At 31.6% G+C, this 60,948-nt stretch overlaps 2 protein-coding genes across 2 annotated transcripts; both read right to left on the reverse strand.

The window, feature by feature from the left end:
- Nucleotides 1–2,064: 2,064 nt before the first annotated feature.
- LOC106708454 (neuroglobin) lies at nucleotides 2,065–6,383 on the reverse strand. Its single transcript, XM_045680854.1, has 4 exons — nucleotides 6,295–6,383; nucleotides 5,754–5,949; nucleotides 2,515–2,746; nucleotides 2,065–2,282 (listed from the first exon to the last, which is right to left on the reverse strand). Exons 2-4 carry the CDS (start codon nucleotides 5,930–5,932, stop codon nucleotides 2,115–2,117), a joined length of 579 nt encoding a protein of 192 aa, XP_045536810.1. The 5' UTR covers nucleotides 5,933–5,949; nucleotides 6,295–6,383; the 3' UTR covers nucleotides 2,065–2,114.
- A 3,413-nt stretch (nucleotides 6,384–9,796) lies between these two features.
- Nucleotides 9,797–60,584, reverse strand: LOC106708451 (neuroglobin). Its single transcript, XM_014499971.2, has 4 exons — nucleotides 60,479–60,584; nucleotides 25,859–26,465; nucleotides 12,568–12,799; nucleotides 9,797–10,374 (listed from the first exon to the last, which is right to left on the reverse strand). Exons 2-4 carry the CDS (start codon nucleotides 26,056–26,058, stop codon nucleotides 10,219–10,221), a joined length of 588 nt encoding a protein of 195 aa, XP_014355457.1. The 5' UTR covers nucleotides 26,059–26,465; nucleotides 60,479–60,584; the 3' UTR covers nucleotides 9,797–10,218.
- Nucleotides 60,585–60,948: the final 364 nt, after the last annotated feature.

Consider the following 60,948-nt stretch of genomic DNA (forward strand, 5'->3'; position numbering starts at 1 on the left):
AGGTAAAACTTGAAGGCTTCGCTTTCAAGTTTTATTGGCAAAAGGAGTTGGAAGAAAATGAAAGCATTGAGTTATTAGTCTTTGACAGCCAAGTGAACTGAATCTAAAAGATTATTTTGACACCGTTTGAGAGAAAGTTTTTCTGTGCGCATTTTACTTTTTTTTGCATGCAATTGATTAATGGGCAAATTAATTTTAATAGTCGAAAAGGTATTGAACGATTATTGTTCGAAATACGAAGTAATAAATTATTTTTAAGTCGTAATTATATATTTGGCCAGTAAAAAATAAATATAAAATTGTGTCATTTTGTTCTATGTAATTCTATTTATAAATCTTTTTAAAAAGGGTCCTAGAAAAATATTGAATTATATAAATAATTGCATTACAAGTTTTCAAAGACGAGATGAAAACCTTTTATCTGTGGAAAGTTCCCTTTTATGTTTTAGAGCGGAGTTGCGTCTTAATTTTTTTATTCTTTTTGTAATTTTACTTTTCGTTTTGTATCTATTAAAAAGTATTGTAAATTGCCAAATTTAATGATAAAGTTTGGTTTTTGATATCCATAATATATTATTATTATGCTGGCTTTTTAATCTTGGTAATTTTATATCTGAAAATCGAAATTAAATATTTAAAATTTATTGTCACCTAAATGTTAAACAAAATACAAAGGAAATAATAATACGACAATCCGATATATGAATGTTTTGACCTTGGAAAAAGGTCATCCCTAACCGTTGTCATTATCTTTGTTTTTTTAAAAAAAACAATTGAGTAGGTAACATATATTTTTTGTACCAGTAGAAAACAAGGTTTATAATCTCACGTTTGTTATTGACAAGCTTGTTATGAGAATAAATTGAATTTAGCAAAAATTGCTACCTAGATTGTATTTTATTATAATATTAGTGAAAAGGTAAATGTTTGGGACAGTTTTTTAACAAGAAAAACTATTTAGTTTCAGGCAAATGTAATTTATTCTTAAATACATTATATTTTATTAAATTGTAAGAAAATTTTCTGTGTTTCTAAGTTCAGAAATTAGAGATTAATTATGTGAAATAAAATGCAAAATGAAAACTCATTTAACTTTATTTAAACATATTTAAAATATGCACACTAACATTTAAATTTTTTACAAGACGAGAGTTCATTTTATAAAACTTTTACACATTTATAAATGAATAGCACAAAATTACACAACACAGAGAAAAACACATTTAATTATTTCGTTTTAAATAAATCCATTTAGTCACTGAACCTCAGTTGGGATTATTTGGTATTGGGTAAAACAAAAGCAGCGCGTGTACAAGCTATTAGATCCTTTTTCCACAAGCGCGACTGTCCGCGTGCAATTATTTCTATAAGCAATTATAGTATTATTTATAAAGAAATAAAATTCAGTCGCAGTAGTAGAAAAAGGGTTTAACAAACATTTTTTCTATGTACTATATGTATGTATTTTAAAATGTAATTTAAATACTGCAGTTGATTGAATGAAATCAGTATCTGATTCTATTTGGATTATCTTCAATAGAAGTGGATAGATGAAAATAAATCAGAGATTAAATTTCCCAGAAATAAAATCACAGTTCCGTGTTAGAGTTGCAGTAAACACTACCGTATTAAATCCCTGTTCAACGTTTTCTGGAGTGAAATCAAAGATGTTGAGAACTTAATCCAGCAGAGGGAGCGTTGAAAGCATTTCTAAGAGAGTTTTATTTACGAGGAAAACTCTTTTGAAACACTTATCTTTTTTCTAACAAATAGTGTAAAATGAATTCGTTCTTTCAGATTCAAGAATAAAATTTTACACAACTACAACGTTATCAACAACATTAAAATAATCTGGATAACAACATGCAATCTATGATGTCATTATAACCACATCACTCTTTAAATATAATAACAGTTTAAAAAACCGTTCTTTTAATAAAATAGTTATCTTTATATGTAAAACAATACTACACTGTTACTCGTATTTATGATCAAGTTCATAACTTACTTGTAGTTCAAGTTACAAATGTTAAAAGTATATCGTCATATCTTGATTGAGTATTATTGCATTTAAGTTTCCATTTTCAAATGAAATGATAAATTAAATTAACATTTCAAGTATGGCTTGTTCCGTTTTCTTTCTCTTTCTTGGCTTCTTCGAAACCTTTCACGAGGTTTTCTAAGATGAATCTTATAGTAATTTTATAAATGTTCTCAATGTTTGGTGTGTATCTGTCACCTAGTGTTGTCTTGGCTGCATCTAAGAATGGCTTTTCGATTTTCTGAAAAAGAACAGTATCTATTACGATTAAATTACGGTGTTTTGAGAAGACACTAATAAAAGTATCAATGCTAAGACTTTATTTCCATTTCCACTACTCAAGAGGATTGAAACTACTATTTCTATAAGTAAGGTATAATTTCCAGTCTCGTGATCGCAACTGCTTTAACAATAGTGGTTTGACTAGACGCGCTAGTGAAAACGTTCTCTAAGCAAAATTAATTAACACTCACCATAAAATTATCAGCCACAAAGCCAGGGACTTGCGTATGCGTACTGCCAACATGTTGGACGTAGGCGAAGAACGAGTCCATATCTCCCAGGCCTTTGATGCCCTCGTCAAGCGTGTGCATGACCTTGGTGGCGTGCTCGGCCAGCTCCGTCGAGCTCACCTGCGCTTCTACCGTCTGCAGGTGACGGAAATCCTCGAACAAATGCAGGAGCTCTTCGTTCTCTTGGAACAGTCTGGAATATAGATATTGGAATTTAGTAGTCTTGTACAGTTTAATTTTAGTTAGAGAGTATTAACCGTGGGTTTCCAAGCCTAAAACTCCCATTTAAAACATATCGACGCTGGAAAGCATAAACGCTGTAACCCTGGAAATCGCAAATATGTTTTTCACACGTTAATAATTTCAACCATTATCAAACGATAATGATTTTATTATAGGTTAGCACAAACTACACAACATTGGTATATTTACCAATGTTGTGTAGTTTGTGCTAACGCATGCTTGTAGGCGTATCAGCTCACGAGTTATCATTTTTTGGCTCTCCTGTAAACTTCATACTTTCGGGGTTACAGCGTTTACGCTTTCCAGCGTCGATATAGTTATCTCTGTCTTCTCAAAGATAGAGACAGGGATGACGATACGTTTTATACAGAGATATTGCTATTTGAATTTACATTTAAGCTGAACATGGAGATTGTTTCGCTGGAATTAATAGACTAATAAAAAAAAAATTTAACATAAATGTTTTAGTTCATTTCCAATATAAATATCGATGCTTAACTTTCATTTTAATTTTGACTATGGAGAATATAGATTCCACGACTTGTAGGGTGTTTTTGATAAAGATTTCTTTTTACACAAGTTTATGTAAAAACGTAAAAAGAGGAAAGAAGAAAACAAGTAAAAGAAAAAGCCACGTTTTACTTGTGTCCGTGATAGTACAACCTCTATAAGAAAATAATGGAAAGTTTATTATTCTACCTATCGTTGATAGACGACGTGACTGAAATGAAACCGGAAGCGAACGAATACGAGCCCGTGAAATTGGCAGGTGGAAGATTAAAGGCGGCCTACTTTGATCTATTAATGCACTTGAAACAATAATCTATGATTTTCTACACGTGTGGTTCTGTTTATTTGTCTGTATTATACGTGCTTTTAAAAATTTCTACCTTTAATAAAAAATTAAGATCTTTTAGTTAAAATGCCCTTTACTTATTCTTTACTAGCTGTCGCACACGACTCCGCCCGTGCTGAATTATAAAAAACTTAATAAGTAGCCTATGTGTTTTTCCGAACTACGTTCTATATCGGTGCCAAATTTCATGAAGACTCGTTGAGCGGTTTCAACAAACATCCATCCATACATGCATCTAAACTTATGCATTTTAAATACTAGTAAGATTTATCCAACGAACTATCACGAAATCAAAACTATTATTAGTAATTAGTTTGGATTGAATATCATATCTCCTAACAGTATCTACAAACCAATCAGGAAGTAACTGCAAGAAACTGCTAACAACTAGAATAATTTCAAATTACACGTGCTGAATAGATTCATATTGTTACTCTGGAATATGCAGTTCACAGAGTTTGAAAGTTATGGACTAGATTGAGTTCACTTCGATCCTATGAATTTCATTTAGATATTGTTTTAACATGAAACTATTATACTAGTATTATATATTTAAACTGATGACGTACAAATAAAAATCCTTAGGAGTCACCGTTAATAGAAGAGTCACAAAATCTATGTCTTGTCACAATAATGTCATAAGAAACAATATGTTGAGTCACGTCAGTCGTTGGATAACACGTCCAAATATCAACGTCAATGATCACCGCCGCCCATTGTGCGGTATACGAGACTTGCATACTTACAACTGACAACGCACAATCATAATGACAATTAAAACAACGGGGAAAACGGACGGATAAAATTATATTTTACATCACTATAGATATCGCACACGCCTGCGAATTCATCCACGTCGAAAAATAACAAAAAAAAATGTAATAATCAGTTCTTTTTCCGCATGACTTTTAACTCCATAATGTCCATATCAATATATCCATCCATCCAAACTTTCACAAAAATAAGTAAAGGAACAGCATGACGATTAGTTTTAAGCCATCCGTACTTTAAAAGGACTTTATATGTATTGCAGGCATTAAAGTAGCTTTGGTTTTTAAAGACTAGACAATCATAAAGACTGAAAAAGTCTAAATATACATTGCATATGTAAAATACTGATAGAGTTTAGTTGAGATTTTTTTAAATTGTAACTGTATATTACTTAACTGTAAGAGCGTCGGTGGCTCAGGGGTTAAGCACTTGACTTGCAATCTGCAGGTCCTGGGTTCGAATCCCACCATGTACCAATATGTTTTTCGATTTTCGATTTACATATGTACATTTTATCCGAGGTTCTTACGGTGAAGGAAAACATCGTGATGCAACCTGCACATATCTGAGAAGAAATTCAATGATATGTGTGAAGTCAACCAACCCGCACTTGGCCAGCGTGGTTAACTTTGGCCTAGTCACCCCTAACTTGGGGTAGGCTTCGAGCCCCTCAGTGGGGACGTATAGTGAGCTGATGATGATGATGATGATGAACTGTATATTATTGTAAATGGATGAACTAAATAAAACTATACATCTACTATGACTCAACTAATTTCATAATAAAATCAATAATATTTCCGATCAAAACTTCCATTTGTATTAATTCTAAACATCTTATAAAATCGTTAATAATCTTTATGAATTGATTTTTAATTGCCCCGCTAGCGGCAGAAATACAATTTTTGTCGTAATTAAATTTATTTTGTCCGCTTTGTTATTCGAGAGGAACCTTAATGAGAATCATTCATATTCCCGAAGAATAATATTTGTATTTTTCATATTAAGCTATTGTTATGAATATTTTACTTTAATAAATTGAATATCAATATTTTGTATTTTATTTAATGAAATGCTTCCATTGTTTGTTGTTTATTTTATTGTTTATTATACAAAACTAGCTGTATTAAAAAAACTTTGTAAGCAATGTATCTGTTCTTTCAGACTATGTTCTATATCTATGTAAAATTGTATCAATATCCGTGGAACTATACTGGAGATAACATCCATCCATACATCCAAGCTTTCACATTTATAATGTTAGTCAGATGTATTCACCAATTTTCAATTATATTATGTAAATTAGAAAAATTATAATAACAAACTTTACTTGACGAATAAAATGATGCCGGTTTTCTCAATCTGTCTAAAGATTCCTTTCCATGAGGCCAGCATACAGTACTGCTGCTTAGCAGACAGGGGCGACCTGGGGTCGGCGGTCGGCGGCGGTCGTGCCAGGGGGTCGTTTGTGAACTCCGACGCAGCCAGTTGTGATAACTTACAACCCATTGTTGGAACACTTCACACTGACGTTAAAAAGTTCAATTTTTTATTTAGATAGCATCTAAATAAAAGCCAAACTGGCTTGAAAAAATAAATAAATTAGTAAATAACAATTTTGAACTAATTAAAAGATGAAAGAGAAAAAAATGTTTTATCAATATCAAGAGTCTGATCTAAATTGTGAGATCAAATAAAATTTAAATCAAACCTTTTTTATTTTGTATTTTAATTAAATTTCTTTTTTTTACATTCATTAACGTTCAATTTATAACAGATCAAAATTTTTTTTCACATTAAAATTACTTTTTTTAAAAACACTTAAATAAAATTTAATCACTTAGAGTTGGGTTATTTTTTAAATAACGAACCTAGTATTGTCACAATTTTTTTTTAATTTCTTTTTTACTCTGTGGTAGTGATGCCCGCGAAATATTTTTTATTACTGGTCTACGTGTGGCGCGGCACGATGTGTAGTGATGTGACACGTGACTATCTATTTAATAAATGGACGTTAAATAGTCTAAATCGTACAGTTTACATATCGCTTTTGTTAAATTTAAAATGTTTACGAAATACGCAGCTGTCGAAATGACCGAATATATTAAAAATAAAACGGCTTTTAAATGAACGATGTTTATGAGTATAGAAACAATAATAAAGTAGATCGATATTTTTCTAGAATGTACTATTTTTAGACTAATACGCATGCTATGAAAAATAAGAGGAAGGGAATTTTTTTACGTCAGTATTTTGTGTGTATCAATTTTCAAGTTTTCACTTATAATTTTACACAAAAAGTAGTGAGTTCTTGAAGTAATTAAAACGAATATGTAATTTTACAGGTAGAACGTCCGATTTGGTTTCGGCAATTAAATATATTTTTTTAATTTTTTCATATTAATTAAAAAACATATATTATTTTTAAATGATTATTTTTATTCTTTCTCGATATATCGATATCTTTGAACAATAATTCGCATCACTACTCCCTGAGGTGCAAACGCATTTTATGACGCTTGAAGCGATTGTGTGATAATAGTGCTGTCCTTTTTTGAAATTATGGTCCACATACGTCATTGTCGTGTGACATATGCGATACATTTTTTAAGAATTGTAAGTCTTAACTTCTTGCAATACGGTTGATTTTTCAACACTTTATTTAGTTGCACAATTGCGGTCAATGTTTTAATGTCATAGAATTATACCGCGTTAAATTAATACCTTGGTTAATAATAAGATGTGTGTAGTTCAAAGTAACATGTTTTCTATAGTTTACCTTAGGATAAAGATTTTTCAAATATGTTAACTAATTTTGGTTAATATTTGTTAACCGAATTTTTCTTTAATTAAATTGTTCAATTGAGTAAAATTCTGTATTTGAATATTTTTAATATTTTATTATGTAATTGTTAGTTATGTCGTAAATAATGTGATCTGAAACAAAAAGAACTTAATACAGGTAAAATAATTTATTAGACAGTTATAAATATTTTTTTATTTTTAAACCGAAAGTTACAATATTTTTACACACAGATAGTATCTTTTGATACAAATTACAAACACACATATTTAATGTAGTTTTCATACAAATCCTTAAGCGTTTCACTAAAACACATTTAAAAAGATTTTTACTTTACTATGGTCAGGGATAAAAAACATATGTTCATTTGATTAATAATTTAATTTATCCTACAATATAAGTTACATAATAATAAATAACAAATAAATATTTATTAGCTTCTTGAAATGACATTGTATCCTAGAAAAAGTTAACATAAACAATAATTAATCAATATATTAATTCTTTTAAAAAGGTACAGTCGATAAAAACAGTGTTAACAATTTTATTAATAAATATATATGTTTCTGAAAATACAGCTTCGAGTTATTTAGAAGTCTTTATTTAGGTTTATCTATTACGTAGTTTACATATATTGGATATATAATTATAAACATACAAGCATATATAATTGAAATATGTACCTAAATAACTGCGAATTTTGTTCATGACACCTGTATAAGAACATAATTACTATCTCTACTCTACTACTATATTGAAATGGGAGAGATGGCAATATTGTTGTAACACAGGTATAACGACAGTGGAGACTCGCCGTAACAATTAATTAATTAATGGAATAAGTATAGTGATATAATATGACATGAAAGCGTTTCATTATAAAGTAATCAGGGTAATGGAAAGGATAACGATGTGTGTCACTTTTATATTTTGACCTTTAAGAGACAGGACCTATCAAGCGTATCTATAATGCTTGCTTGTGTGCTAGTTTTTGTGTGTATATTTTTGAGGCAATATGCGTTCATAAAGAGGATACAATTATGTAAAAGTGTCAGTATGATATGCACATATATAATTGTCATTTTTATTTTCCCCCCGTAAAATGTGGCAGTCCGTTTTTCTATGATCAAAGCTTTTATATATAAGAAAAGCTTTCAATGCAAATTATTGTAACCTCAACAGCTCTGTGTGTACAGTTCAAACAAAACCGTTACCTACGCAAACAGCCGAAGTGAAAACATGTTTTTCCTGCCATAAATCTTTGTTTACCTCAACCCGTAAATTTCACCCTGATTTTTGTTCAAACAAACGCATTGACGGAAAAGTTTCAAAGCGAAGAGTGGTTGAAATGGTACAATTCAGCAAAATTTAAGATAGTAAAGTGCTACGTAGATAGTCAATTTTTTGCCAAATCTTAGGTATTTTTCAAATTATTTGGTAGCATGCGGCGTTACTTGACGCTTTTGTAACATATTAAATATTTGATAAGTTTCATGAAACGAATTCAACAAAAAAATAATAATTTTATGTGATAACGGCCGCTTTAAAAATTGACTTACATCTTTGATGAAAATATTAATGTACTTTTGAAACCGACTACTTTCTTACATTTATTATTAAGCAGTTGTTTATAATTACTCAGTTATGTTTCCAGGATAAAACTCAAGAAACGAACATCTGAGTTTTGATAAAATATTCATAAAGTTTACTGATTCGTCTCACATAGTTGTTATATGTTTTGTTGTATAATAAAGTCGGAGATCTGTACGCATGTATTTGGCTTTCAAAGGGATTTTGTCGACTTAGATATGACATTTGCTATGTTTTCTCAGATATACGCATGTCTTCTGTTTTCTGTTGTGATATAATATGTTATGTAAGAATTCTCTTTTTTAGACCTCTAATAAAGTGTCGATAGTGTTAATAGACTTGCACATTTTACAATCAATCTATTGATATTGAGGCGTATTATTTTCCCGTCTCATGTGACATTACAATTCGCGTAATGTTATAAAAAGAGTTAAATATGTAATAAATAAAAAAAAAATTTTACAAAGCATTTTCTAATTTAATTATAAAATGGATACCATTTATAAAATAAAATAAAATAAATAAAAACATGATTAACAAATAAAATTAAATAAATTTTGATAAAATGCCTTTAATAAAACACATCCACGTAACGTAATTTCACCTTTAAATTTACCATTACTCTATAACCACCATTTATTCCTAAATTGAGGATCTTTTTCGAACCAATATTTATTTAGGATGTACACACAACGGGCCATTATCGCAATTCGACTTACAAACGAAGATAATTTTCCCTTAGAGATGGCAATGATTTTAGCATTCGAAATAAAATACTTACTTATTGAATTATTTCCTTACTGTATTAATATTTTACTTTGTAAAAGGGGTAGGCAGTTTTGGCAAAAAAATTTAATAGCTTAATTTAATAGCAACTTCGAAAAACAAGCTTGAAGATATTATTACAAGTCATAGTTTAGTGAGAGTTGTAAGCTTAAAAAAAAATTTCTTTACATTAAATAAATTCCAGATTGGCGGCGTTATTACTAAAATATGCAGTCCACTAAACTTTACCATAATAAGGAATTATCTTAATACTGTTTATAATACTTACCAGCAATTACTAAGTTATCCATTGACATGTAATAAATGCGTAACATCAAATAAATCTAAATTTCCATCGACTCATAAATCTTCATAAAGTACTATCGCGAAGAAAAGTGTTAACATCGACTATACATAAATTATTCACATTTAATATACATAACAGCTAATTGAAAAACGCATTATCATCTCAAACCGTCTAACGTAAAGAGTTACATCGAAGAGATGTAGCTTTTTTCGTTGGATGGATGAATATGTTTTATACGGTAAATTGACACATTAAACTTTCTAAACTTTGATAGTTGTAATTGGTTATTTATTCGAGGTTTGGTTTCCGTTATTTTGGTAATACTTTGGTTCACGTGGAGTTGCCGGGGGTTCCGGCTTTCTCGTAACCTTCTATAAGAGTTTCTAAGATAAACTTAATTGTAATTTTATATATATTTTCGACGTTGGGTGTGTAGCGATCTCCGAGCGTGGTTTCCACGGCCGCTAAAAATGGCGCCTCGATTTTCTGAAACAAAAACACTACGGTTAATAAAGTGACAAAAGTAAGAAAAAATTCTATGACGCGTTAGTCAATCGTTTTAATATTGTTTTCCATTAAAGTTTTGTTGGATTTTAGTTACCATTAACAAATTAACTAAAAAGGGACTTTGTTTACTAATGTTTATACTAGTAAACAAAGTCCCTTTGTTACTTTCGAAAATATATTAGGGTTATATATTCTTAAAACTTCTTAATTATAATTATTCGTATACCAAAGTTGATATGTTTGACTTATTTTTACAGTTATAAATTTTATGAGGTGATTTGTCTCCCACGTGTGTCGCAACACGTACGCCATTTCGCTACGAACTAAAAAAGTCGAACTATCCTTTATTGGATTGAGCTTCACGCCTGTGAATTGTTGTCATCGTAAGTCGACTCACGTTCATTGTACAGAGGACATGAATTTTTATTTGGCAACTCTATAATGTTATTTATTAAACAATTATATTGTGCTTCTGATATAGCCAAAGACGGAAGCGGTATCCATCATCAGATGATCAAAAAATGAACATCGAAGCTTAAAGCAATAGAAGAAATGAAAAAAAAAATTCTGTTATCTCCATCAAGAGAACGAGAGATTTAGAGAATAAAAAAGTATCCGAAATTAACCTTTCATTTATTATGCTACTAGCTGTTGCCCGCGACTCCGCCCGCGCGGAATTAAAACAAAATTTAATAAGTAGCCTATGTGTTCTTCCAGACTATGTTCTACATCTCTGCCAAATTTCATCAAGATCCGGTGAGCCAATCGAAACATTCGCATTTATTCATCGCAATATTTTAAGGTATTTTTTTAGCCCTTTGCGATGTACTAATTCCCAGTCTGTTTGACACAATTATCATTATAATATTTTAAGCAGTAGAATTGTATTGAAAAATAGAAAAAATCTACGAGAAAGAACATTAATAAATAAAAAGAGGTCAAAGGTAAAAAAAAAATATCCCCAAATATAGAAACATTTATCATAAATCGAACCATAAATATACAAAGATTATTTTCGGGGTTAGTCGTAATATATTTGTAATTTCACGTTATACGTGAGGAATATCAATCATAACTCGATTCGCACGATGTTACAAAAAAGGCGCGCTCGGTTGAAAGTTTCAGCGATATATACGACTGGCTCAAAAGGGCTGGTTCGTGACGTGACTTATGATACGATTATTTTATTGACCTAGTGTAAAAAACTACAATTTTTATATATATTATAAGACGGAATATTTATTATACACTAGTTTTTGTCTGACGCTTGATCCGACCAAAATAAAAAAAAAATAGGACGTACAGTATTCTATATGTTATAAGAGACTATGTTCTATATTTGTGCCAAATTTCAATAAGATATGTTGAACAGATTGTCGAACAAATGTGCAAAAGAAATAAACGTATCTCACTAGAGCCATATGTATTTTTTGAATCTTAAGTAGTCTATGTGTTCTTCCGGAGAAGGTTCTACATCTATACCAAATTTCAGTGAGAACCGTTGAGCCGGTCTGAAGATACAAGTTTTAACAAACTTAATAACGAAGACAGATATGCTGTTGGCTCCTGGCGAGGGTGTACAATAGCAAGACATAAATTAAGGGTTCATAAGTTGAAGAAGAAATAAAATAGAAGCTCCCCAAAAGCTGTAATATTTTGTAATGTTGACATAAAATTAGTGTTTGCTTCTCATTAAAGTTAGCATTTGAACAAACAATTGTGTAATTAGTTTACTAGTACCGCCTGGGTTTCGTATTTTGTACAAACTTAAGTTTAAATTGTGTATACATTATGAAACAAGTTATACACGTGTATAACTACAAATATTTGTATACATATTTGCACTGGTACCTTTATACATCTATTAACAAGACCTAGGCATGCTGTTTAAGTTAGAATGTAGAATAACTTAACCACTATTTCGTTTGTTTTCATTTATATTAAAGTAAAAATGTATATTAAGTTTCTTTCTTTTTATAGGAAGATGGAGAAAGTGAACCATGAATTTGACAAGCATAAAGTAGCTCTTTGAATTAAAAACAAAAATAAATTATAAAATAACGACACAGAAAAAAGCGGAGAAGAAACTTGTTTATTAATTATGCTAAAAGTACATCTAATTCGTAATAAATAGTAATTAACTACTAAAATAAAGAAAATCTGTAAACTCACCCAAAAATATTCAACTTTGAATCCGGGTATCCGTCTATGACTGGCGCCTACTTGATGAATATACGCGAAAAAGTTGTCCAAATCGTCCAGACCTTTGATGCCTTCGTCCAAAGTGTTCATTACATTGTTCGCGTGCTCCGCGAGCTCCGTGGAGTTGATCTGCTCCTCTTTGGTTCTGTACTGACGAAACTTCTCGAACATATGCAGAAGATCTTGATTTTCTTCGAATAACCTGGAAGATAGAAGAATTATTAGAGGTCTCTGTAATTTTATTTTGATTAGAAAGGGAGAGACAACCACTAAAACGTAGAAAAACAATCAAGCAACGCAAGAGTTGTATTAGTACGCTTTATTTGTTTTCTTTTAAAGTCATCGTGGTATTTTTTTGTTTGCATCTTTAAAATCAGTTTTTACAAATAAAAAAATTCTATTAAATAACTCGTTTTTCCCGCCATTGAGCACAAAATGGTGGGCATATTAAGTCAGTAGGAATACATCGCAAAAGAAAATAAAATATATAAAATTAACTCTTAGATAATGTTCTTTAATTAAATTAAGATTGCTTTTATCTGCTTGTTTAGCGGAAAGGTATCCATATTCTTATTTGTTTAATAAGTTACATCTAATATTATGAAACATAAGTGTTAGTCGTATAGAATTTTTGATAGGTTATGTCACTTCGGCGTGATGATTTTATATCGCAAATATAAAGTACTAGAAACATATCTAGATATTATAAGCAGTATGTATTTAATCAATAACTAACAAAAGAAAGATTGTTCTAAAAAAAAATTAATAATAAAAAAACAATAATTTATTGTGAATTTGTAGTTAGTATCTAAATATTAGAGAAGAAATACTACAATTTTGATTTGTTAGTTGTTATTATTTCTGTGCAATTCCTCTGTCAAAACACTTGTTTTCAAACATATTGTTAAATGTGTTTATCAAAGGGATAACAATGTGTTTTTATACAAATGTTTCGCCAGTGGAAACCCACAGTTAGCCAATTTAATATCTGCTCTTACTGTATCAGTTATAATTCTTCAAAGTTTACTGCTATCTATCAGAGATATAAATCACTGGATTACTGGGTCTTCGTAAATTATGTGCTAAAACAACTGAATAATAAAGTTTTTTGGTGCCGGCATTTTATGACGAGAATTGTAATTTTTTATATTAAACTTAATCTTATAAATGGATGGATAGATGGTTGGTTGTATGGATGGATGATTGTTACAAGGTTTGTCCAGAACGGCTTAACAGATCTGGATAAAATTTAGCATAGATGTAGAACATAGTCTGTAAGAACACATAGGCTGTTAATTAAGTTTTTTTTTAATTAATTCTGCGTGGACGAAGTCGTAGGCGACATCTCGTAATATATACTTCATTTGTTATTTCTGTTATGCATAGTATCGTGAAAATATATTCAAAAGAGAACAAAAAAAAATATCATATCAAGTATTTCTTCATGTGAATAGTCTGTGAAAGAGGAATGTGATTGAAAAAAGGTTGTCACTGATTTATTCTGAAAATATATAAAGCTGGGTCTGACCCGCTTCGGGTTTATTATGAAATAATTTAATCTAATCGGAATAGGAATGAAGTCTGCGCGAAGATATTTTGTAAATCAACTCTTATCGTGCCTATTGTAACTTTAAGAAAATTCAACGAAAAATACCTATTTATCCTAAACCCGTAGTTTAATTTTAGAATGGCTAAACGTGGGATTCTAAGGCCCAAATGTCCGTTTAAAACATATTGTTATCTTCGTTTTTTCAAAGAAAATGATAGGGATAACGATATGTTTTATACAGAGATTTTGGTCTCAGAAACCTACCGTTAAAAATTGATTTCAGACATTTACAATTCAGATTTGCGAGAACTTCTCTTAAGTCAGCTTTAATTTAATAAAATGTAATCTATTGATTATCTATTTAAGTGCAGGTTAGAAAAAAAATCTCCAGATGGCGTTGTTATTAGAATAAGTATGACTAGTAGGGACATAAAATGTGATGCCAAGGGTCCATTCCAAGCATAGGGGCCATTACGAGAGCTTCATAAACATTTTATGTTCGCCAGTCGGTGTTATGCTGTAGACAGATTCGCTTTCATAAATTTGTTTAGTTGCTGTAAGGTATCTTGGGTGGTCTACCGAAAATGTTGTGGATATCGATCATATCTCTGACAAGACATTCAAAATTCAGTGTATGTTTTTCTCTTCTCCTTTTACTAACTAAAAAAAATATTTTAACAGTAAACTAATTACGACAGAATCTGCGAAAATGTATTTTTTTACAATAAATTACATAACAAATACATATTACGTTAGTGCAAACTCTAAAATAAACACACTAGTGACGTCACGTAGTTTTCTATGTTAACAATTGACACCCACACACACGAGTAGGCACTAAACAAGTAGCTTCTCACATATACTTTACAATTTTACGAGCAAATCTCTCCAGCTGAGTGCACTTTATTTTATAGTATTCCTTTTAGTCACCGTTTGTGAGAAACGTTGGGTTTGCTGAAATATAAAATTTTGGGGTAATTTTCCGCAATTGCTTATGATTTAAGATTGATTTATAGATCAGTTTACGGAATAACAATTCATAGTTTTATTATCTGGGGTTGTAAATTATTAAATAACATAAATTAACAGAGTATTTCGGTACCTTTAGTTAAATTTTTAAATTTATTGAATAACTAGCTTTTGTTTTCGACTCCGTCCGCGTGGAATTAAAAAAAAAAACTTAATAAGTAGCCTAAGTGTTCTTCCAGATTATGATCTACATCTTTGCCAAATTTCATCAAGATCCGTTCAATCGTTCCGGAGATACCTTCTAATAAACATCCATCTAAACATTCGCATTTATAATATTAGTAAGATTTTAAGAGTTAAAATCTATAATTAATCTATACACATAAAAAAATTGGAGTGTTTGTATGTAAAATCTAAAAAAACAAATCATATTCCGTACACATAGTGTATTTGCGTAACTTATAACAAAAAAACATTTTTTAAGTATATTTTCTGTCTGTCTCTCTTCCTCAAGGCCGCGTTTATTCCGGGTAATCTTCAGAACGTTGAGAAAGATTTTGACGGGACTTGAATGGGAAGGTAGCTGATGCACGCGGGCATATAACATGCAACATATTACATTTCTCTCCGTTGACAAAGTCGCGGGCGACCGCTAGTCGTTACATAACATATTTATACATAGATCGTTATTTTACAGATAACTTGAAAATGTAATATACCATTTGCCAGTTGATCGGAACACCATCAATCTTGTAAAGGGTACTTCGCTCTGTAGGTCAAGTGCCTCGACTGAAGAGGTATGTATCACCTTTGTTACAGGAATTCCGATCCCCGTCTTTTTAGTATGGAAGTTTTTTACGTTCTCTATTTTCTGCTTAATAAAACAGTGTTTTGTTTATTGATTACTAGCTTTTACCCGCGACTCCGTCCGTGCGGAATAAAAAATAGAAAACGGGGTAAAAATTATTCTATGTCCGTTTCCTGGTTCTAAGCTACCTGCCCACCAATTTTCAGTCAAATCGATTCAGCCGTTCTTGAGTTATAAATAGTGTAACTAACACGACTTTCTTTTATATATATAGATAATTTACAATAGTTACTCGAATGAATTTTTGTTTAGGTTAATTTCATTATTTGAGGGTCATACGAGTACAATTATTTGTATGAATGTGCTATTTATCTATATTTATATAGCACTAAGTAATAATAAAGTCTAACTAGATATGTTTTGCAGCTCATCGTACAAGATCACAGGAAAGCGAAGTGTAGGTCGAAGACGAACATCCTGGCTTAAGAACCTACGCCAGTGGTTTGGAAAGAGTACCCGTTCGTTTTTCAGAGCCGTGGTGTCAAGGATACAAGTTGCCTTAATGATCGCCGACCTTCGAAAGAAGATGGCACTATAAGAAGAAGAAGATATGTTTTGAACTTGAAAATTGTTTTCAGATACCAACTTTTTTTTTATTATAAATAAAAAATATGTACAAAAGTATAAAGATTTATGAGATGGTAAAACAAACAAAAAGAAAGGAAATTATTTATTATTAAAAGTTTTATAAAACAAGGGTTCGCTTTTGTTTTTTTTATCAAATAGTTATGTTTTTAATAAATTAGCCACGCTTTTTATATTCCAAAGACTTTGTAAAGAAATGAGCGTCAACAAGTTGTTTTCCGTTTAATTAATTTTCTTCAGTAAAAAATAAAATAAAATTAGAGACGACTTGAAAGATTTTTTTTTGATTTCCTTTCATCTTTTCTATATTTTTATTTATGAAAACTGTTTTTAGTATATGAAAGGAGTATCCTTGACTTTTATGCTTTTTACATTAAATAAATATTATGTTATTATATTTTTGTTTATTTTTACAAAAGTTACCAAAAAATAAAATAAATTCAGACGATTTCGAGGCAATATGTACATACTATACATTGAGTGTTTTCTTCGGAGACCAGCTAAAAGCATACTTGCATATCTTACTAATATTATAAATGCGAATGTTTAGGTGGATGGATGTTTGAAGATATCTCCGGAACTGCTCAACGGATCTTGAAGAAATTTGGCACACATGTTGAAGAACACATAGGCTACTTGTTAAGTTTTTATTTAATTCCGCGCGGACAGAGTCGCGGGCGACAGCTTGTTCCAATATAAATAACGAATCGGAACTTATTAAGGAAACAAGTACTGTTGTATCAAAATGTTTTATATTTGGAGAGCGCAGTAATTGGGTCCGTTATTTCGTGTATCCCATTGTATTGTCGAGTATTGTCGAAACGATACTTGTATTATAAATATATTTAATTGTACCGTAGTTATTAAAGTTACAAGAGCGAGTAATTAATAATTTGCTACGTGCAATAATGAAAAATAAGTCTCAATGTATAAATTTTTATTGTTAGCAGCAATAGTTTGTTCGTGTTCTTCTGAAATACTTCTAAATTACGACAAGACTTATAGCTGTTTTATATCATAAGGTGACAAACGACAGAGTGGCTACCTGAATTCGCAGAAATAGCGAAGTGACCGCTGCCCATGGACATCCGCAAATCGAGATGCGTTGCCTAATTCTAATCGTCAGAGTAGGGGACACACAGAAAAAGAATATTTCCCCTTCCTAAGCACCCCCTCCTCCGTCAAATCCTAGTCCCTTACCCATCCTTTGTTTTTAAGAAAAGGGTGGGATGGGAAAGAAGATTAAAATTAGGCTAATTTTTTTTTTTCAATATATACAGTTGAGGACATTTATGTCACTGTCATTTTTGTGCAATGTCATTTCATGCTGACATTGCAATTACAGCTCTTATAGTCACAGTTTGTCAAACAATATTAGATTCTAAGTGGTAATGGAATTTAATTCTTTGACTGTGTCCATAACTTTAGTGAAAACAGACACAATTGTTGATTCCACTTGAGCATTTGTAGCAAAGTTTATAAGAGCTGTACCATACAATATCGCTCGCTGCATATTGCGGCATTGTTGTCACCTCGCTTCACGTCTATTCAAAGGTAAATGACGCAACTATGGCAGAACTCAACCAATGTATCTAGTATTAAAGTATAAGGCTGTTAATGTATAACTTTTCAGTCGTATACTAACAAATATGTTGTTTGTTTATTTATTCTAAGGTATAACAAGAACTTTATACTGGTGTTTGTGACACTGTAATAGAAAGACTTATACGTTTAAATATAGTTTTTGTCCGTTAAGTTAGCCATTTGTTGATTAAAAAAAAAAGTTAAACGGGAAATTATCAAATTTTCTGTCAGTAATATCTGCATTTGAACATTTTTATAAATGTACAATTTTTATAAACATATATTTTATTGCGAGTTATTATGAGAGAGAAAGAAATAACAAAATATAAACTAATAAGTTTTCGTTTCCCGCCCATAGCGTCAGAAACAGACCAAAACAGAATATTTAAGCTGGTAGATAACATAAAGTTGACGATTACGGGAGGGAACGATGCCAGCGCTCTTGGACTACAGCCAATGTGGTTAGACTGGGTACTACATATTAACATGGTACTTTAAACATTTAAGGTTATTATAGTCTAGAACTGTATTAATAATATTTGTTTAGTAAAGTGGCATATCTAAGTTTAAATACTAATAAAATTAAAAAATGCAAAAAATTAAAAAAATTAATTAATTAAAAAAGGTGTAGAAAATAGGATTCTCAACAAGAAAAGAGATTACCTAAATGTTGTTTAATCGAAACCTTTATAAGTCGTTAATTAGTCACTAAAGGAAACTCTGTGATGGAGATTTATTCAGAAAAATCTCTACTAAAAGTCTACATAAGTTATCATACTCATAGTTATCGCTTGAGTTACAAACGTCTGTATCATTTATTTCCAACTACTAGCTCCTTAACTTATATAGGAACGGCTAAAACACTCAAGTATGTCTGATGAAGGGTCCCCAATGGGCTCGAAACTAGTCGGTGCCGACACCGGATATATTCGTATATACGTTAGTGCTTTAGCCGTTCCTATATAAGTTAATGATGAATGTCTCACGAAAGTTTGAATAATTTAATTACTAGCTCCTATTAAATTGTTGTTGTTATAAATACTTCGATATGATTACCTTTTTTTCTCTTTAATATACTAAGTAACTTGAGTAGTTCTGATACATTGTGTGATTGAATTAAAAAGCAATTTCTTATGGCTCTCTCGGGCTCTCAGAACCTATCAATATCATGAACATGATAGTAGCGCACTCTGCCGATTGAAAATGGAATGAAACGGTCAATTGAAAACACAACTGAAGATAACTTTTTGTGGATAATATGTTTGTCCTCTATGCATTTGTAAACCATTGAACAGATTTTATTGAATGTTTCTTTAGATCTTCTGAAGAAGCCAAAGAACGTTTGTATGCGAAATAATAAAAAAAATAATCTTGTATTATTCTATTTTAATGAATGTTTTAATAATACTTTAATATTTTGGGTTTGGTTGAGCTTTAAATAATTCTGATGGAAAGTAAGAAAATATTTCCTATTTCGTATCAAAATATATAAATATTATATATAAGAAAGTTGTCTCAGTTCTTGGATACAAAACAAGTTGTTGTACTTAGTCAAAACAAATGAAGATTTGCAATTATGTTCTTGAGCCTAGTAATATATTGGATTAATTTGTAAGCTACAGTACAGCGAGATGCAATTACCTGAAAGCCTATTTGACCCCGATATGACGGACGGGACGGAAGGGAACCTATTTATTTTAGATTACCTAGCATAGTAGTATTAATTCGCTCTATTATCTATTATATGAATATAAAATTAGCTGTCGCACTCGACTCTGTCCGCACGGCATTAAAAAAACTTAACCTATGTGTTCTTTCAGACTATGTTCTACATCTGTGCCAAATTTCATTAAGATCCGTTGAGCTGTTCCGGAGATACCTTCAAACCAACATCCATCCATCCATCCATCTAAACATTCGCATTTATAATATTAGTAAGATAAATGAGCAGTATGTAGCTACATTTCGATTTAACTATGAAATTAATATAGAAGCTATGAACAGTTGGTTTTGAAATATTATATTGTTTGTTTTCTTCTATTTCTTAAGTTTAATAACGTCGTAATATTGTTCCGTTTCGTAATATAAATAGAAAGCTTAATATTAAAAAACAGAAGCAAAACTTCCATATTGAAAAACTCACAGAGCGCTGAAATTGTCCGATATTAAAAAGTTTATTTGTAAAACTTCATCTCTCAATTTCCGCTGTGTATTATTGGCAAGGGACAATTTTCAGCTATATTTAAATTACGTACATCCTCCTAATACATTCTATTATATTATTATTTATATATTGCTCGTTTTCTTAACACTACGCAATACGCATCCCTTATTCTTCATACTAGTTGACCTAAAAGTTTCGTCGTCTGTTATTACGGTATGAAAACGAAACCGCTCTCTTTTTTATTGTAACACACATGACACACTACTTACATAATGAGGATACATAAACAGAAGACAGGCATGATGTGGAATTCCGAGTTTCGTTTAATAAGTGTGTGTGCCGGATGCCTAATGTTAGTTTTCTATCCTTTTATTTTAAGGAAAGGATGGGAAGGGGAAATGGATTAGCGATAGGAAGGGGAAATATTATCTTTCTGTTCGTCTCCTTCTCTATTGCATCTGCAATTGCGGATGTCTATGGGTTACTATGGCATTTCGGTGAATTCAAGTTGATGCTTACACATTTGCCAACATATGAAAAAGAGGAATATGACATAATGCTAAATGTTTTAGTGACCACAATTGTTTAGAAAATTAATCGGAGAATTGTAAAATTCCGTAACAATAATTATTGGCTGAAGAACCTATTCATTGCTTCAGAAAAATAAGATTATAAAAACAATACAATGGAAATATGAGGAATGTCACCCAGATCATATGCAGAGACAGATTAAACTGTGTTTTACTGAATAGAGTTATAAAAATCCATTAGTTAGTATTACAAATTCTTATAAATTCACAATTGTGCTGTTTTCAATTTAGCTTATGTAAATACTACGCCTGTGATTCCATTCGAGCGGTATTAAAAAAGCTTAGTAAATAGCCTTTGTGTTCTTCCAGGCCATGTTCTACATATATGCCAAATTTCATCGAGATCCGTTGAGCCGTTCTGGAGATATCTTCCAACAAACATTCCATACAGCTAAATATTCGCATTCATAATAGTAGTGAATACGATAATGTTGATTTGCTATTGTTTTGTTAACTCCAAAACTATTAAATTACGCGGTAATTTTTTACATATTAAAAGCTTGTTAATGACAATAACAAAGCATTTAATTTTCGAACAGTTATATTATTAGTTTTATAATTACCAACAAGAGAAATATTTAAATGCGTTTGTTGGTTTAATATTTAATTTGCTTAGTTATTTGGGAGCGTCGGTGGCTCATAGGTTAAGAACTTGACTTGCAAACTGCAGGTCCTGGGTTCGAAACCGGCCATGTACGAATGTGTTCGATTTACATATGTACATATATATGTACATTTATCCGACTGGGTTACAGGCGTCAGTTGTGTAGTTGAGTAATACTTATTACAGATTTCCTTATTTTTAACTAGCTTTTACCCGTGACTCCGTCCGCGCGGAATAAAAAATAGAAAACGGGGTAAAAATTATGCTATGTCCGTTTCCTGGTTCTAAGCTACCTGCCCACCAATTTTCAGTCAAATCGATTCAGCCGTTCTTGAGTTATAAATAGTGTAACTAACACGACTTTCTTTTATATATATAGATATATGAATGCAAGAAAGTATTTTTACAAGGTCAATTTTATTAGTTATATTGTCTTATTTTTTCGTATTAAAAAAAATAAATTCATACGACTTGTAAGAATTGTCTCAGAAAGTTTTCTATTTGAAAGGTTTTTTTTTCTCATTGTAAATGTATACTAATGTATTCCCATTTGGACTTTCAAAATACTATTCCGGATAATTGAATTCGCTTGGATTTCGCCCGAACCTTTGTCCGATGTGGATTGTATGAGATTATATAAAACATTGAAAGAGGTATTTACAAATAAAAGTTTCGCTAAAACGATATAAAGACAAAACAAATAAAAATATATCTTTCACTGTTTCCATTTACTTTTATTAAAGTGAATATCGAATTTATTACGATATAACAAGAAACATATTACTTTGTTTGATTATTTAATCAGACGAATCGATTGTTTCTATCTTCAAAGTAATACACATTTTAGATACTATTTATTTATCACTTTACGACCATGTAATATGTCTCATAATAAATATATATATTAATTTATTTACTTATTATCTATATAATACATTTTATAAAAAAATAATAAAATTAAAATAGCATAATTTTTAAGCATATTTGGAGAAATATGCTTAAAAATATTACTTTTTTATATTTATATATCAAAACTGGCAAACGAGCAAATGGCCACCTGAATTCGCCGAAATAGCAAGGCGACCGTTGCCTATTTTAATCAACGGAGAAGGGGACGCACAGAATGAGGATGTTTTCCCGTCCTATGCATCCCCTTTTCCGCCAAATGTACTTCTTTTTCTCATCCTTTCCTAATAAGAAAAGGGTGGGAAGTAAAAGGACTAAAATTGGGCCTCCATTATAGGGGCATAAGCCTACATTACCCCAATAACTAACAGTCAAAATATTGGTGAAGTTGTCTTCATTGAAGCGGCTGCGGTCGACCAGCCGGAATTTTTATTGTATACTGATCGAATAACTGCGAAGGGTCGCTTAATTTCAAATGAAATTGATATTTTATAGGACAAGTAAATTGTTGGGTTCATTTTATGAATTTTTATTAAAAGTATGTTTCTTCTATAATATTATTCTTTATTAGTTCTTTGTAGAGATATAAATTAAATAAGTTACTTTGTATTTTATTCCTATTTGATTGAATTCTAGAAATGTAGTATACAAATAAAAAAAGAAAAGAGAGTAACATCAAATGGTTTTAAATGAAATCAGCGACTGGAAAATCTATGCGAAAATAATTTTCCGCTCATTTCATACCGACGTGCACTTGTTCAGTCAACTTGCAGTGCATTTCAATAGTTGAAATATTTACATAAAAAGATTTTCTACCTAAGATATACAGTGAATTATTAAAAAAATCTACCTACATTATCTGTAACTGGTTGATATAAAGTGAGTTTGATTTCTAAGTAATAAATAGGGTTACTAGTCTTAGGACCTATTCTTAACATAGGGCCTATTTAATTACACTTATTTTATAAATTGGAGGGTTTCCAAGAATTACTTTTAAGAGAATGGTATAAGTTCAATAAGGCAAGCAATAAACCAAAGTTCAAAAACAAAGCAAAGCCAGTTAATTAGGGAAATACTACAAACAGAGGCCAGGGACATGACAAAGTTTGATCACTTTGTTTGCGGCCGCCATTCTAGCGCTGCATTTAGGAACTTTGTGAGCGCCATCTGTTAGTACAACTGTTAAACTACTATTGTCTGATTTTATATTTGTCTCTGAACTATAGTGATGAGGAACTCAATTATACGATTTCATTAAAACTTTGTATATCTACTCGAGAGAATATGCAGATATCTTTTTATACTTTGTAAGCTCCTACGTGTCTTACTTAGCAACAGAAACAGTCGAAATGTTATCAATTTTTTTTACAGGCGCTTGACTTTTTTTAGAAATACCAATGTTAAATATGTAACTTCGATAAGTTTTGCACAGTGCTTCGTTTAAGCACAAGTTACAATCACGATCTCAAAGACCGGTAACGCATCTGCAATTACTCTGGTATTGCAGATGTCCATGGGCGTCGATGAACACCTTGATGTTCCCGCTGCTCGTTTGCCCCCTTCTCTTATAAAAAAGTGCTTGATTTCGATGATCGTGTATGAAAGTCTGTAAAGATTTTGTAGGTTTACATTTTTGCAAACACACTCATTCGATTTTAAATTTGCAGTATGTCAGTTGTGTGCTTGTATGTAAAATTTGCATTTACAGTATGCAGTTTTTTAACGAAGCAATTTGATTTTTCTCTCTTTTAAATTGCTTATCTTTCTTAGGAACTTCGGTTTATATTTTCTAATATTCTTTTAATATATATTTCTTTTCTCAAATTCAATTTCGTATAAAAAGAGCAAAACATTTTAATACAAGGAACAACAGTTCCCTGTAACTTAATTAACTTCGTCGCTTTTTTGCGGTCGGTACTCGGCAGCTCGAAACTTAGTTAGCGTTTGCTTATATTCATAACGCCTTCTTGAATTCCATTCAAGAACTGTTTTGCTTTTAAAGAACATAATAGCCTTAAAACGCTTAAAAACTTTTTGGAAAAAGGAAACCTCAATTCATAAAATGAAACTCTTCAGAATATACAGTGTACTACAGTTTGCTTTTTTAATAAAAGAACAATAGAATATATATATTTTTTAATATATAATTATATATTTTTTTTTTTTTTTTAATAAAAGAACAATAGAAAAATTGTATACAATATTACTTTCATTAATGTATTAATGAAATAGTAAACATAATGTATCTTTTCTTTTGGTAAATTGTATTTAAATGAACGAAAAAAAATATGCGAAAGTATGGATGAATGGATGTTTGTTAGGACGCAACATCAAGACCCTTAACTGTACCTGGATGAAATATGGAATGGTTTAGATTACATTCTGGTATATGGCATAGCCGATAATTAAATTTTGCTATATAATAAATAACATTAAATAAAATAACTAGTTTGTGCTAGGGTTTACAATAAATCGAATGCCGGTATTCAAACCCAAGAAACTCATGTACGTCCATCAATAAGCTTAAGCTTACTCTTAAGCTTTTGTTTTAGTGTAAAAGTTTCGAATAGTATTTCACGTTTATGATTCAGTACAACGTCAAAGAAAGTATTCTATTATTGAATACAAAGACTTTGTACAATGTAGCCGGGCTGTGTTGGGCCTCTAACAACCCCTGTTGACCTACAAAGCTAAATTTAACCCGTTTATAGTCACAGGAGATTGAAACTTAAGTGGCAGTTTTGCATATCTGGTCATTTCTGTTACCTGTTATAATAATAAAAAATAACGTAGGTAATGAAAAAAAGTGTAACATAAACAATAAACTAAAACAAGCTGCATCTATCTAGAGTTTAATGGTAGCTATGGGAGGTCCTTAGGGTTGATTTTTAGAAATTAGATTAGAATTCCCCCACTAAGATGTTTATGTGACTAACAATCGACTCTGAGTTCAAATAACGTTTTAGCGAAAGTGGGTAGGAAATAAACGTCCCCTACTGTAAATTATTAATACAAATACTTAAAGAGATATGTGTTTAACCCAAATATAATGTAAATTTCCATGTTTGTCTCTTAACATTTAGATTTGCTCAACTCAAATGAGTTTCTGTTCTTAAGGCCTTGAGCGTTTGAAACTTTGTCGTCTGAGCGACTCTATGCCATCTTTATTCTTGCTCTAAAACGGTTTACATTAGAGTCAACAAAACTTTGGTTAATGTTTACAGCGGTATAAAAAGTTTTACTTATTGTTATACAGAAGAAAAAAAAAATTTCATGATCGATGTGCTAAAACTGTGCTCAAAAACATCTTTGAAAGATGTTAGAAAAAAAACGGTTATTTCGACCAATCAAAAATCTCTTATATAAAAAAGAAACAATACAGTACAAAAAAAAACGATGTGTTCTTCAAACATCACATTGTAACACATATACAAGTACTTACTTGATAAACATGCAAATTCCAGTCTTCTCCATTGCTCTAGAGATGCCTTTCCATGAAGCCAACATGGAGTACTTCTGCTTTGCGGTGAGCGGCAGCCGAGGATCCGTGGCCGGCGGCGGTGCGTCCGCCACCGCTGGGCCCGCGCAAGCGCCCGCGCCACGCCGCTCCGACGCTGCTAGCTTACCCAACTGACAACCCATAGCTTCACTTCATCATCGCACTAATTGAAAATAAAAACTTCATTAATCCCTTAATCACTTCTCCAAACGCTTTTAATATTAACTTCGTATTATTATTTGCTTTAACTTTGTCACCAGATTCACAATTCACTACTGTTTTGTAATTGTAAAACGTCCACCACTCGACTTATCTACACTTTAAAGTACTTCAGATAGCTGTTGTAGCACTTAGTTCATGCCGAAGAAATTTTCATTACCGGCCGCAACATAATCCATCTCAAGTTTTAAATTAAATTTCTCATTTCATTCAGATCTCTCGACGGTCTTACAATTTCTGAGAATTGGAATTCCTGTAACATTTTCGCGTCGGATCTGAGCGCGGCCTGCGTCATAACTTATCTTATCTAATCAGACCGCATTCTCGCTACCTGTGAAATAAGAAAATTATGTTATTATATATTTTAAAATAGACGGCGATGGATAGTTGGATAAATTTGATCTTAAGCTATGTTTCCGATTTGTTTAATCGAATTTACTTTATTGATTACTGAAATGAAAGTAGTGTTTCGTGGAAAAGGAAGCCTGACAGAAGCCGAAACGGTTTGCCTAGTCGGTTGACTTTTACATATAAAGAGATTGTGGGAAAAATAAAAAATTAAGGTATTAAACAAATTCATTTGCTTTATGCTTAATTTAAAACAATTTACACCTGACTTCAGCGCGCTTAATAAATTTGATTGAAATGCCCGAACAAGGGGTTTCTACGAATATTTTACACAAGACGGCTCTCCTTAAATCAAGCCATTCACAAAGCGCCTGATGGAACTTTATAACTCGTTAATTGAAAGACCTTTGTTGAATAAGTATTAAGTATTCATTTATATTTCGCTCCTCGTCTTTTCTATTATTCTGTCTGCAAAATTATGGTTGTTTTTTTAATATTAAACGAAGACGAGTTAGTTTTACGTCTATCAATTGTTTTATTTTTATTAATTACCACTCTTATGAGTGATTTCCATTTTACATCTTAACCTCTAATGCGTGCCTCTTATACAACCTTGTTGTGGGTTTCTTACACCGAGTCAATAGTATTTAAAAATTACATTTTTGCCTTTCCCTTTTTAACTTGTTAATTAGATTGTTTCTTTTGAATAATCCCTGGTGTTTTCACGTTGCCTTGTCCCGATTTGAAAAATCTGAATTCCCCTTCTTTCATTAATACGCGGTATATTCTTACATTTTAATGAATCTTTTATACTTTTTTTGCATTCTTAATAACTTTGAGCATTACAATTTGCAATTAACTGTTGATAATTACTGAATTTATAGGTTTTTGGACCTTTCTTTCAAGTCTTTAGAGTATTTTGTACCTAATTTTTATTCCGTCCGGTAACTTTCTTAACATTTTATTTCTCAAAGCAACAGTCAAGTTAAACAACTCATTTGTATTTTCATTGTGTTTGTATGTAATTTTCGACTAATTTCACATTTTTATAACATCTGGATAATCGTTTGTAAATCTACTAACGTCAGATTACTGTTAATAAAACTCCTTGTGTATTTTCCTTATAATTTGTGTAAATTAATAAATATATCTGATACATTTCACTCGCCGGAGGAAGGAACAAATAGAAAGGGAAATACCCTCTTTTTGTTCCCCTCTTCTGACAACTTAAGGTGGACAACGCATCGACAACTTATTGGAGATGATAATAAGGTTGCCGATTGCCCGTTTGCCACCTTTTACTATAGAAATTCGTACCGGACGTACCGTAGTCCGTACGAACCGATACCGTAGACCGTAGTAGGACGATATGTAACCTCTACCTACCCAGTTGACTATGTTTTAACATAGCTTAAGGCTTTATTATATTGTTTATGGGTGCAATAAATCACAGATTACTTAAAAGGACCAAGGACGTTTGAAGGAGAGAATAAAAACATTAGAATTTGTTCTTAAGTATCTTCGTGATTTGAATTGAGGTCAAAATAAGGTCGAAATTCAAAATTTTCTTTATACTACTTTATGAACATATTTTATTCATTGTTTCTTTGGTTTTATACACAGTGTCTTTAATTCACAATCCTTGTCTTAATCTATATTTTAACCTGAAAACGAAACTTTTTAAACTTCATTTAATATTGGTTGATACAACTCGTATTTAGAATAGAGATTAAAAGATATAAATTGATATGACACAGACGGAAATTATTTTGTCGTGCAGCTTTACGTAACAGAGGAGCGGCAACAAAGTGGGGGAAATGTTGAATGTTTTATACATTGAGGGAAGCGTTATGAAATTTTTAAAATGTGTCCTCGATCCAACATAATTGGTCCCCGCGGACAAAGGCTGCTTTGTTTATTGAATGATAGTGTACGGCCAACTGGAAACTATGAAAATATCGACAGCATTAATCTAAAAATTTATAAATAATAATAATACATTAATATTTAGATAAACTATAGGTTTCAATAAAAGGTAATGTATAAAAAATCACAAAACGGTATTAATAAGTTTCAAACTATCCCGAATTCATGTACTTTTCTTGGTTGAAAAATATATTTTCATTGTAATCCGTTTTCATCCGTGGTTTGTTAATTCAATATGAATTTAATCCACAAAGAACTTGTCTACAAACTTGTTTAATTAACCGACACTATGGATTTTCTATTACTTAAAACTTCTTACATTTCACAATATTATGTTCGAACATTCGAGAGTTTCATGAAGTTTTCTATAGTTCTTTCTTTGTGTCTATAACACAAAGAAATGGAGCTTACTAATATTCTATTGTTTTGTTTTAAAAGCGTGCACTGAAAGTATTGATTCCTTTTGCAATTATTAAGAATTTTTTTTTTTAATACTAGCTGTCGCCCGCGACTCCGTCCGCGCGCAGTTAAAAAAAAAAAAACAAAATGAAAAATAGATGTTGGCCGATTCTCAGACCTACTGAATATGCTCACAAAATTTCATGAGAATCGGTCAAGCCGTTTCGGAGGAGTACGGGAACGAAAACTGTGACACGAGAATTTTATATATTAGATTTAAAATTGTATAAAATAAATCAATTAGAAATGTAACAAAGAATTCTTCTACTTTTTAATAAAAATGAAACAGTAATAATAATGATAAAATTTTGGAACGAAGAAGAAATATATGAATATAATTCAACATCTTACCAAACTAGATTTCAGAGCGACGTTCAGTTTTCTTGTTATAAGCGTATGCATAAAATATTTTATAGCCTATAAATATAGGTGCGTATTTTGGTCGAAGGTCAAAGGCGGAATTCCTTTCTTTTATATCGAAATATCTCAAAATTATCAAATATTATTCTGTAAAAATTTTCAGTGATGAGGCTTACACATTGTGCCTGACCATAAAAAACTTAGACAGTGTTTCAATTACATTTTAACTTAAACATGTCACCCTTTTGTCGTACGCTGATATTAGCAGAATTACCAGAAATAATAACTCTGCGTGGACTTCTGAAATGCGATCTTGAAATAATAAATAACATTGTACTTATACCGGAGGCTTTTGGAGATACATATTTAAATGTAAAAAAAATGGGACCCATCTGCAAGCAATATTAAAATAATTAAATTAATTTTTATCAAAATCGGAGCAACAGGGGCGGAGTTTCGCGGTAACATACATTAAAAAAAATACAGTCGAATTGATAACCTCCTTCTTTTTGAAGTCGGCTAAAAATATATATTTTTGGCGTCAACGTATCAATTAGCAGCGGTCAAAATATTAAAACACGTATTTAACTACAGTGTTTAACTGTTTTAGGAGTAAAACAGTATGTCTCTACAACAAAATAAGAAAGGTCAAAGACAAAAAGATTTGCTTTTATTGAATTCACATCTCTTAAAGCGGTGAAACATTAATTTACTAAACAACTATTTAATTCGACTTAATATAAATTATTCAAATATATTCAGAGTAAATAAATGAAATTAAAAACATAGAAGTTTTATTTTAAAATAATATATCATATACAGAAAATGTAAACGAAGCATTTCGTAACATCAGTTGATTTGAGTAACAACATCCTGGCTGATTGAAGTACTGTGTAGGTAATTGATTTGGACATCAAAGCCTCGCAAATAGGAAGGTGCCTGATAAATTACCTTCCCCTTAATATCCGGTCGCTTTTACGTCACTGTATACGTCGAACTAGCTTAAAAGTTTATGAATATACATGTAGGTACTTAAGAGCGACAACGCAGCTGCACATCCCTTGGAGTTGCAAATGACCATAGTGGTTACAAAAACTTCGTATGAATTTCCTTTGGTTTGCGTTTGACATGAAATATCTTTAATCTATTTCTCTATTTCTTTTATATAAATCTATATATATAAAAGAAAGTTGTGTTAGTTACACCATTTATAACTCAAGAACGACTGAATCGATTTGACTGAAAATTGGTGAGCAGGTAGCTTAGAACCAGGAATAGGACATAGGATAATTTTTACCCCTTTTTTTTTTATTCCGCGCGGACGGAGTCGCGAGTAAAAGCTAGTTTATAATATTATCAAAGTATTTGTTTGTTAATAACGTCTCTTAGAAAAGTTTATGAGTGGCTTCGCAATGAGGAGAATTTCGCTAATTTATATTCGGCGTCGCTCCGTCAGGCGTTTGCTAACTGCCTAAATTATTTCTTCCGACGACAGAGCTCAAGTTAAGTAGCCAATTTATATGACGCGCTTATTGTGACGTCACTGGTATGTAAATCAATGTTTAATTAGGTACATTATAATACAAGTAGTTGAACGAATAGCCAATAAAAAGTTTTTATGTTATTTAATTATTTTATTTAAAGTTAATACTAAAAATAACGTCGTACTAAAAATTTATATTCACAAAGTCATATTATCTAGAATACGAGCTAAAAATCATTTTATAAAATTGTAGCGAAAAACGATTAAGGTACTTATTTGAATTTATATAATGTAATTATATTTATTTATTATTTATAGCAAAGGGAAAAAACAAGAATGAAAATTATACGGGAACCGTTCAAGTAAATATATATGTACCTTTGAGCTATTATTGCTACGCTTGCCGCTTCGTAGCGGCACGTTCGTAGCGGCGCGTAGATTAGGTTCATTTATCAGATTTCTTGTGGTCCCTTCTGCGTCAACGAAGGAGGCTTAATTAACAAAATGCGGTCACTCACAACACACCCTTTTGTGTACATGAAGAGTTATTAAAGTGATAGAATGGATTCTATTTTAGGACGTGTTCTTTGAGAGTACAAATTGATGAAATATATTGTGCTTTCTAAACCTTTTGATAGATTGAGACCAGAGAAGGTTTTAGGCTTAAATAAAGTTAAATTTAAAGTAACAATGTTTTGTGAAACTTTTTACTGGTGTTATAAAATATGATATATATTTTTTAATTAATAGACTTTAGAAGTTATTTTTGCCAATGCATTGCGAGTTCAAACAGCTATATATAAAACAAAGCAAGCAATTCTCATAATAATGAGTAACCCTTTACTCATGTTAAAATATGCAAATTTATTCGTACCACTTCGCTTTAGCTTTATAATGAAATAGTGCGGTTTCATTAACTGGCTAATTAATTTAAGTGTTATAAAGGTAATTTATAGACTGCTATTAACTATACTCTTTTTTTATGGAATGTAATTTAAAATTGTTAATCTTAATCATAATATTGATTGCTGCCCATTGATTAAAAATCACAATTGACACAACACAATTTGACAGACCGCCAGGTTCCATCCACACCATCTCGATGGCTGGCAATCCACAACCGTGCGGTTTTCGCGTAGCTTTCTTCCGCGTACCGCCGCGTTGTGGAATGGTCTGTCCTCGGCGGTATTTCCAAACCGCTACGACTTAGGGTCCTTCAAGCAGCGAGCGTATCACCTTCGTAAAGGCCGGCAACGCATTTGCGATCCCTCTGGTATTTCAGATGTCCATGGGCGTCGATGAACACCTTGGTGTTCCCGCTGCTCGTTTGCCCCCTTCTCTTATAAAAAAAAAATCGACCTTAATTCATAAAACACGAGATTGATTTTTGATTAAAATTAACTTTATCCTTCCAAAAATTAGCCCTCCTTTAGCACATTAATATTGTCAATTTTCACGTTTATCCGTTCACAAAATGTTCTCAAAAAGTGGGGCTAAGATTTCGCTTCACATACATAATGGGATGTCAGTATATTAATATGTAATATCTCATATAAGAGCGGTTTTTACTGGTTTTGGCTGGTTTTTACGTTTAATATAACCGAGTAATATAAAAAGAACATTTTAGAAATGGAATACGTATCCCTAAAATGACAGCAGATGTCGCGCAAAGTTGACGACCATTTTTCACACACATCGCTTGTCAGTCAGGAATGACTAATCGATTCTTTTGTTATATTTGTCATTGTCACACTATTTTTATGATGAAATTTAGCGTTAGATTTAACACTCTGTAATTTCCTACTGACACTCTCAAAGTATTTACTTATTTTTTTTTACTTATTTTGTACTTTGAGTCTTGTAATGTAAGTTATTTTAAGTATAATTTCTAGTGTGTAATGTAAACGCTATTCTGAAACATTGTAAGATAATATTTAATTCTAGATCATAATGATATCCAGGGCAGATTGATATGTATTTTATTTCACTAAGGTCTATAAAAGTTTTGTCTAATTCTGTCAATAGTTACTTTAATTTTTGACCACTAAAATGATAATTAAAAATGAACATGAATTTAAATAATTTTAGTTTGAAAACTAGAATTCCAATTTAAGGAATTTAAAATTTGAAATTAAAAATAAAAATGAATTAAAAAAGGTCAATTATTTCATTTAAATAATTTTTAGAATGGACATTAAGAAATAATAATTTTAAATTAGTAACATAATTTCTTTAATCATTTTAAACTCGAAATAATAAAAAAAAAACATATTTCGAAATTTATTTTTTAATTTAAGCATGGAGAAGACCATTAGCCTCGACGTCCATACAAACAATGAGAATTCAATTAGTGTCGGCATGTTCACATCGATATTGGAGATTTAACTCGTGCGACAGGCGTGAAGGACGCTGATACAAAATGTACGTACAGTCAGCAGAGAAAGTGCACGTGGTATATTATCAAGTATTATTTTTATATAAGAGAAAAGAGCAAACGAGCAGCGGGAACACCAAGGTGATCGATGACATCCATGGACATCCACAACACCAGAGGAACTGCGAATGCACTACCGGTCTTAAAGGAAATGAGGTGTTGTGATGCGTAATTTATTTTCTTTGTACTCAGGAATCTTTAATGATTCCTAAAATGTTTAGACCAGCAGATTTTTGAGTTATTCTATACTAGCTGTCGCCCGCAAATCTGTCCGAGCGGCATTAAAAAAACTTAATAAGTAGCCTATGTGTTCTTTAATACTATGTTCTACATCAGTGCCAAATTTCATCGAGATGCAAGATGCAGATTGACAAATCACAATCATGTTGTAATAATATAATTCTGAAATGTTCCTTTAAATACAGCTTAAAGTCATGGAAACATTTGTCGAATTTGTCGTACTCTACAAATTGTTCAATTATTTTGCTAACCCTACTATTATACTTGATTTAACCTTCCATTTTCCCGTCAATGCACAAGATTATATTTGGAAAGTGAGATATGTGTATATAGAGATATAAGCCTGGAGGTACAGGGAACAATTTTAACGACAATGGACAGTAGACATGTTAATCTTATGAAAATATCTGTACGTATTTCAGTATAAGTTAATAGTCTTCATATGAAAATTCAAATATTTTTGGATTCGACTAATAGTAGTTTTTTAAACTTTGCCAAATAATATTTATACAGTGAAACTTGGTTAAGTGGGACCTGGATAAGTGAGAAACCTCCATAACTGGAACTCATGCTGAGGTCCCAACACTTTGGCACTGAATTACCTCTATTAGTGGGACGAGGTAAACCTCTATATCTGGGATTTGTTCTTTCGATTTATCATCATAGTTACCTCTATAACTGAGACAGCGAGTAAATTTTATATGCATAAACCTCTGTAACTGAGATAACTAACACGTTATTTTATTTAATGATCGCACCTGTATAACTGAAATAACCTGTATTCTCACCTCTATTAATGGAACCCTCTGTAAATGAGACAGATATTTATTTATACCTGTATATCTGAGACACTGGGTAAGTGGAATACCTCTATAAGTGAAACGACATTGCAGGTCCCTTGATGTCTCACTTAACCAGGTTTCACTGTATTAACAAAGTGATCTAACAAAACGTGGAAACTTTATTGAAATACGTGTCAATTTATATTTCTTTATGGTATGAGACATGGTTGAGATCCTGATTGAGACAAATGACAAGCTAGTAAAACATGTCACGGTACGGATTTCCCACAGCCAAGGAAGTAGTAATTTATCATTGAAACGAAAATGTAACGTCCAGTCTACATCAATCACAGCATTAGTCATGTTAAGTGGAGTTCTTTTGCACGTATCTGGACTGGATAAGTTGATTATGTATTTTACTACATATATATATATTTTTTTTATAGAACGAATGAAGTAGTGCTTTGTCATGGTGATGTGGTCGAAGGATGGTACTAAGTATTCTCTAACGTAGTGCCTATTCACCCTTCTCTTGAAGGTAACATAATCCTGTTTATTTCATATGTCCCAAATATGTATATATTGTTGGACGATTTTTATTTGTTTTTTACATAACACATTCTAAAAAAATAAGTTGTATTGTTGATATCTAAATAACATATTATATCCTTTTGAACTATATAATACTTTGAAATTTAGGTTCTAATTTCAAAGTTACTTATGTTATTATCGTTGCAGTGCGAAGAATTGATCACCAGGTGTCATTTTGAAATGAAAATTGGCGACATAAATATATCAAAGCTAACATCATAATAAATATATGTTAAAATTTTGTTTAAATAAACCACGTAATTAAATTCAATTGAATTTCTAAAAAGTAATATTTTATTGCCTATTTTAGTTACGTTGTGTGTTCTTGTGATTACATTTTTAAACAATTGAGACAACAAATATTATATTTAATTTAAGACAATTAAAGAAAAATATATAATAATGAGCATGAAAAGTAGATTCAAGTCACGTATTTCTTAGCTTATTTTACAAGGCAATCTAAGTAAATTGCTTGATGCCTTATGTATGCAGATGATTGAATACTGAGTGAATAACTTACGTCATCTCTGAACCGAAATTACCCGCTCAGAACGTGAGGTGCCTTTAATTTGATAACTGTAAAGCATACACGAATATACTTATATACTAAAAAAATAATCACCATTATAACAAAAAATGTCCTTCCTTTTTCTAGCAATTCGCTATCTTATGAAATAGACTGAAATCGTTGCTCGCTAGACTGAATCGCTCTAATAGGAATGAGTGACCTTTTTAATCTATGGCTCATTTTTTTTTTTGGTTGGCTCATAGATTAACTCTTATTAATAAAATACTCTTTTTAGTATTGTACCTCTACTACGTCAACGTACTTCATATACATATATATTGATGGGAGAAAGTCATCAATATCAATAAATAAATTGAGTTGAGCCACATAAACATGTATAACGGGCTACGAGCCGCGTGTTGCTCATCCTTGGGTTACAGTTTTCAATTTACATTTACAATACTGGCAGTCAATATAAATGTTAGTGATAAAAATAAATGGAATGTATCTCATATAAATTAGAAGTCCTCTCGTTACATTTATACACTAATTTGAATTAACTAGGCTGCAGGTGAATTGGATTGCGCGAACAAAGCGCTACATCCGCGCAATGAATTGATGAGACTCGCACTAATTGGAACAAGCGGAGCCTTTAACGTAATCAATAATCCGGCTTTTGAGAAGCAAGCAAATCTATTAGTACAAACTATAATATGTTCCTTAACCATTAAGGCTGAAACCTATTAACTTGGTTTAAAGGTCTATGTGCAGCGGTACTTCGTTACTTTAACTTATTCAGGTGATGGTTCGCTCGTTAGTCACCGTTTACTTTAAGAGTAAATAGATCAATAAACTTGATTTATTAAGCATAGCAGTTGCCAAAGAGTTCGTCCACGCGAAATTAAAAAAAAATAGCGTGATAGTGTAGCTTCTCAACAGTGAAAGAATTTTTCAATTTGGTTCATTAATTTCGGAGCCTATTCAATGCAAAAAATAAACAAACAAATATTTCCTCTTTATACTCGTACTCGTAACATTAATATAAAGTATAGATAATATAGTTTACTATGAAATAGTCTTTGGAGAAGAAAGCTTTTTGTAGTCTATCCCAAGATATAAATAACAAAACAATTATATAAAATATCAAGTAAAAATTTCCAGGCAAGAATTTTAATGGTGCAATGAGTTCATAGTTTGTTATATAAATTTTATCTTTTATTCTAATATCTCTAATTAATTTTAAATTAAGACAGCGTGTGGTACTGATGTACTAGCATCTATTAAAACAATAGAAGCCGACCCGTACGTGTTATTTTTGGTTGATTTCAGTGTAAATAATTTGTCGAATATAGGTCAATCATTTAAATTATTTGATTCGATTAGAAAAACAATTGAGTATAAATTTTATGCTGGTCTGTCTTTAAATGTTTATTTTTGAAAGCTTAAGTTTTATCAGGAGCCGATTGTGGGGTTTTATATGTTTAAAATTCTTAAAAGTATTTCTACCAACAAAATTATTTGAAAGGTAATATTTGCGTTCAAAAAGAGAATTCAAACGGCCCTATTTTCGAGATTGCCAGTTAGCACGTTTTATCTGAAACAATTACATCCGATGAGGTACATTGTGATATCTTCAGCGCTCAACAAACTGCCACATTCATAACATTGTATTGTTATAGCCCCCCAAGGTAGGTACAAACACAAAGCTCTTGTTTTAAAACCCCTCGTTATTACTACGCGTTCTCACTTTATTATAACTCGAAGTTTAATTTATCAAAATTCGAATTCCAGTTTGGTAAAGTTCTGGTTATTGATATTAAGCTTATAATTTGTATTAAATATCAGTTTTTGGATCTAAAGTAATACTTATTATTGTTAACAGTACAACAACAACATCAGTTTTTACTGCACAGATAAGGAATTTCGATTATAGATATATTACGTAGATTATCTCCAGCGTCTAATTAATCAAACCTCGTATTATAAATCGATCCAATTTATAGGTGTGACTACAATCCGAGTTTGAACATCGTAGTAATGGTCACTTGCTATGCTTGGATGCAGCTGGGCCCGAGGTCGATCAATCAATACCTAACTCGCTGGCGTGCTCGCTTTGCGTTTGTTGAAGGCTAACGCGTGAGTGGGCTTCAGAGTGCCTATACGAATACTACTACAGCTTCCGTCTATTAATAGAAAGTTTAATTAAACATTGCTAACGCTATTCGTACAGTTTTGTTGGTAATTTTGTATTAATATATCCTAATTTGTTTTATTAGTAAGTAATAAGTTAAATCATTGCTTAGTTACAGGGTCAATTAAATTTTATTTTGTACTGTTGTGACCCAAGTGGGTACCAGAAGTGATAGCCACTCTATCACATATAACATTTACCTCGTGAGGATGTAAGAATGTCACTGGATGTCAAAGGTAGAACTCTTACTGAGGTAGCTGCTATTAAGGAAGGCCAATGACTTCAGAATTGACATTAGCTGGTGATTATGCAATAATATTAAGGAAAATATATCATTTTGAATGTGGTATAAAGTAATTAACTATTATGTAGCTTGCATACGTAAGCTAGTGGGGTAGGCAGAGATAACCGTAGTCCATCTGGCACATGCGATACCACTGGCTTTTTTCATACATCTCTGCAAGATCGTCTATTTTGGGTTTTAATAACACACTTTCTCAGTATGCGAAGACTTATATGTGTGTTATATAAGTATTTAGGGGTAGTGATGCTTCATAGCTTGCAATGTAATTAATTGGCCTGCGCGGGAACGTGCGTGGGTCGGACTTAATTAAATGTTTCGGGGAAATGAACAACGTTAAGTGATATTATAAATTGGTAACTATTAGGTCCTTACATATGAAATTGGCGTTTTGTATGGGAGGAACAAAAAGTCGAATATTTTTTAATATAATATATTTAATTAATCAAAGTATGAACCATTATTTTCTATGCACTTTTGCCATCTCATAGGTAGTTCATTGATCCCTTTACTAAAAAAACCAGTCGGACGGGAATCAATAAAATCTTTGAAGGCGATTTGGACTGCCCCATCGGAATTGAATTTTTTCCCTTGCAAGAAGTTATCCAAATTTCGAAAAAAATGGTAATCTGTTGGAGCAAGGTCCGGGGAGTACGGAGGATGTCTTAGACTTTCCAATTGAAGCTCTGCTAATTTAGTAGCCGTCTGTTGCGCAGTGTGTGGTCTAGCGTTGTCGTGAAGGAGCAGTGGCGTGGAGCGATTGACCAGCCTAGGTTGTTTAGCCGCTAGCTTTTCCATCATGGTTTGCAATTGCTGACAATAGACATCAGCCGTAATAGTCTGGCCAGATTTGAGAAAACTGTAATGAACAATACCGGCACTAGTCCACCAAACGCTTACAAGTAACTTTTTTGAGGTTAATTTTCGCTTGGGGCAGGATTTGGCTGGCTGGCCAGGATCCAAACATTGCGCTGAGCGCTTCCGATTATCGTAAAGAACCCATTTTTCATCACAGGTAATGATTCGGTTTAAAATACCTTCATTATTGTGCCGGTTTAGTAATGTAACGCAACAGTCGACGCGCGTTTGCCGGTTTGCTTCAGTCAATTCGTGAGGTACCCACCTTTCAAGCTTTTTAATCTTCCCAATTTGCTTCAAGTGAATTAAAACAGTTTTATCACTAACATCGCAGCCTGCAGCTAACTCGGACGTGGTTTGCGATGGATCCGCTTCCACAATAGCCTTCAACTCTTCATTATCAACTTGAGTCTCAGGCCGTCCACGGGGCTCGTTCTGCAGATCGAAATTTCCAGAACGAAAACGTTGGAACCAAAAACGAACTGTGTTTTCTTTTGCAACACGACCGCCATACACATCATTCACCCTTCGAGTCGTTTCCGCAGCCCTAGTGCCACGGCGGAACTCGTACTCGTAAATAATGCGATATTTTAAGTTTTCCATTTTGTAAAATGAGTGACGCAAACAGAAAAAAACAGAAGAAAAAAAACAAATGAATGACGGTCATCGAACCACAAATACATGAGTCTATAGCTGTACAAATTTGAATTTGGAATTCCTTACCAAAGAGGAGAAATTCGTGATTAAAGTGGCCAGTACGAAAAACGCCAATTTCATATGTAAGGACCTATTATAAATTTTAATCGGATGCGATACTAAGTGTCATGTTTTATATAAATTGCTCGCACGGTGTGTCTGTGAGTGATATATGGAAGCAGGTCGCAATCCTAGCTTAATCCTAGCACAAGTTTAAGGTTTTAATGAAATAAATAAAAAAATGTACTTATAACATACTAGCCTGCGACTCCGTCCGCGCGGAATTAAAAAAAGTAATAAGTAGTATATATGTTGTTCCAGATTATGATCTACATCTATGCCAAATTTCATCGAGATCCGTTGAGCCGTTCTGGAGATACCTTCAAATAAACATCCATCCATCTAAACATTCGCATTTATAATATTAGTAAGATTAATGTATTCATCAACATCTAAACGAACTAAATTGCCATCATAAATGTAGGATATGTATTCGAATTAAAATAAGTGACCGGAAGTTGATTAGGAATTTAAAATAAAATACAAAGTTGAAAATGGAACTTCCGCTAAAGCAGGGTATAAAAGGGGTTTTGAAAATACAAAAGGGAACGTCAAATTATTATAATTTGGTGTAATGTTGTTAATACATGATTTGATGACAGAACTACAATGCAAAATGTAAAGAACTTTATGAAAAATAATAATTATAAGAAGTTTTTTTGGTACGAGTTACCTCCTCCATAAATATACATGTAATAGTCATTCCTTGCTTTCATATTTTATCCAATTTCGTAAAAAGCAATAATAGTGCCCCAAAAAATTGTACGACATCTAAAATATATCCTTTGAGATTTACGAATCTACTGTCAGCTCTAATCTAAAATACCTGAGGTTACCTTTTATTATTAAAAGCAACTCATGCAAATTTCAACTTACCAACTCGCATCGTAAGGTTGAAAATCGTTAAGCATTAAGAATAGATAAAAAACACACGAAGATAATCTTCATTGCAAGATCCACTTTCAGCAATTCGTCCTAAACAGAATAATATAGAAGTGATTCGATATATGTCTATAAAGCTCTTGGTATTTTATTCGACAATAAACTACAGACGTAATGCGTTACGTTCGTGTTACATAAGTCATAGATCCCGGAGTCTAGTTCCGATTTTATTTAACGCTGGTAGATTGACGATAACTAAAAATAACGACATTTTTCAACAAGGTGTAATTATGTTGTAAAGAAATCCTTCATAAAGATATATATAGTATCTTATGTAGTAGCAAAAGCGGTTTCAAAGGAGGTTAAAGGCCCTATAATTATAACTTTGAGTAACTCTACACGGGGACTTCAATTAATCTAGTTCAAAACGGTTTGATAGACTTAACTTACAAAGCTTTGATAATTTGATATGTTACTACAATAATTAAAATGTGAACGTTTTTATTTACTTAAAATCTTACTAACATTATAAATCTGAAAGTTTAGTTGTTTGTTAGAAGGTATTAACAGAACTGCTCAACGGATCTTGATGAAATTTGGCACAGGTGTAGAACATAATCTGGAAGAACACATTAGTTTTTTTTTGCAATTCCGCGCGGACGGAGTCGCGGGCGACAGCTAATTTTATTACTAAAATTGAAAAATTAACTAAGTAACTCTTTGGAGAATACAGTTGGGAGTTGGCCGTTAAGAAAACAGTGAAGGTGAGATTACAATCTTGGACAATGCTGTAAGTGTTCATGCGTTGCTCTAATTGGAGAGTTTCTGCTTCATTTGAGTGTCACTCTTGATTAAAGTCAATGTCAAGTTCGTGTTGTCAACAAAACAAATAATCAATTTCAAATAAAACAAAAAAATTGAAAATAGTCAATTTTTTTGTTTTAATTTTGAGCCGATTTAAAAAAAGAAGTTTTTTATGTGTGATACCAAATAACTCTGCTCCTAGTACTAAGATTTTGGTAATTTTATTTTTAAAGGTAGTGCTTGCAAGTGGGTTACTATTTTTATTATATTACTAAAAGTTATTGACATAAATACATAACAAAAAAATATGTCTATCGAGTAAATACTAAAAGCAGTAATCTCCCTAAAAATAAACGTATGAATAAAAACTTCTTCCATATGTAACTAATACATATTGCTTCAGTAACGTCTGGTTTAAGGAAGGGTTGGTTGATGGATAACTTCAGAGCAGAATAACAAAGCGGTGGCTGCAGCTAATCTGATTACCTCTCGCCACCAGGCTACTGAGATTGATGGGTGGCTGTTTGAAACATATATAAACAAAAAACATGGAATAAAAAATGACAAACATAAGATATGGGTTGTGAGGGGAAAAGATAAATTACAATATTTGTTATCAATATTGAGATGAACTGCATAAGCTTAAATGACCAAGATCGAACTTAATAATCGAACCAAAACATCCATCCGAAGACAATCCAAAGTTAATACTCACTTTGAGATGACTGATGAGAGAGAGTCTAAAAGTATGTATATTTCGCCCCCTGAACTATAGATCAAGTGTATCGATTCCTAATGCGATCCTTGTATGAAATATTAATGTAATATTAATATTAAATATTGGATTACATATAGCTAGCGTATTTGTTGGTGAATGATAAAGTAGATGAATGTATCAAACGTTTAAAACAGAACCTGTTTAATTTGGCCACGGATTTAACTCAACTCTCAATCCCCTTGATGAGGTCGCGGTTGACTTTAATGCGGTCAACTAATTGGTTTTATACGGTATTCAGTAAAAAAATCTCTATGAATAAATCATTTTATATTTTTAATCTGTACAAATAATAAAAAAAGATTAAGTTTTAGAATTTCAATTACATTGTTGTTAATAAATAAATATGAACTGCTACTAAACTTTTATTTTTCTTTGGTATAATTCCAACTTTCTACTAACTCCTCTTTTTCGTTGATGATAAATTTCATCATGGATAACGTAAATCATAAGATCTTTCTTAGACATAGGATTTTTCATTTGCTTTTTACTTGTTTTGCAGCAACTCTTACATAGCGAGTGTAATTTTTCTCTTACAATATACAAATAATCTGCTATGTGTAGTTATATATTTTCAGTAATCAGTGCGGTTCGCTCTCCAGTCACGTAATCCATACGCGATCTTCAACATTTTATATGTTGAAGCAGCTGCGTCAAGTTGTTCTAATGTTATTACCGTGATTCATATTTATATTTACTTTTATTTCGATACAGAATATAAAAGTTAATAAAACCATTGGTTATTGATAAAAGTGTTGAAATATTTTTTATAGTTTACAATTTTTTCATAACATTTTATAAATTTGGATTATTATTCAAAACACGGGGTCTGAAACTAGTAGGTCCGGAAAATGCAACATCATAAAATTATTTTGTTCCCTGCCATTAATAATGTAAGTCGAAGCAGCGCGTAAGATACGACCGCTCGTCTATATATACTAGAAACAATACATATTTTCATCGCATATTTAGTCAATGTAGCTTCATTTCTCAATTTCACGCGGCTTGTCTCCTTGTGTTTTGAATGTCACTCGATCTGGTAGACTTCATCAATCATGTCCGGCTACGCGATCTTATTCCCTAAAGCTAATGGCTCGGGAATTCCCAACGGTTTACTATTATTCCTTAATATTCCGGACAATTCATCCACATGGGTAAACACACATAGAAGAAAGGCGAGTAGAAGTAATTCTGCATTTCTTCTAATGAGTGTGCCTGCATTGTTAGTCGTCTTCCTCTTCCATCCCTTTCTTAAAATAAAGAGTTTGGAAGTGGAAGTTGATTTTGCAGAAGAAAGGTGGCATTGGAAGAGGAAATATTCTCTTTCTGTGCATTCCCTTCTCTGCTGATTAAAGGTAGACAACATATCTGCAATTTCGAAAATCTATGGGCTGCGGTTACTTCATTATTTCCATGAATTAAGATTACCGCTTGCTCGTTTGCCACATTATAAAAAAAATTAGCAGCAGAAAACGGAGAAACTATTAGTACACATTCTTTGTATTATTGTACTTTAAAAAACAAATGTGCATAATTTACACAAAAAATATTTAACATAACAATTTCATTTGTAATATTCAACACATTTTTTTATGTGCACTTCACGCAGTATCCTACAAAATGTCCTACGAAAGTTTTAATAGGTTAGCATTTTTTTTAAAGTTTTTAATTAAAATTACACTTTACACCACAATATTATGTTGCAAGATACTCGAGCAAACTATTCGTGATTGTTTATGCAAATTGCAGCTTAGAGACGACACGCTTTCATTATTATAAGAAAAGAACCAATTATCTTGCCTCAGCGTTCAAGGTTTACGATACAAGAGATAGCAATTACTGTAAAACTGATAGTCATTTGTTCTACACATGTGTCCACAACCTAAAAAAAATTAAGCAAAAATTTTTACCAAATAATAGTACAACAGATGTTTGGTTTCATCATCATCAGCTCACTATACGTCCCCACCGAGGGGCTCGGAGCCTACCCTAACTTATGGGTGACTAGACCATAGTCTACCACACTGGCCCAGTGCAAGTTGATTGACTTCATACATATCTACATATCTTTGAATTTCTTCTCAAATATGTGCAGGTTGTATCATGATGTTTTTCTTCACCGTAAGAACATTGGATATATGTACAGATGTAAATCGAAACTCGAAAATCACATTGGTACATGACGGGATTCGAACCCAGAAACCGCAGATTGCAAGTTAAGTGCTTAACCCCTGAGCCACCGACGCTCTCTTGTTGTCGACGATGTTTGGTTTATATTGTTAAAAATAACATTTATAAACGCTTTAATTATTTGAAGCAATTAATATAGATTTAATTAATTTGATTTTTATAGCAGTCTTTGAATATAAAATTTTCCTATTTACAAAACCAATTGAAACGCTTTTGTATACTCGTAATTTGTTGAAAGCTTTCCAGCGATATTTTAACGTTATGGACGCGTGTAAATTCGTATGAAGTATACGAGTACATACGACATAATTAAATTTTTATGACGCTTTAAGTTCATACGATTTTATTACTTTTTAAATAGATTTGAACGAAGCGTTTTGTTTACATCAGAATAATTCGACGTAAAGGTTTATTGAACTTTAACCAAATTAAGGAAAAGTAGAGACAAATATTCACTCTTAATCAAGGAAGTCAATACCAAGAAAATGCATTTTAACAGATTATAAAATTAAACAAAGTTTTTTTGCACATTGAAGTATGAAGCGAAATTACTGGCTGAAAATCAACGATTCTATCATAATATTATGTTTTGACACTTTGCCATGATTAGGCATGTCTTGCAATCAGCAGGTCACATTTCTTTCAATGCTGTCAGTGTCTAAGCCAAGTTAAATATTAAACTAAGAAAACGCATCGTTGATTCAATAACATCGTGTGATGAAAGGAAAATGGATTATTTCAGTCTTGAAGGTTACAAATATTATAAATGTTTCCATAGAATTCCGAATTAGTTGAATACATTTATAATATGTAGGTCGCGGAAAGTGTAGAAATTTTTAATTTTAGATATCCAGTTCGAAGGACCAATTAAAACTCTTCATCATAGTGAATGACAAATTAAAACGAAAATTTATTTATACAAAATATTGTGTTGCTGAACAAATTATCTGATGATAATTTTAAAATGTATTCATAGTTTCGGAGTTATAAACTCCGAATTTAACATTTCACTGGAGTGAAATAAAATAAAAGCTTTAATATTGCAGAGCTATTCAATTTGCAGATGGCTGCAATAGAGATTTCAAAGTTCAGTGTAAGCAAACAATACAGAATGAAGATCGAGCGCTTTCAGCATTCCTCGCACCGAGTGGGCGAAACATTGACTATAGAGTAACGGACTAGGCAAAAGGCGTCCTTGTACTAAATAAACTCGCTGAGGTAATAATGACATTCACACATGCTAATCTCTTGATAACATGCAAAATTGAAACGTCTGTATGACTACACATTGATTCAAAAAATTACAAACACTAACAAGCTTAGAGCTTTTTGTACGTTTTTTTTTGGCAAAGGAAATGCGCGCGCTCGACAGGTCCTGTCTCTTAAATTCAAAGACGAACTGCTTTTTATTATTATTCCACGTACATATTTTATTAAATTCCCAATCTGTTCAATTCTTTTGAAAGAATTATAAATATTTCTTTTTCCGAATATCAAATTTATAAAGTATATTATATTTTAAAAATTGTTAAAAAAAAAGTTATGGGAAAAGTTGTTTAGAGTTAAACTGAAAAATATGAAATTTTCAAATAAAAAACACTTTTGCACACAGACTTGTTTACTATATTTATTTTTTTAAAACATAGTATAACAGAATTACTGGAACAATATTTAAATTTATTATTCATTCAAATATAATGACCTTAAATAAAATAACAATAGGCACTGAACAGTCGTTTTAAAATTAATTTCTGCATCCATTACCAGAGCTGGGCTTTTGTTTTTCGGCTCTGTTCTATTGTTTACTCGAAGAATTCCGACATGAAATATCTGAGGATGTTTATTTCTTCCGTTTTGGTATAATATTACGATCACAATGTAATTAGACCGAAAATTTATCACAAAATACAAAATTATAGATTTTATAGTGACTGTTTGCTACAAGATTTTCTATCCTAAGTGGGAAGCAAATTAATTTCTTTGACTGTAGACGATATTCTGTGGGCGAATTATATATAAATCCTGTTATTATGTCGCAATCCGTATTATAATACAAATAATAATTTCAATTTGTAAGTGTTCCAAAGTTTACCTATATTGTGCAGTCTCCGTAATTTATAATGTTCTGTTCTTGATCTGCTTTCTGTTGTTTACGTTAATCTCCATTTGTTTCTACATGTACAGGTGTACCAACATTTGGAATACTTTATAATTGTAAATATACAAATTGTATGATGATGATGTAATCCCAGCCGATATCGGCCACGGCGACTGTCTTCAACTCCGGTTTTTGTTGTATGCAACTGTAGCCAAGATAAATTAATTGTTGTTTAGATGACTCATCGCGTATTAGTTTAAAGATTTGTTTAAAATTGTAAATTATACAATGCTAAGTGTCGTTTAACAGTCAATTAGTATAGATACTTATTTTATATTAAAGGACTCATCAATGATCACTAAGATGTGATTTAAATCTGAGTTCAGTAATTGATATACTAGTTGACGCTTGCGACTCCTCAACAAAAAATAAATAAAAATAAACTCAATAAGTAGCCTATGTGTTCTTCCAGAATATGTTCTACGTCTATGCTAAATTTCATCAAGATCCGTTGAGCTGTTCTAGAGATACAATCAAATGAACATCTATCCATCTTTCTATCCGTTCATTTAAATTAGTATGATATATATACATACTTGCATTTTCATTGTTATAGGCGATCGATTTACCAACTCAATAATCCAGACTTTCCGAGTCCATTATTTAATTTTACCGCTTCCCTCGATTGTGTGAATAATTCAGAGGGTGTTGATTATTACATTATGGAAGGTAATCGTCCGTTCCAGTTACAGAACGTAACAGTCCTAATAAAATTCCCTCATACATTTGCTACTTTGCAATATTTTACCGGATCTACGTGAGTTATAAATTATCCATAATAGTTTATAGCTTTATTATATTTACGATGTTTATAATATCAAGGCAGCTTATTTTTATGTATTCAAAGTGTTAAATTCAAAGGAATAATTTGTTACATGTCAAAATATAGTTGATTTTCTGCGTTAAGAATTTGTTTATAGTAGATATTTTGGCTTCAGATTGCGAGAATGTAATTTTGCGTGGGATTAAAATATACGTACATATGTGATGTGCTCTACTTTTTTATCGGTTGATGTATTATTTTATATTTCTGAAGACAATTTTTGATTTTGATGTTTATTTGATTAAATAAAGTCCCTAATTTCCCTAAAGCCAAATTTTAGTCCTTTTTTCCTTCCCTCCCTTATCTTATTAGCAAAGGATGGGAAGTTGAAGTGGATTTGGCGGAAGAGGGGACGCATAGGAGGGGTAAATATCCTCTTTCTGGGTGTCCCCTTCTCCGTTGATTAAAGGTAGGCAACGCATCTGCATTTGCGGATGTCTACGGGCAACGGTCGCCTCGCTATTTCGGCGAATTTAGGTTGCCGTTTACTCGTTTGCCACCTTTTGATATAAAAAACCCATAATTTAGTTGTTATTATTTGCTAATCAGAAATTTCATTTCATCGGCCTTTCTAATCTTTAGTTATCTACTAGCTTTTACACGCGACTCCGTCCGCGCGGAATAAAAAAATAGAAAACGGGGTAAAATTATCCTATGTCCGTTTCCTGGTTCTAAGCTACCTGCCCACCAATTTTCAGTCAAATCGATTCAGCCGTTCTTAAGTTATAAATAGTGTAACTAACACGACTTTCTTTTATATATATATAGATTTGATTTAAAAATTATCTTGATATCTGAGCCTGTCTAATATAAAGGTAAGCAGTAGTTAAATTAACAGTTCTTATTTTGATAATTACTAAAATACATTCCCTATATAACAATATCCTTTACTTAAATATAAATGTATACAGTAATAATGTATACAATTATACACGTACGTGTATACATCATAACAATATCCCACTCGCGTCAGAGCGCGCTCAACATAACAAAGGTAACATATCTTTATCCTGATGAACATGATTTATGTTTGCATAAAAACATCGTTCCGTGTTCACTTTCCGTCAGCAACGTTAGAAGTGGCAAAAGGATTATAAAATGGTTGCCAGATATTTTATTACGTAGATTGGTATATTTAATGGCAACTACTTCAGCGTTGAGAATAAAAAAGACACCAACAGCAAGTAAATAACAATTTAGATTATTGAGTTTCAATTTAAAACTAAAAACCTTTTTGTACTAATGTGTATTTCAATGTTTGAGATTGAATGTGAATGGCTATAAAGGTAGATGAGGACCGAAGAAAGTATGGATAGATTGTGTGAAAGAGGATATGCGTAAGAAGGGGTTGAATTCAGATAAGACGGCTGATAGAGATGTATGGAGGAGTAGTACATACTGTGCCGACCCTCCATAGAGATAAGGGCAGTTTGATGGCAATTCATCGCCCTGATAGCGGTTTCAGAAACTTTAATTACTGAGACACATTAAATGATTTTTGTTTCCATACATTTGTACAAACCTGACACTTTAATATGTCAACTGCGTCATAAACTAGAAAAAAAGTTAACTACGGTATAATTTTATCATTTGCCAAAGCAATGTGTAAGTTAAACAAGTTTATCTTAGGATACAAAAGGCTTGATAAATAAATGAAATTCTTCAAAAATAACTTTATAAATCATCATAATTTCATCTCTACATTCATTTTCAAATCAATTTTCACCCTATTGAGATTCGTGATAGGGGTCCCTTGAATAATTCAAAAGAAATGAATCACTTAGTCCCATAGCTGTTTATTTTCTTATCTTCAAACAAAATTTAATTTATTGTACGCGTGTATTTTATTACTTTATTTTCTTCCTTTTTGATGTCGGATCAAGTTATAACAGCTTTAGCTCGTAATTTAGAAAGCTTTCTACAGTAACATAATCAAATACTTTCAAGATGAATTTTTTTTAATATCTTATATATAAAGGATGGAAAGGGGAAGGTAATGTGTATTAGAAAGGGAAATCATTTTCCTCTGACAGATAACCTTTTAATTTGTTGGAAATGTGTATGGACAGCGCTCATTACTTTAATGAAATTAGTCTGCTTGTTCATTTTCCAGCTTGTGTTAGGAAACAAAATTATTAAGACGTAATATTCTAAGCGTCTTACGTATATTGAATGAAAAATGTAATCATATCAATCCTATGTTCGCACGTGTGCATACAAATCACATTACGGAGAAAACGGAAAGAAATACGAAAAGGGCTTTCGGAGTTTGTTAAGACATTTTTTGTTATGTCAAAGAATTTTCGCGTGTGTAAATACACGTTTATAAATTCCTTATTAGATTTGTTGATTGTTTTTACTTTTTCTTTTTCTAATTTTAAAATAAACATCTTAAAGATAAATTATAATAAAAGGTGATGACAAAGAAAAATGGTTTTAATTACGATGTAGATAAGGTTTATTAAGATAAAAGAACACGATCAAAATTCTGAATTTTTTATTGCCTATGAATATATTATTAAACCTATTATAGGGTACGAATTAAAAACACCCGCACAAAATCACATTAGGATCTTTCTGATTCACTTAGGTAAACTAGAGATAGTAAAATGTGTTTATACGGATACTTAGTGTAAGTCGTGTGTACACATCGCGCGCTACACGATACTCGTGACGCAAAGATATAATAGTTACAAAGATTTATGTTACCCTGTGTACGAAGAGTTTAAGTTTTAACACTGCGTTTCCCAACCGCCGTAAAAAGCTTTATTATAATTTGTTACACAAACTTTTAGTTAAATGAATAGTTTCTTAACCATTAACTTGTACAACATTGTTGATAAATATTTCGGTAAGTATGTATGGTTAATTATTAAATTCAGTGAAGAATACGGAGCGATAATGGTTAAATTATATATGACGGAGAATTATTAAATTTAAAAATAGAGTTGATTCTTAAAATAATATAGATAAATTATGGTTTATTAAGATACTATTTTTGTCTTTTTAATTTTAAATTTCATCACGAATATGTCATCAAATTAAAATGTAAAAAACACCTTACCGTCTTCTTTTTTAGCTATATTTGATAATAAATATAGCTATTTACATAAAGAGGTAATAAATTTTAAACATTACCGCCATAAAAATGATAAATTGAGTTGTAACATTTCATAGCACCACATTGCCCTTGTATCTTTTGATCCTGCAGATATTGTGTGGTAAACGCCATTTCTCTGTATTTAATATTTTTAATATCTAATTCAATACCTTTATCAGAAGCAAATTCATTACTCTTTAAGTGAGGCATTTTAATATTATAAACTAGCTTTTACCCGCGACTCCGTCCGCGCGGAATAAAAAATAGAAAACGGGGTAAAAATTATCCTATGTCCGTTTCCTGGTTCTAAGCTACCTGCACACCAATTTTCAATTCTTGAGTTATACTCGTAAATGGTGTAACTAACACAACTTTTTTTTATATATTATATATATAGATAGATGAATTAAGAATGACACGACAAAGTTGAGTGAAGTGAGTAAAAAAAGTGTAGTCATTCAAAATATAACTTGAATCTAATGACATTATTAATACAGAAATAAATAATGAAACGTATTAATTATTTTAATTTTCTCCAAATGTTTGTTTCAATTGTTTTTTTTTCAATATATAAAAAAATATATATGATTTATTTGAATTGATTTTGTTAATGTTGAATTAAAAAGGTTATTAAGATTTAATATTCAACGAAGTAGGTGGTAATGTGTAGACTAAAATACTCGTGTGTATAAACAGCTAACGTTATTTCATATTTATCAACTTCCGATGTTCTGTCGGTTTATTTATATCTGCTTTCTGTAGCTTTCGTCCGAACAAGTTCGAAATACTCAAGTAAAATGTAACTTATTAATAATCTAATATATAAAATTCTCGTGTAGCGGTGTTAGTGGTTAAACTCCTCCGAAACGGCTTGACCGATTCTCATGAAATTTTGTGAGCATATATACTGATACATACTGTCCTACATCCAGTAGGTCTGAGAATCAGCCAACATCTATTTTTCATAACCCCCCCCCCCCACCCCATTTTTTTTTTTTTTAACTGCGCGCGGACGGAGTCGCGGGCGACAGCTAGTCTAATATATAAATTCTCGTGTCGTGGTATTTGTGGTTAAACTCCTCCGAAACGGCTTGACCGATTCTCATGAAATATTGTGAGCATATTCAGTAGGTCTGAGAATCGGATATATATTTTTCATACCCCCCTCCATTTAGTTTTTTTTAACTGCGTGCGGACGGAGTCGCGGGCGACAGCTAGTATATAGATAATATTCTGTCATGTCTATCATACTTTGAGAAAAAAAATATGTCTTTTTTATGTGAGTTTTGTAGAGTCACAATTAGACAGCTTTGTTATCCGACAACGTAATTTAGAACAGTGTAATGTGACTTCAATAAAATAAATGATACCCTTCAACAAAGTTTACGATAAGGGTACAATTAAACACATATGTAAATGAACAACATCCCTAAATATCAAACTACGCAACATTTGCCAAACCTCTGGAAATTTATGACAGCCTGGTCTTTTATGGATGTGTTTGTAGGTCAAGTAGGCTAACTTACAAGTTATTGCAAAAGCTTGTAATTAATTTTCATACGAAAGTTTGTGTTAATTTGTCGCTCCACTGGGTTCCAAGGACCTTTGCCAAATGTTGAATTGGAGCAAACTGTCCCCAATGACTACGCCGGATGATAGATGTTTTATGTCTTTAACTTTTTCTTTTGAAAGACAAACGTACTGACCGGAATTTGCGTTACTTTTTTTTAAAAACGACTACGATTAATATAACTTTAACTGTTATGGATAAAAATAAAATTTATCACCCTTGCCATCACCAAGTTTATTCAAATAGTCTCAAGTTCGAATGCTAAAAAAACTTACCAACCACCACATTGTTTTAATTTTAATACAGTAAAATAAATTATAATTTCATAAAGCGTATTGATGTAAAAAAAAACTCTCTTACGCTTTTACCGACGGATGTCTTCATTTGATTACGAAAATTGATGTAAAAAGGAAAGACATCGTACAAACCAGATTATACTCTCTTAAGTGCAAAATTCAGAATACTTTATTTATTTTATCTCAACAAAATTTCAAAAGAAATAAATTTAAACGACATCATCGTCTCCCACTGACGGGCTCAGAGCCTACCCTAGGTCGGGGGTGACTTGGACAAAGCCAACTAAGCTGGCCTAGAGGGGGTTGGTTGACTTCACACATGTTATTGAATTTCTTCTCAGACATGTACAGCTTGCATCACTTCACCGTAAGAACATCGTATACATGTACATATGTAAATGGCAATTGAAAAACACATTGTTACATGTCGGGATTCGAACCCAGGATCTGCAGATTACAAGTCAAGTGCTAACCTCTGAGCCACCGACGCTCTCTATACGAATATACAAAAGACATGCAATTGATAAAACGTTGATTTCGTTAACCTAACATTTAATATTTCTAGGTATTCTGACGCCCTGGGCGAGATATCTACGGTTATGAGAGACTGTGTAATTCGCAGATCTGTGACGCGACATTCTGTCCAGCGCCCTGGGCGATCGCACAACAGCGCCCTACTCAAACGCCACCCCTGCTTGTCATCTTTTAATTAATTTGTTTAGCATTATTATGTTGTTAATGAAATTCAAAATACAAAAGGCGTTATATTCAGGGTTTGAATAGAATTGCCGCACTCAGAGCCATTGTTTCAGTTTATTACAAAAAATATAACGCTTTTATATTTTTGATACTGGCTGCCATTTATAAAATGTAGATTTTTATTGTATACAATTTATTCAATGGAATTTGTTAAGTTTATCATATAAATCTATATATATATAAAAGAAAGTCGTGTTAGTTACACTATTTATAACTCAAGAACGGCTGAATCGATTTGACTGAAAATTGGTGGGCAGGTAGCTTAGAATCAGGAAACGGACATAGAATCATTTTTACCCCGTTTTCTATTTTTTATTTCGCGCGGACGGAGTCGCGGGTAAAGGCTAGTATAATATATAATTTTAGTAAATAGAAACAGCTTTAATCTTACGCAACAAGATAATGGGTCGATAAACCAATTTAGATTTTGGCCAAACTATGTATTACAACTCACAGAGTTTATGTTACGTCTATTATTTTATTAAAAGAATACATCACTCTTATTTTATTGTTATATTTATTCTATTAGTTATTCTATCTTAATATTATCTCTTTATAATACTAGTTATTTGTGCCTTTCGTTCCTCGGATGACTATCAATATTGTACCCACATTAACAAAAACTCACCATTACTTCCGATTAATAATTAATAAGGAAATAATTATTTCTGAACTAGCTATTGCTCGCGACTTCAATCAGATGGAACTAAATATTAATATGTTTGTTCAGTTCGCAAAATCTGGTAAAAAAAACTAATATAAACTTGCATACATCAGCTATCTTTCAATAAAAGTCCTGTGAAAGTCGGACAAACATAGATTTGTGGATAGACAAATAGACAGACAGACAAAATTTTGTTTTAAGTAACGCTGATACATTATGTGCATGCAATATGAAAATTTTGTTTTGATGTACAGGCAGACACTCTTATTTTATTTATTTATATCTATATATGACACATGTTTTATATTTTTTGAATATTGGTGAAAGTAAGATTAGATTCGTTAAAACTGTAGCTTTATACTAGTTTGGAAAGCTTTCAAATCCGCAACTCTAACATTGAAAAGCTTTTTAGTTTCACCTTGAAGTGTGCGTGAGAAAAACTTTAACATCTGGTGCGTTTCGATCGCAACTACGAACATTACATTGCTAGTCGATTGAATAGTTACAAAAGCTGAAAACATTCTCTCGAGCATTTTATGTTTTTGCACAGATACGGAAATCAAGAAACGACCTCAAACCATTATTGCTTACCAGCGGTATTTTTCATCAATTTAGTTCAAATCCGATTTGAAGATCTCAATAGTAATCATAAAATATTTGTCTATTGTAAATCGATCGTATAATTTTATACTCCTAAATATATTTGATGCAAAGTAATCAAAGTAATTTTAGGATCTATCTTGATTACGTTCATTTATAATACCTACTCTGTTTTTAAACTGAAACATTTGATTTAAACTTTTGGCAAACAAGGCTTTCATAAGCGTAAATGACGGTTAACAGTTTCCAATTGAATTTTCAAATACGGTGCGGCCCAAACCTTTCACGGACGGACGAACGGGATGAAATCTAATTTCTATATGAAAGCATGCAAATTTAAATGACTAAACGGTGACCAACGGACTTGGTAAAGGATTTTAATTTATGCCTGAAATGTTTTTTTCTAAAAAAAAGGTGTTATATATAAATTATGTATTTATCTGTGATACTGCAAAATTCTACTCCATAATTTATTACTATACAAGAAGGCGCGATTATTGTTAGATAGATATTGGACTGGTGAGACGATACAGATAGTCACAGAATGCGTGCACCAAGACTCAGTACTCTGTTCCTTTCTGTGATGGTTTTTCTTGATGTAGTAAATAAAACGTTTAACATTCAAAAACGCTAGACTAACTGGCATTTTATTGCTTTATCATTGGTCAAACCAAAATTCTAAAGTGGCCTCCGGAGAAATACGATGACCTCGATATCTCTCACAATAGCAAATGTTTCGTAATTTTACAACAAATATTTTGAAACTCAGAATAGTTTTCACACCTGGCATCTAAACAGCGTATCTACATTAAGGTTTACATATAACCGTTGAACTCCACTGCAGTGACAATTGTATTAACACATATTGTCATGAAACGCCAGCAACAATTGTTGTAATAATGAGCCAGCTACCCCAGTGCAATACTACGATCACACAGAAGACAGGCGTCAAGTGGAAGCAAGTTTCTTCTCACAAGAAAAGGGTGGGAAGGGAAAGTATATTTGACGTTAGCATGGAAGCATGTTAAGGGGAAATGTTCTCTTTCTGTGCGTCCCCTCCTCTGTCGATTAAAGGTAGACAACGCAACAGCAATTGTGAATGTTTATGAGGAGCGGTCGCTACGCTATTTTGGCGAAATCAATTAAAAAAAATAGTATTAAGACAACTGTAACTGTTGTCGAAATATACAGTAAAAAATATAGCTCATCTTTATTGCCATCGAGATATTCGACATAAATTCTCATATGAAAGTTAACGTTCAAGTTTTATGTAGATAGTTATTTAATGTCGTAAAAAGAGAAATCTTTATCCCAAGCGATGTAGACTGTATCAAAGAAAGTTTTGGTTCGCTGAAAGGGAATAAAATTGAAGTTTTGTTCGCGACATAAAATGAAGCATTTTAGCATAATGTATTCGTCTTGCTGAGAGCCGCGAGCGGTGTGCCGAGTGCCATTACCGCGATATTTATAAATATTGAATTGAGATATAGTGTTATCGTTTCTCATGCTAATGTCTAAGTACATTTCTTATCGTATCAACTTACACGCAGACACCATTCGATGAAACCTACTACAGACCTCATTTTATGCGTCCCTTCATCTGTTGATGAAAGGTTAGCAACGCATCTGCAATTGCGGATATCTATGGGCGGCGGTAACTTTGCTATTTCAGCGAATTCAGATGGCCGCTAGCTCGTTTACCAACTCATGATATGAAAAAAAATTTTTTGTTTTCTCGACAAAGTTGCGGGCCAAAGTTAATTCAGACATATAAATGGACAGTATTATGCCCAATGACCCAATTTATTTTAGAGGTAAGGAGTTTTCAATTATTTTATATTATAAAGTCTCAAAAAAGTTTAAATAACTTTTTAAACTTATTCGATTGTACTACTGTCTTATGATAAGTAGAAAATATCTTAGAAGTAAAGTGATTCTTATTCAATGTTTTTGAAAGCAACATTCCTACACAAATCAACCGTAGGTAAACGCTGACAAATTTTGTCATCTCCTAGCTGTAATAAAATTTAAAAAGCAAAGCTGTGCTTGAATACGAGGTATGTTCCCACGCATTCAAACGCATGTTTTTGTAAGGAATTTAACATGCGTTCATGTTATGTTATTTTATATTCAACATAAAAAGGGAATTGAACATTAAAACAATCTCTCAGCAACGCAATTTAACTATGTCTTTAGTAATTTAAAAAAAATCATCCTCTGGGTAATTCATTTTTAAATTCTAAGCGATTTAGTAGATAAAGTAAGAAATATATTTTTATTATTTTAGTACCAGTATGTGGCTAAGGTTTGATCAATCATAATTTAATGTAGTCCGAGGGAGGTACAAAACATGTGGTTGATCTATCGTGCAATAACTTAAAAAACTATATGTAAATTTAAACGATTGTATTTATAACCCCTGAGTTAATACGATAAACCTATAAGCACCACACTATGGTATCGCTCGTGTATTGTAATCAAAGCATAATCCTTTGTCCCAGGTCAAGATGGGATTAGACGCGTCCGGGGAATCCTAACAAAGCTTTTGTATGCGATGGCACATCTACCACTGTAGCTGGCAATGTTATTCTTGTTTCCTTTGCTCTGTGGTTTATCAGGCTTTATAGTTAATAATATTGGTAAATTACGGGTTGTGTCCTGTACTGAATAAATGCTAAATTAGTCGACAGAGATCTAAAAATTGTTTGTTCTAATAAAACAACACATTTATCACCAAATTACTCCATTTTCCTGCAAGAGTAGAGTGAATAGGCATCTACAAAGCTAGCGCGTACCATCTTTAGACCACATTTTCAGCTCATCGGGTGAGATCGTGGTCAAGCGCTAACTTTTTCAATATAAAAAAAAAATATGTGTATATAAAAGTGGGTTTTATATATACGAGTCCAAGAAAAAGCATTTATTTATATTAGTTGCCAAAATTAGATGAGAAAGTTTAAAAGTTTACTTAAGTAAAGTTTAAGTAGAGCTTTATTGAAGTGTTTATTGAGAGCAAAGCGAAGCTGTTTACTGAGACACACTTTGCGGTTTAATCTTGTTGAGTATGACTTAGTGCAAAACCTCTTGAGTGGTAAATTTTAAATTAGTGCTTTTTTATTCAATTCTATTATATTCTAATATTCATTAATTCTATTTTAATTAAATTAGTTTCTATGATAATATAATCTTTTATTTGTAAGAAGTTAATTTAATAATAATATATTATTAATAATAATAATAATAACATAATAAATTCTTATAAATAAAAGATTTCATTAAAAGAATAGAATTAATGAATATTAGAATATAATAAAATAAAATAAAATAATTGTTTTATGCCACACAAAATAGTACTCACTAAGTAACATCCAACGAATTTTTTTATGTATAGACTAGTGGTCGCCCGCGACTTCGTGAAATAAAAAAGCCCATAATATGCCTGTATCCATCAGTTAGCTTCCCGTCAAAGTTCCGTCAAATCGGCCCATCCGTTTCGGAGATTACATGGAACAAACGTGGATTTGCGTACAGACGGATAAAAATTTTAATAATTGGTTTTTCATTATCAGCTACGCAAACACATCATGTGCACAAAGTACGATTTTTTTTTCAGAATTTCGTTACATATAGACATCTCTAATTTTGCTATATATATATATATATATATATATATATATATATATATATATATATATATATAGATCAAATATAATTTAATTTTTTCAAAGTTTGATGGCTTCTCAGAAGTTTCCTATCCACACTTTAAACTCGGTATCTTCAAAAGTAATTTATTGCCGCGTAAAGTTTAAATTAAATTTCGTAAAATTATAAAAAGTACGAAATATAATCCCACTTAGCACACGAGCGCAAAACTTTACATTTACTTCCTTTCCTTACTTAAACACTTTCATTACGGACATAATTATTTTTTTTTGGCCGCCAACTCGTTCTCCCCTGGCGTGGTTGGGCCAAAGACTTTTTTAATCTTTTTTTTTCATAAAATCAATTTTTTTTTCAATATTTTTATCAATATTTTTTTCTAAAGTTTTTTTAAGGTTTTATGAAACACTAAATATTTAAAAACAGCCAGTAATTAAAGAGCTTTTAGATAGAGTCGTATTCATTTGCAGTTGTCTACTTTAAATAAAACAAATATAATATTTGAACTTCTTGTACGCCTTGAAATGTTAAAGAAAAAAAAAACGATTAGAGTATTCAAATTATAGCTTCACTTTTTTTTACAGTGCAGAATAGCACCTATAGTAATATTCCTAGACGAAAGATTTGATAAAAAATATGTTCAGTAAAATTAGCCTTTAATTTGTCAAACAATTTACATCTCAACAGTTAGTAAAAGTAGACTTTAATTCAGTCGAGACTTCATAATTGTAGCATTTCAATTATAATCATTAATGGTTTGTAGACGATTTCAAATTGTTGCCACAAGCACCCTTAGGGATAATTATTGAAGGCTTAACGAGGGATTTCGGCCTTTTCTAGGACCACTTGTATTTTATTCGCATTTAATGACATTTATACGTAACAGTATTTTACTTTTACGAAATTGCTTAGATTTCTTACTTTAAATACGAAAATACAGCATGATTTTAATATTTTAGTGTTGATATTAAAGGAAATCCACTATTTATTTTATTAGAATGATTCGAAAAAATTGACAGTCATTTCTAATTTTTTTTCTAAATGTTATTTTCTTCACAATTTTGATAATATAAAAGTGGAAAGTAAGCTTCCGCTGCGACTCAATTAAATCAGCAGACAGACTCCATCTACTGACTTATACAGAATTGATTCGTATTATTTTTGTAATAACTTGCCCCTTCTTGCAATAGACAGTTATATTTTGTACGAGAAAGAGAGAAAGAGAGAGAGCAATCAAATATTTTCTCGTTCGATATCCAACATAATGAAACATAATAAAATAAAATTGATTTTGCAGTATCAAAAGATCAAGAAAGGATGGGAAGGGGAAGTGGATTTTGCGGAAGAGGGGACGCATAGGAAGCAGAAATATCCTCTTTCTGTGCGTTCCCTTCTCCGTTAATTAAAGGTAGGCAACTCATCTGCATTTGCGGATATCTGTGGGCGACGGTCGCCTCTCTATTGCGGCGAATCCAGGTGGCCGTTTGCTCGTTTGCCACCTTATAATATAAAAAAAAGTAAGTAGCCAAAAGTAAAATCAATCAATTCATTTTTTTGAATATACTAACACAGAATTTTATTTAGTTCAGAATTAGCGTCCTACAATGCCTAGACAAATTCACGAAATTCACAATATTTCTTATTTTCACAAAGGAAAACGATTATAATCACTCTCTTGCGTTAGTGTATTGTTTTCTTTACGTCCCATTTGATTATATTCGTGTTTCCTTTGTCATATAAAGGACCTTTTCACAGGGGGAATGGCTTTCCCCTAATACTGTCGCACGCTCAACAAAAACGTGAAAAATAATGTTCGTAAAAATGTTACGGTATTAAAATTACAAGTAAAAACAGCAATATAAAATGATAAGTGTGAAAAGGGACGTAATTAATTAGAGACGATGACCTGATGCGCAAAACACTTGAATGTGAAAACTATAGGGACAGAACATGGAGAAGGTAACAAAGGAGCAATCTGAATTCGCTAAAATATCGAAGGAATCGCTATCCATAGACACATTTTAACTTCTCTTTAAAACATGTTATGCCTCCTCGACAACAACAGGCAACACTGGTAACTTAGACCGTTATTTCCTAAGAGAGACTGAAGTAAAAGACATAAACTTTCTGTAAATAGTAGCCTTGTTAGGAACTAGCCGAAATAGATGTCTGCTGCCAAGCACTACTAATTGTACGTCCTTTGAATGGTCTCGTATACTTTTGAAGCTTGAGACATATTATTTTATACATAACAGTGCTAAAAAGAAAGTCATTTTGAAATATAAAGTTATTGATACGGCAGGATTATTTTACGAACGTTTAGGAACATGTTTTTACAGATTTAGATAGAATAGATTTCTATATTAATATTCTTTTATTAAATAAATGTTCTTTCCTAGAAATAATATAGTGTTAAGACCCACTAGGATTCGATTCAATATTCATTTAATGACGAGCCTCATAACCACTGTGCTATCGCTAAACAATGAATTAAAATGGTAATTTTTTTATAAAAATTACTCTTAAACACAACATAATATAAAAAGGTCAACTTAGATAATAAATCCATATGAAATTTGAAATTGAATATTTTTTAAAATAATAAAATGAAAGTCCCTCAAATGATTACTATTAATATGAACGTTATTTTAGAATTACGTTTAATTAATATAAATCCAAGACATTTTTTCTTCGAAATGAAATATAAATTCCATATTATTAAAATAACATTAATATGCGATGTTTTATTACAAATATTATTTAAAAAAAAATTATACTTCTGAGGATAATTAATGTTTTAAAAAATTGTACAAAAAATTTACTTACCCGGTGAACAACAGTAATCCGTATTTAATCACTACACTGCACAGTGCAACACGCAAATTCAGGTGAAATTCAGCTGAAAGACACTGAAACGCGGCCCTCCAATGCCGCGCCGACCCGGACTGAGCGAGCTCACCATTGGACATAGATTATGAACAATTTCGAGGTGAAATATAGACGCGCCTCCTCGAACATTGAAGTCTCGTTGACTCGTATTTGTTGGTTAATAATTATTATAACAAGCAATGTTAGATTAAACTGTTTTAATTTGTGTTAAACATAAGAAAACTTAATACTTACTAAGATTTTGATAGATTACAATTTGTTTTGTCAATATACGAAAAAGAAAAAACTTATTAGTAAATTAATATAAATATCCTATACTACTTTACTGCTGCAAACCTATTAACTCTTTTATTCACAAAAAAAAATTAATGGATCAAAATATTTATTAATAATATTATTTTCTAGTT

The sequence above is a fragment of the Papilio machaon genome, chromosome 14, assembly GCF_912999745.1.
Source record: "Papilio machaon chromosome 14, ilPapMach1.1, whole genome shotgun sequence".
Taxonomy (NCBI): Eukaryota; Metazoa; Arthropoda; class Insecta; order Lepidoptera; family Papilionidae; genus Papilio; species Papilio machaon.

What these genes read in the sequence shown, in the direction of transcription:
- LOC106708454 (XM_045680854.1), bottom strand. Translation starts at nt 5,932, where the DNA reads ATGGGTTGTAAGTTATCACAACTGGCTGCGTCGGAGTTCACAAACGAC. An exon ending in GGCATCATTTTATTCGTCAA is followed by an intron (nt 2,747 to 5,753) that starts GTAAAGTTTGTT and finishes TCTATATTCCAG; the next exon opens with ACTGTTCCAAGAGAACGAAG. An exon ending in TTGTGGCTGATAATTTTATG is followed by an intron (nt 2,283 to 2,514) that starts GTGAGTGTTAAT and finishes GTTCTTTTTCAG; the next exon opens with AAAATCGAAAAGCCATTCTT.
- LOC106708451 (XM_014499971.2), bottom strand. Translation starts at nt 26,058, where the DNA reads ATGGGTTGTCAGTTGGGTAAGCTAGCAGCGTCGGAGCGGCGTGGCGCG. An exon ending in GGAATTTGCATGTTTATCAA is followed by an intron (nt 12,800 to 25,858) that starts GTAAGTACTTGT and finishes TCTATCTTCCAG; the next exon opens with GTTATTCGAAGAAAATCAAG. An exon ending in TCAAAGTTGAATATTTTTGG is followed by an intron (nt 10,375 to 12,567) that starts GTGAGTTTACAG and finishes TTTTTGTTTCAG; the next exon opens with AAAATCGAGGCGCCATTTTT.